Source organism: Impatiens glandulifera, chromosome 8 (assembly GCF_907164915.1).
Source record: "Impatiens glandulifera chromosome 8, dImpGla2.1, whole genome shotgun sequence".
Lineage (NCBI taxonomy): Eukaryota > Viridiplantae > Streptophyta > Magnoliopsida > Ericales > Balsaminaceae > Impatiens > Impatiens glandulifera.
In genome coordinates this window covers 42,796,622-42,868,710 of record NC_061869.1, presented here as the reverse complement: position 1 = coordinate 42,868,710, position 72,089 = coordinate 42,796,622, and the positions used below count along the sequence as shown (strand labels likewise).

The following is a 72,089-nucleotide window of genomic DNA, read 5'->3' as shown; positions in this document are numbered from 1 at the left end:
AATGTCGTTTTCTGACCTTTCAGGATTATTTGAAAATGGGTTTTGGGGTCCCAAAATTACGAAAATAACTTTGGTTTTGAAAAGTTAAAACAAACAGGCCTTAAGACCAGTGTCTTAGGGTCTAGGTTTATTTTGGCCAATGTAGGCTCGGTCGGGCTCTGTTAAGACCGGGGTGGTTCAATCCTAGGTTAGGGCTCTGTCTTGGTTTTGTCAATCCTAGGCTTAAGATGAGGCTAGGATTAATCGTCGGTCCTAGGCTTGTGCTAGGGTTTGATTTTTTCGGTCCTAGGTTAAGTGTCAAGTTTAGTTTTACTGGTCCTAAGTCAAGTGGCAAGGTTGGTCCTAGGTTAATTTGGTCTAATTTAATTTTAACGGTCCTAAGCCAATTCTACTGGTCCTAGTCTCACGGTCCTGGACAAATTACACTAGTCCAAGGAGAATTTTGTCGGTCCTAAGTGAATTATGTGGGTCCCGGTCCTAGGTAAATTTCCTCGGTCGGGCTCCATAGTCATGGGTAAATTTCATCAGTCGGGCTCCACGGTCCTAAGTCAATTTCTTCGGTCCTAAATGCAAAATCTTAGGAACCGAGTATTCTTATTTTGGTCTGAAACTTCAGAAGTCTATAAATTTTGATTGAAATTTCGAAATCACAATCCGTAATCTACAGTAGGTTAATTGATCATGAAGAACAAAAATCCTAACATAAATCACGATTTTGAAGATCTTAAAAGGATCAATTTCAAAACACCATTTTTATGTCAAATTTTGAGATCTTTTAAATTAGGCCATTTCAAGGTCTGATTTTTGTTTCATTAGTTTTGAAATTATTAATATAGTTGATCTAAATCAAAACAAGAACATTAAAACAGTTTTTGAAGATTAAATAAAAATCCAAATTTTTTAAAAACTCAATTTGATCAAAGGTGATCAAATTGATGAAACAGTCACTTGGGATTCATGCCTACATGTTAACAAACATATATTACATCTAATTGAATCAACAAATTCAGATTAGAAGCAAGAACACGAAATTTCAAAAATCCAGTTTTTTGAACTTTATTTTAAAATTTTCAGTTTGTTCAACCATGATCAAAACTTTATTACAGTTATTTCGAAATCATCCAAACATGTTTATAAACATGTATTACTACTAATTGAATCAACAAAATCAGATTAAAAGTAAGAACATATAATTTTAAAAAATCCAGATTTTCAAGTTTTTTCCTCAAATTTTAATTTGATCAAACATGATCAAAACTTAATTACAGTTATTTAGAAATCATTCAAACATGTATACAAACATGTATAGCAACTACTTGAACCAAAAAATCGAATTTAACCCAAGAACATAAGATTTCAAGAAATCCAGTTTTCAAGTTTGAATTTTTGAAATTTTTTATTCATATAGATTTCATCTAACTTCTTTCAATACAAATCATATATGTGATATATAAAACTATTCTCAATAAATCTTTCATAATCAACGTTACAAGATTAAACCAATTAAACAAGAAAATTTGAAGACATTCAAAATTTTCAATTACAAATCAAAATTCAAGGCTTTTAGAATCATACCAATAGCTGGAGAACACTCTTGAGAGGTTTTGGAAGTGATCCAGAAGCCTGGATCGAAGTTTGGCTCCCCGGAGAAAGTTTTGACAAAAACTATTCTTGGACGGAATTTGTAGGTCTTCGTTCGAGGTGAATTGTGGTGTAATTGATGGCTATTGTTTGATGATTTGGTAGTGGAAGGGTAGGGGGTATTTATAGTAGGGGAAGATCGACATAGGAGGGTTAATTGATGGCTATTTTTATTTCTCTTTAATTGTATTCTTTTAATTCTCTTCATATATTCATGTTCTTATTTGGTATAATTGTTAATTTAATTATGTATATGATATTTATAACTGATTTTATGTATGTTAGATTTTTGAAAATTTATCATGTTAGAATTACTTAATTTTTTCTTCCACTTTTCATATTGTACTCCAATTTTTCGATTAAATATTTACTGAGTTATTTATTTATGTTTTTTCAACCTTATATTCAATTATTCGATAAAATACTCAATTTTGAAAATTATGTATATAAAAAAAATAGAACATCAATATACTCTGCAAAGAAAAGAAAAACATTGATGTCTTCATTCTTTAAGATAATAGATCACCCAAACTAGTAAATGTTCTCCACCTACACCTAAGGTCTCTACAATCCAAAATTCATCTCTTAGTAAATCTTTAGATCGAAAAAAATCATCGAATCATTTAATAGTGATGATATTTGCAAGCTTGCAACGAAATTTTATCTTGAAAATTTTACAGATCAAAACATTATTAACTTTGAAATATGATTTGATACATTATAAACTTGATGTGATGCCAAATTTGAATGTTTTTACACTTATTGAGTTGTGTCAACAATTGATCGAACTGGCCGAGAGTGGGTAATCAAAAGTTTATGTTATGTTGATTAAATTGATTAATGTTCTTTTAATATTGCATATTTTTACCACTACTACTGAACGAATTTTAACTCACCCTAACTTTAAATATTGGGTCCATCTCTGGTTGTACTTAGAAATGATAGAAAAATAAGATTTTTGTTCCTGTCATTTCGTTCATTAAGATAATTTTGTTTGTTTTGAAAATTTATTACAATATTGATGTGAACTAAACTATTAATTTTTGGTTGAATTGCTTTTCTAGATTGTTTTAAGGGTTTAATTGCTTTGCTATGTTGTTTTTTATTGTATTTTATTCCCTTAATTAGTTTAAACAATTATGCACAAGCATAAAATAACATATCATTTCAAAAATAATAATTTGTAAGTAGTTGACAATAATTAATTAAAAAGTGAAAAAAACATCAATAAAAAAACCCTCAAAAGAGGCTCTCAAGAACGCAAGTCAAAGTTAAATGGATTAAGATGAAAATTTTGGAATTTATAGGGTCACTAGTATAATAAATAATTGTGCAAGTGTCATATTTAATATAAGCCAAAATAATATGATCTAATGTGAAATTAAGTTTATGACTTATGGGTATATTTGTCATGAATATAAAGTGAGGATACCTAAGTGACATTTCTAATTTTATGAAGAGCTAAATTAGAAATAACCTAACTATAATAACTAACTTAATGTTAGTTGTATGTAACGGTAATGGTTCCTATATAAAGTACGAATAATTTCTCATTTGCGTCCCCATCAACAGAGAGAGAAACTTATTGATGTACTCATCAAATGGAAAAATCATTCCATTTAAAGAAAGTCTGAAGCATAAGGAAAGAGGGGATTAAGATGAATTAAGTTACGCTTCATATTTTAATTTCTCGCACGTTAAATTAAGATCTATTTGAATAAATTCTAACAATTGGTATCAAATCATCCTAATTTATTGTTGTAAGATATATATATCATTGGCATAAGATATATTATGGATTTATGATATGTTAGGATCGGGGACGCCCTTGGAGGACCGGGGTGTTTTCCGGTTTCGGTAAGGGTGGCCGCTTACACAACACACAACTTGGTGATAGTCCGGTTAGAGACTAAAACCGTTCTCAGCACTGCACAACCTGTCACAGACTCTTGAACCGGGTTCAAGGGCGGAAATGTCTGTTTCAGGTTGAAGCAACGTTTGCGACTTTAGATGATGTTTAAGAAGGAGTCGGTTTAATGGAGGTGAGTGACCGGTTTTAGAAGAACGATTAGTTTGCGGTTTACGTTTAGAAGGAGCGGGGAATGAAAGCGGATGAAAGAACACGAGACAAGGAAATTTGTTTATGGATGTTCGGAGCAAACCCTCCTACGTCACCCCTTCTTCTCAGGTTATGAGAAGGATCTCCACTAACTCTTTAGAGTTACAATCACACTTCCGGTCGAGCCCAACTTCGCTACTCGCCGGTTACACCAAACTCACTCTTTGATGTAATACAACAACTCAACACAATCACACACAAAGAACTTCTGGTTTTAGGCACACCGGTTTTAGAATATAAAACTTTATCTCTCTAGAATTTAATGCTTTGATACTTTGTTTTCGTAATCCGTCACTTGCTTGTGTCAACTGCATTGAATGAAGACGTTTGATCTTCCTTTTATAGCTGAAAGTAGCTAACGGCTACTTTCTTCTCTCTCTTCTGGATTGGTTGATCGTCATCACGCCTGTTTGCAGAAAGGTTGCTTGCACGCTTCAACTTCCTCAACACCTGGCATTCATGCAGGTGACTCTGAACAGATGATGACATAGCCGGTTTTCAGATTGATACACGTGTTGAACATCCGCTTCCGGTCGTCAGCATCGGATCAACAAGGCATCATTGCTTTCCTCCCATGCTTCTGATCGGATCCGATCTTCTTTTATTCTTTCGAGACACGTTTCTTCCGTCATAGTACGTCACTCTTGAGATTTGAATCTTCTGACTTTTGATCTATACTTTCCGGTTTCTGTGTCTTGTGCATTATGATCCGGTTGGAGTGTAGTCTTTTGTTCTTCGTTAACCGGTTTCTTGATTGAGGTGAAGCCGGTTCCTGTGATCCTTTATCTTGATCACTTGAAGCCGGTTTCTTTGAAGTAGTAGCAACCGGTTATTGATGCAATATTTCCGGTTCCGGTTTGTTCAGTACCTGCACATGAATTTTAACTTCTGTTTAGTTTGTCTGGCCGGTTCCAAAATTAATCTACTTAATTTTTCTATCAATTTCTCCCTTTTTGATTATTTAGAATAAATATTCAAAAATTGTAATGTGTGGCCGGTTTTAAGAAAATTAACTTACTTAATTTTTCTATCAATACCGTACACTTGGAATTTTATCAAAATAAATTTTAAAAAGGAGTTTTCGAAAACCGTTTAGTCACTAGAGATCGATTTTGTGTATAGCAAGCGGTGTTGATAGCTTCAGCCCAAAATTTTTGAGCGATACCCGAATCGGCTATCATTGACCTTGCGGCTTCCTTGAGAGTTCGGTTTCTTCTCTCAGCCAGGCCATTTTGTTGAGGAGTTCTGGCACTAGACAACTCCCTTGGAGGACCGGGGTGTTTTCCGGTTTCGGTAAGGGTGGCCGCTTACACAACACACAACTTGGTGATAGTCCGGTTAGAGACTAAAACCGTTCTCAGCACTGCACAACCTGTCACAGACTCTTGAACCGGGTTCAAGGGCGGAAATGTCTGTTTCAGGTTGAAGCAACGTTTGCGACTTTAGATGATGTTTAAGAAGGAGTCGGTTTAATGGAGGTGAGTGACCGGTTTTAGAAGAACGATTAGTTTGCGGTTTACGTTTAGAAGGAGCGGGGAATGAAAGCGGATGAAAGAACACGAGACAAGGAAATTTGTTTATGGATGTTCGGAGCAAACCCTCCTACGTCACCCCTTCTTCTCAGGTTATGAGAAGGATCTCCACTAACTCTTTAGAGTTACAATCACACTTCCGGTCGAGCCCAACTTCGCTACTCGCCGGTTACACCAAACTCACTCTTTGATGTAATACAACAACTCAACACAATCACACACAAAGAACTTCCGGTTTTAGGCACACCGGTTTTAGAATATAAAACTTTATCTCTCTAGAATTTAATGCTTTGATACTTTGTTTTCGTAATCCGTCACTTGCTTGTGTCAACTACATTGAATGAAGACGTTTGATCTTCCTTTTATAGCTGAAAGTAGCTAACGGCTACTTTCTTCTCTCTCTTCTGGATTGGTTGATCGTCATCACGCCTGTTTGCAGAAAGGTTGCTTGCACGCTTCAACTTCCTCAACACCTGGCATTCATGCAGGTGACTCTGAACAGATGATGACATAGCCGGTTTTCAGATTGATACACGTGTTGAACATCCGCTTCCGGTCGTCAGCATCGGATCAACAAGGCATCATTGCTTTCCTCCCATGCTTCTGATCGGATCCGATCTTCTTTTATTCTTTCGAGACACGTTTCTTCCGTCATAGTACGTCACTCTTGAGATTTGAATCTTCTGACTTTTGATCTATACTTTCCGGTTTCTGTGTCTTGTGCATTATGATCCGGTTGGAGTGTAGTCTTTTGTTCTTCGTTAACCGGTTGCTTGAGAGAGGTGAAGCCGGTTCCTGTGATCCTTTATCTTGATCACTTGAAGCCGGTTTCTTTGAAGTAGTAGCAACCGGTTATTGATGCAATATTTCCGGTTCCGGTTTGTTCAGTACCTGCACATGAATTTTAACTTCTGTTTAGTTTGTCTGGCCGGTTCCAAAATTAATCTACTTAATTTTTCTATCAATTTCTCCCTTTTTGATTATTTAGAATAAATATTCAAAAATTGTAATGTGTGGCCGGTTTTAAGAAAATTAACTTACTTAATTTTTCTATCAATTTCTCCCTTTTTCATTATTTAGAATAAATATTCAAAACTTTGTAATGTGTGGCCGGTTAACAGTATGAGTTCAATTGCTAAATTTGAGAGAAACGTGTTTGAAAAATGTGAGTTTGATTTTTGATAAATGTATGTTTTAAAAGATTTTTAAGAAAACTATGTTTAAAAAGCATCAAAAATATGTTTGAAAAACATAAGAAATAGCAGAGTAACTGAGTTCTAAAACACAGTAAAACATAATTGTTCAAAAATAATTATGGAAATAGAGTTTAGGGCTTGGATGGTCCCCCCTTGTGTAGCTCTTTTTCCAGCTCTTTTTCCAACCGTCTTCTTTCTTCTTCTTGCCGTGCTCTGTGTTCTCTGGAGCGTCTGTCGGCATCGATCAGCACACCGGCCCACACACTTGAATGACCGGTGACCTTTTTCTTAAGGTTGAAGTTGGCGCAAATTGGTTTTGGCGGTTGAGGAGGTGGAACAGTCAGAGGTCTGAGGCTTGGAGTTGCTGCGGATTCTCCGGTTGTCCTTCTTTTCCGTCTGTTGAGTTCCTCCGGATCTTCTTCTTCTTCCTCATCAAGCGGTTCCGCATTTAACGCAACCGGTTCGGCTGTTTTCAGTTCTGCCCGCTTCATCACGTTTTTAATGGCACTTCGTTTCTTCTTGTTCTTGTTTCTTGTACTCATGGAGTGGGATGATTGACCCTGTACCGGTTCCTGAGCGTTAGCCTGCTCCTCTTCATTGCATTGTTGGGCAAGCTCATGGTCTTTATCTTCAAGTTCCTTCTGTAGCCGTTCTCTTTCAATCTCTTCTTCTTGTAATTTCCTTGCGGTTTCAGCATCCTTTTCGATTTGAGTTTGGGTTGATCCGACTTGAACCTTGGACATTTCTCCGATTTGAATTGCCATTGCTTGCAGCATGTCCAAAAGTGGAGCGGTTGCGGCTTTGACGGACTCGGCAATCATGGCTTTAACAGTTGTTTGCATTGTCGTATCCATCATGGTTTGTAGAGAGTTTACCATTTTATCTTCAGCCACTGAGATTCTTTCTTCGGTTACTGCTTTAAAGTTCCCAAGGCATGAGTCAGCTGTTTCCACCACTGCTTGCTTGATTTGATCGATGTCCAGAACTTTAGCCGGTTGAGGGGCTTCTTGTTCCAGGTTTTCAGAGGTGCCGGATGTTTCACCAGTTATAAAGAAAGGCTTACTCTGAAATAACTCAGGATTGTTGAATTGACGTTGGCAAGTATCCCACCATTTCTTGTCAAGACGATCGAAGTTACGCACAAGCTGTTCTCGTACCCCAATAAATCGTTCTGCCATCTTCATTTCAATCGGTTCTAGTGTTTTTCCTTGGATTTCTTGAAAGGCATTCTCAACTGCCTGTAACCGAACGTTTTCAAGGATTACCGGAGCTTTGGAAAACGTCGGTTGGATTAGATTGGTGTTGGCTAACTCGAGTGCCATCTCTTCTAGCTTGACAAGTGCGTCCCACTGCCTGTTTCCACTAAAACCTGGAAGCATGTCGGATAATTTGGTCTCGCATCGGAGCTTCACCCACCGGAGTATGGAGCTAGTGCGTCACTTGCACCCTTGTTCATGTCTTGAATAAATTCATCAAACAGCTCATTTTCTTGCTCTAAGGTGTATTGATATTCGTCTCCGGTTGTGGCTTCAGTTTGAGGGTCGATTTGCAACGTCCCCGTTCCGGTTTCCGTTGTTTCTTCAAGAAGAATCCCTTTTCCTTTGTCTACCTGAGAGGGGCCTTCTGGAGCTGTCTTGCCTCCTGCGGAACCGGAAGGTTCTGTTCTTCAATGTTTTCCTCCTGAGCCGGAGGTGCAGTTTTTGTTGATTTGGTCGTTTCATCGACCGGTTGAACTTCTGATTGATCAGGTATTTCATCCTGATTGCCTGGCTTCCGACGACTAGAGACGTCGTCCTCTTCGGTTTCTCTTGTGATCTCCTGGACCACATTCTGAATTGCCTCTAAGGTATTCAAGCCCACATCGGCTAATACCTCTTCGGCTTGCTTACTTGGAGACTTGGAGGTTGCAGAGTGAATATTTCCCTCTGCCTCCTCCTTTGAGCTTGACTTGTTCTCCTTGCTCCCCGAGGATTCGGTTTGCTTTAGAGAATCGGATGGTATAGGAGTTGGGACAACGGTGTTGATTGGGATGGGCTGAAACACATCTGCGGTTCTTTCTGGTGGATTGTCCGAGGAAAGCGTTTTCTCGGAGTCCGCCGGTTTCTTTGAGCTTTTCTTTGCTGATACCTTCTTCCTCCTCTTCGGTTCTGGTGGAGCTTCTGCCTCAACCGCTTTTCTTGACGGTTTCCTTTGTCTTGTTTCTTCTTCAACTGGAACCGATGAGCTAGCTCCCTTAGATGATTTTGTTTTTGAGGTTTTTGGCTTTATCGTCTTCTCCGGTTTTTCTGCCACTGACTCAGAGTCAAGAATGTTGGAGATCGGAAGCGGTATGCCTTCACCTAGTTCCACATTAAGGAACTCAAGAATCTTAACGATTTGCATGGCATAGGCCTGCACCCGGCCATCTTTCTTAATCACCATTTGACAGAACTCTTCGTATAAAACGTATCCCCAGTCCACCTTGTCGCTGCGAACAATGGCTAACAGCATTCTGAGCTTAAATTTTGTGAGGTTATCGAAATTACCTCCCTTTCCTTGGAGCGATTTGGCGATGACGGTCACTAACCATCTGTATTCCGGTTTTAGCTTGATTTTCCGGCTGCTGTGGATCACCAGATCCTGACCTGAGAAAGATACAACCAACCGGGCAGCATTTGATTCTGCTTCGGTTAGGTCGAACTTTAGGTCTGAACCTGTGTTGGGTAGACCAAGGGCTTCCGCAAATATTTCTTCAGTTATGAGGACGGCCTTCCCGTTGACAGTAGCCGAGATATTTCTCTTCAACAGTGTCGCCGTCGCTAAGAACTCCGTCACCGCCGCCGGATAGATGGTGAACGGACCAGAGAGGAACTTCTCCAACCCAGATTCTCGAAGAAGTTGAAGAACAGCCTTGTTCTTGTCGTCAGCGTGCTCGTCAATGTCTGCGAAATCTACCTGCAACATCCATTGAAATGGGGCTTTGCCTAGATCCATGATAGTTTTTGAGAGAAGAAGATGAAGATTGATGATGATCGAAGAGAGGAGATCTTTGAAGTTCTGGAAATTTTAGAGAGAGAAAGCACGTGTGTTGAATGGACTGATTTGAGTTTATATTGATGGCGGTTCCAGGCGGTTTTGAAGATGAACCGTCAATTTGATGTTTTGGCGCCAACTTTCCCTCCAAAAAGTTACTGCCGTAACTTTCGGCGGTAAAAGCGGGAATTCGATGGGCGGTAACTTTTGAGAGGTAAAACCATGGGCGGTTAAGATTTTTCAAATTTTCATTTTTGCTCGAAGTTCCGGTTTCTTCTTGAAGTTTTGTTAGCCGGAGATTGTTAGATTAACTTTTAAGTTTAGTTTGAAAACCGGAAAGGAATACGGTGAATGAGAGAACCGGAAACTCTTTAGGAATTGAAATATTTCATTAATAGAAGGAAATGATTAACATATGAGCGGTTCTGGTCGTACAACAAAATGACCAAGAACCGGAAAATGGAAGTAAAGAGAAAAATTTAATCTTCGGTGAACCATCCTCCTTCCAACCTTCTTCGATACCACTTGTCGATGGTGTTTTGAGGAGACCGTTCCTCAATCCTACACATACACTTATAGATCATGTCTATAGTGATGGTGTTGAAAGATCCAACCGGAACACCTTTTCCAAGGTTACGACGTTTGGACATGAGAAACCGGGTGATCTGAGGAGCGTAGCTGATCCTCCCTCTTTTTCCGGTCATAAGCAGCTTCAGCTTATTGAAAAGATAGGACGACCAGTTGATGTCGGTTTCGCGAATGATGGCTATCATGATATCGAATGCCTCCCGGCTGTAGTTCTGGTTAGGCATTCGGCCTATGATAGACCGTTGGACCAAGTCTTGAAAGACTTGGTAATGGGGAGCGAGGTCTTCTTTCTTCCCGAAATCCTTAACAGGAGCGTAGGAAGAGGAAAAGATCTTGAAAAATATTTCCTTAGCCGGTAGATGCGGTGTCGGAAAATCAGAGAAACCTTCCGTTGGAAGGTGAAAGAATGTGGCAAATTCCTCCTCAGAAAACTGGAGGAACTGACCGTCGATGATGGTGCGAATGCTGCCATCATCCAGAACGTGACCGTTGTTAAAGAATTCGCACACCTCCTCCACGAGGATGAGGTCCGAACCCTTGAGGAAGCCTTGCAGGCCGGAAGCTATGACATGTTGAAAGATGCAGTCATAGTAGGAACTGTGCTTGATGTCTTCAAAATCAATGATCAGGGTGTTTCTAATCTCAGCAGACATGATGATGAAGAGTGAATAAGGCTTAGGAGAGTTCTTGAGCTTTTGAATTTTTTAGAGAGAAGAATGCTTGAAGGCGTGATTTGAAAAGTGGAAGGTGAACCCCTTTTTATAGCCTGGAGTGAGTGAGAGCATTTAATGCAAGGATTTGAAAATCTAGCCGTTTATGCTTAGTCATTAATGATTTTGTGATTTTCCAAGAGAATAAAAGCAAGTCTTGTCAAATCAAGTCAGGCATGCTTTGAGATTTATATTTCCAAGAGTGAAGTGATTTATTTTTGATACGACGCATTGAATATTGTAGATTTTGACTTGAAAAGGAAAGAAATCTGTTTCATTGATTGAAGTACTAAAACCGGTATTACAGCAAAAGTACCGGTTTTGTAAAGAAAGGAAAAAGGTAAGAAAAGAAAGACAGGTTTAGACATTCGATGACTCGGCCGCTTGAGCATTTGAAGCCTCAGCCGCTTGAATTCTTCTGGCTTTAACCGCTTCCCACCGGTCGATCATCTCTTGTACTCGTTCTTTGGTGAGCACGTGCCTTGGGTGCAGAGTGACGAAGGCTCCGGCGTGAATCTCCAGACTTGCGCAGAAACCGCTCAGCTGAGGAGCGTAGCCGGTTTTGTTGGAGAGAATCATCTTCTTCAGGTTGCTGAAGATGATCCAGGACCAGTTAACCGGTGTCCCAACCGTTACGGCGATCATCATCTCGAAGACCCTTTGAGTGTAATAGTAACTTTTCTCTCTGCACAAGACAGATTTTCCCAGAATCTCGCAGAGAATCTGGTACTTGTGAGAAAGTTGACTCTTAGCACCCCAGGGTTTAACCGGGATGTCAGATCCAGAGAACCGGCGACACATTTCTTCCATTGTCACCGGAGAATAGGTTAGGTCGGTTACCCCTTCATTGGGTAAGCCGCAGTAGACAGCGAAATCCGTCTCGCTGAAAAGGAATTTTTGACCGTAAACCTGTGCAACGAGTATATCTCGATGCACCTCTTTCACGGTTTCGAACAGTTCTTCGACTACAAGGTAGTCGATGATGAACATGTTCTCAAGGAAGCTTCTTAGCCCACTCCTTTCAATGGCTAAGAACATTTCCTTGACTTCATAATCCTCATATTGGTAGATTGATTCGAAATCTGCCAATAGGATTTTCTTGGCTAGAGGGTTGGAGTTCATGTTTGTTTTTGAGAGAGAAAGATGATTTTATCTCAAGAGTTATGCTTGTGAATAGTGAGCTTGTGATGTTTTGACACGGATTAAGCATGGTTTATATAGCCCGGGGATTCGGCTTGTTCTTTAATGAAGTTAAGCATGCCTGATGATGTCATCAGCTATTAAATAGACTTAACTTGTTGAAGTAACTAATGGTTGTTTCCAAGGTAAATCTAATAATTACTAAGATAGCAATGATGAAAAATATCTATTGACAAGATGTAAGTCTCCCTCTCTTGATGATGGACACATGTCGTCATCTCGATTGTGGCAGACTTGTTTTAATTTATTACAGGCTTCATTTTTCAAAACATGCACGAAAACTCGGTCAGTCATTTCATGTTAACCGGAAAAGTTCATTTCATCAGATCAGAGTGCATATGTACTGAGCGGTTTTCCATGACCGGTTTTAGTAGGATATTTCCGTTTATGAAGAAAAGTTGATTGATATCAACAGTTGTTCAACTTTGGATTTGTTTTTATCCACTTTAACCTGGTTATTTCAACCGTATAGTAAACATACATTTGATTTGAAATAATGAGATAATCAGGCATAACTGGAGACTTCCTCCCGGTTAGCATATTTGATTTATTAATGGCCTATTTGAATATGATTCGAGGAGCTTTAGCTTCTCCCTGAACACATATCCCGGTTTTGTATATACATGCATGCATTTTGATTATATCAATTGATTTAGATTAGTAAGACCCAAGATATTTCGAAAATGTGAAAACTTAGCTTCCTGTAGCGGTTTCGTGAAGATATCCGCTACTTGTTGCTCGGTCGACACATATTCCAGCCGGATGTGTTTCTCCTGAACATGCTCCCGGATGAAATGATGTCGAATGTCGATATGCTTTGTCCTTGAGTGCAACACCGGATTATATGTGATTGCTATGGCGCTGGTGTTGTCACAGAAGATTGGAGACTCCTTTGCTTCTATTCCGAAGTCCCTGAGTTGCTGTTGAATCTAGAGGAGTTGTGCACAGCAGCTTCCAGCCGCTAAGTACTTCGCCTCTGCGGTTGACGTTGCAACGGACGTTTGTTTCTTGCTGCTCCAGGTAACTAACCGGTCACCCAGAAACTGACAGGTTCCACTTGTACTCTTTCTGTCGATTTTGCATCCTGCGTAATCGGCATCTGAGTAGCTTATTAGATTGAAGCTCGAGTCTTTTGGATACCAGAGTCCCACTTCTTGAGTTCCCTTCAGATATTTCAAGATTCTTTTAGCCGCTGTGTAATGAGATTGCTTTGGATTTGCTTGGAACCTTCTGCACACTCCAACCGCAAACAGAATATCAGGTCGGCTAGCTGTGAGATACAACAGCGATCCGATCATTCCTCGATATGCTGTGATGTCAACGACTTGACCATCATCATCTTTGTCCAGCTTCACGGAGGAACTCATTGGCGTAGCCGCTTCGGCACATGTATCCATCCCAAATCTCTTCAGCAGTTCGGCTGTATACTTCGGTTGGCTTATAAAGATTCCGGCTTCCATCTGCTTAACCTGAAGTCCTAGAAAGAAGCTCATTTCCCCCATCATACTCATTTGAAATCTATCAGTCATCATTTTCGAAAATTTGTCACATAACTTTGGATCGGTTGACCCGAATATGATATCATCAACATAAATTTGAACAAGTAAAATTTGCTCCTTTCTTTCAAATTTAAAGAGGGTTTTGTCTACTGAACCGATTGTAAATTTGTGATCAAATAGAAATTGAGTCAAAGTGTCATACCAAGCTCTTGGAGCTTGTTTCAAACCGTAAAGGGCTTTATTCAGCCGGTAAACGTGATTTTCATGTTCTGGATTTTTAAAACCTGGAGGTTGATTAACATACACCTCTTCATTTACTTTACCGTTTAGAAAAGCGCTTTTTACATCCATTTGATAAACTTTGAACTTTTTGAAAGCTGCATATGCTAAAAATATTCTGATGGCCTCAAGTCTAGCTACAGGGGCGAATGATTCTTCAAAATCAATGCCTTCTTCCTGCTTATAGCCTTGAGCCACTAACCGGGCATTGTTCCTCGTAACTAAACCGTCTTCATTGAGTTTATTTCTGAATACCCATCGTGTGCCTATAACCGGTTTGTTTTTCGGTCTAGGAACTAGGTACCAGACTTTATTTCTCTCAAACTCGTTTAATTCCTCTTGCATTGCCAAGATCCAATCTGGATCTGACAATGCTTCATCCACCTTTTTCGGCTCAATTTGTGATATGAAAGCAGAGTTTCCATAGTGATCCAAATTTTGTTGCCTAGTTCGGACGGGTGAGGATATGTTACCTATTACTAGTTCAAGAGGATGATTTTTGTTCCTTCTGAGGTTAATCCGAGACGTGTCTATCAAGCTTTCGGCTGGCTGATCAAGGTTAGACTGATCGGTAGGTTGAACAGAGTCAGACCGACCGATTTCTTCAGTAGAAACTGAAGCGTCAACTTTCTGCGGTAAAGCAGCTTGATCAGGTTGAATTTCAACATCAACCGCTTGGTCCTTGACAAAGCGTCTAAAAACCGGAACCTCGTCTTCATCATCAGAATAGATATTGAAATTTTCCATTCTGTTGTGAAGGTCGAAGGGTAATGCAGTGTTTCGCTCAACCGATTCATCGAAAACAACGTGTGCGGTTTCTTCAACTATTAAAGTCCTAGTATTGTATACTCTGTAGGCTTTACTCACAGCTGAATATCCCAACATTATTCCCTCATCGGATTTAGCATCAAAGGCGGTCAAGTACTTCTTGCCGTTATTGTGAACAAAGCATTTACTACCAAAAATTCGAAAATACCGTACACTTGGAATTTTATCAAAATAAATTTCAAAAGGAGTTTTCGAAAACCGATTAGTCACTAGAGATCGATTTTGTGTATAGCAAGCGGTGTTGATAGCTTCAGCCCAAAATTTTTGAGCGATACCCGAATCGGCTATCATTGACCTTGCGGCTTCCTTGAGAGTTCGGTTTCTTCTCTCAGCAAGGCCATTTTGTTGAGGAGTTCTGGCACTAGACAACTCGTGCCTAATACCGGAATCATCAAGAAAAGTAGTTAAATTACTGTTAATAAACTCAGTTCCTCTATCACTTCTAATTTTGTTTACTCGAATAGATTTTTCATTTTGTATCCTCAAAATCAGTTTAATCAAGTTTGAAGTTGCTTGATTCTTAGAAGCTAGGAAAGTAACCCAAGTAAATTTGGAGTAATCGTCAATAACTACCATAGTGTAATGCATGCCTCCTAAACTCGTTACTTTAACCGGACCGAACAAGTCCATATGCAATAGTTCTAAACATCTTTCAGATTGATAATTTCCTTTACTTTTAAAAGATGATTTCACTTGTTTTCCCATTTGACATGCAGCACATACTTTATCTTTTGAAAATTTAACATTTGGAAAACCGTGAACCAGTTCCTTGGAGCAGATAAAGTTAATCGTTTTGAAATTCAAGTGATTTAACCGTTTATGCCAAAGCCAATTTGGATCATTTCCGGCTATCATACACACAGGTTTTTCGAAATCAGTTTTCCAGTTCACTTTGTAAATATTTCCTATCCGGTTACCGGTTAACAAAGTTTCATCATTTTGATTTTTGACTAAACATGAGTTTTTATGAAATTCAACTTTGTAGCCCACATCACACATTTGGCTTATACTTAGTAAATTAAAGCTTAGTTTTTCTACTAGTAGCAATTTATCTATGGATAATTCACCATGGACAATCTTACCCTTGCCCACGGTTTTACCTTTTGAGTTATCCCCGAATGTGATGAATGCTCCAGTTTTGTACTTGATGTCGGTCAGTAGCTCCTTGTTTCCGGTCATGTGCCTTGAGCATCCGCTGTCCAAGTACCATTCAGAATTCTTCAACCGATTGCTCCTCCTAACCTGCAACAAACAATTATTTACACCTTTTTGGTACCCACATTTAGTTGGGTCCATGGTTGATTAGTCCCTTTGGGATCCAGACTTGAATTAGTCGGATCACTTTCCCGGTTATTGTTTTGATGATATTTGGTTTAACTTCTTGACCGTTGCTCAAGAATGCCTTATGTGGTGATGGACTTCTTCGATGTCGGTTTTTATTATTTTTATTCGGTTTCCGGTTGGCTTTCCTTCTCTCAGGATGAAGCCATTTTTCAGATTCGTTGGGACCTACATACTTAAGCGTTTCTTCCGGTTTTAGGTCATTTTCGGTTTGTGAGCTTTTGACAAATTTTATAAATGGAAGATTGTTTTTCGTTAGTTTCATCCCGTTAGATTGTTTTGTTTCATTTTGTTTACTTGGATCATAGCCGATACCATATCTACACTTCGGATGTCGTTTATAATTACACATTTGTTTCACTGCTTGACGTGATCTCTCCCACGCAGCCGTGACGTACATTGCTCGTTCATCGGTTTCCATTTCCGGTTGAACTGTCTCCTCATCATCCGAGAATAGTTCATCCGGTTCATGTGTTTTGATCTCATATGTTTTATCGTTTTCATCATTTATTTGTTCGTTTTTAGATTCTACAGGTGTTGGCATATACGCAGATATATTTCTGAACTCAGCAACCATTTGGTTGAGTGCAGAAACTAGATCTTCTTTAGTAAACTCATCAGAAGAGAAATCAAATACCTCTTCGTCGTTTGCCATGAAGCATGTTACTTTCTCTTCACCATCTTCATTGTCTGAATATGCCCATTCGCTTCCACCGTCGGATGCAATGAGAGCTTTTTGGATCTCCTTTCCTTCATCAGCATGTTGATCATCATTTCTTCGATAGTCGTTTCGTTGGTTATTATTGTTTCCCCGATAATTGTTTCCTTGATAATTGTTTCCCTGATACCGGTTGCCTTGATAATTATTCCCTTGATAATTATTTCTTTGATAGTTTCCTTCCGGTTTTCTATCGTCTCTTCTTGGTTTTCTACACTCTGACCTGAAATGTCCAAAACCATCACAGTTATAGCATCTTTTGTTTGATTTATCTACATAGTTATAATTAAAGTCATTATTAGATGGTGGTTGGCTTTTCTTCATGAATTTCCCGAATTTCTGGGCTAGCATCGCCATCACATCGTCGGTTATTTGATCAGTGTTTTTGACTGGAGCCGGTGCGGTTGATACTAGACCCGCCGGTTCCACCGATGTGACTAAAGCTCTTGTTGCGGTTGATGTAGATGTTTCATCTTCGATCCGAGAATTGATCTCGAATTCGTAGGCTTTCAAGTCCTCAAACACATCATGCAACTTCATCTGCCCAAGGGTGCTGGACTCCCTCATCACCATGGTCTTGATATCCCACGTGCTTGGCAGTGATCTTAGAGCTTTGATGATCACTTCTCGGTTTTCATACTTCTTTCCGAGTGTCTGAAGCTCGCTTACTACGCTGGTGAACCGGTTGCTAAATTCTTTCATATTTTCTCCCGGTTTCATCCTTATGTTTTCATACTTCTACGTAGCCACCAAGATTTTATTCTCCTTGGTTCTTTCGTTTCCCTCGTGGATCTGGATGATCGTTTCCCATGCTTCCTTTGCATTTTCGCACTCTAATATTTTGTTCAAAGTGTTGTTATCTATAGCTTTATAGATGTGCCTCATGCAATGGTTGTCCAGGTTACTTCTTCTCCGATCTTCACTCGTCCACTGGCTTTCCTCCTTGTTGATCTTGATCGGTCCTTCTTTCAGGACTCGGCTCATCTCATCATCTAATGTTATCAGATGTAGATACATCTGTTTCTTCCAACTGCTAAATGCTTCGCTGTTTAGCATTGGCGGCTTGTCGCTGTGGGTCATGCTTCCCACCATCTTTGGTTGCTTGAGTGCTAAGAACCTCGCTCTGATACCACTTGTTAGGATCGGGGACGCCCTTGGAGGACCGGGGTGTTTTCCAGTTTCGGTAAGGGTGGCCGCTTACACAACACACAACTTGGTGATAGTCCGGTTAGAGACTAAAACCGTTCTCAGCACTGCACAACCTGTCACAGACTCTTGAACCGGGTTCAAGGGCGGAAATGTCTGTTTCAGGTTGAAGCAACGTTTGCGACTTTAGATGATGTTTAAGAAGGAGTCGGTTTAATGGAGGTGAGTGACCGGTTTTAGAAGAACGATTAGTTTGCGGTTTACGTTTAGAAGGAGCGGGGAATGAAAGCGGATGAAAGAACACGAGACAAGGAAATTTGTTTATGGATGTTCGGAGCAAACCCTCCTACGTCACCCCTTCTTCTCAGGTTATGAGAAGGATCTCCACTAACTCTTTAGAGTTAGAATCACACTTCCGGTCGAGCCCAACTTCGCTACTCGCCGGTTACACCAAACTCACTCTTTGATGTAATACAATAACTCAACACAATCACACACAAAGAACTTCCGGTTTTAGGCACACCGGTTTTAGAATATAAAACTTTATCTCTCTAGAATTTAATGCTTTGATACTTTGTTTTCGTAATCCGTCACTTGCTTGTGTCAACTGCATTGAATGAAGACGTTTGATCTTCCTTTTATAGCTGAAAGTAGCTAACGGCTACTTTCTTCTCTCTCTTCTGGATTGGTTGATCGTCATCACGCCTGTTTGCAGAAAGGTTGCTTGCACGCTTCAACTTCCTCAACACCTGGCATTCATGCAGGTGACTCTGAACAGATGATGACATAGCCGGTTTTCAGATTGATACACGTGTTGAACATCCGCTTTCGGTCGTCAGCATCGGATCAACAAGGCATCATTGCTTTCCTCCCATGCTTCTGATCGGATCCGATCTTCTTTTATTCTTTCGAGACACGTTTCTTCCGTCATAGTACGTCACTCTTGAGATTTGAATCTTCTGACTTTTGATCTATACTTTCCGGTTTCTGTGTCTTGTGCATTATGATCCGGTTGGAGTGTAGTCTTTTGTTCTTCGTTAACCGGTTGCTTGAGAGAGGTGAAGCCGGTTCATGTGATCCTTTATCTTGATCACTTGAAGCCGGTTTCTTTGAAGTAGTAGCAACCGGTTATTGATGCAATATTTCCGGTTCCGGTTTGTTCAGTACCTGCACATGAATTTTAACTTCTGTTTAGTTTGTCTGGCCGGTTCCAAAATTAATCTACTTAATTTTTCTATCAATTTCTCCCTTTTTGATTATTTAGAATAAATATTCAAAAATTGTAATGTGTGGCCGGTTTTAAGAAAATTAACTTACTTAATTTTTCTATCATGATAATTTCAAATAATATATATTATTGACAATTTCAAATCATATCAATATTATTAGGAATATATATATTGATTTTAAAAATATTATTAAGAATATATATTTTAGATTTGAAATTTTAAATCCGGAAGATATATATATTTATCTTTCAAGATTTATATATACATTTTAAATTAATATTAACTTCTATGATGTTATCATGATTGACGATAGATTAAGATATATTTGAATTATAAATTTTTTGACTAGTTAATCAATTCTAAAATATAAGAATTCTAGATTTATGTATATTTTAGGTCTTTCAAGATTTATATATACATTTTAAATTAATATTAACTTCTATGATGTTATCATGATTGATGATAGATTAAGATATATTTGAATTATAAATTTTTTGACTAGTTAATCAATTCTAAAATATAAGAATTCTAGATTTATGTATATTTTAGGAATATATATATGAATTTATTTATAGATTATTTAAAATCATGTTTTTCGATTATATATATATATATATATATATATATATATATATATATATATAATATAAGCAAATGTCATATTTAATATAAGTCAAAATAATTGTACAAATGTCATGTTTAATATAAGCCAAAATAATGTGATCTAATGTGAAATTAAGTTTATGGTTTATGGGTATATTTGTCATGAATATAAAGTGAAGATACATAAATGACATTTCTAATTTTATGAAGGGCTGAATTAGAAAGAACCTAACTATAATAACTAACTTAATGTTGGTTATATGTAGCGGTTATGGTTCTCATTTGAAGTACGGACAATTTCTCTTTTGCGTCTCCATTAACATAGAGAAACTTATTGACGTACTCATCAAATGGAAGAACTATTCCATTTAAAGAAAGTCTAAAGTCTAAGGAAAAAGAAGATTAAGGCCTTGTTCGGTTGGGGTTATTTAAATAACTCAACCCACTCAAACATCTTTTCACTTCCCCTCTCATCAATCACATCACTCAATTCATTACCCAAAATACTAAAATACTCTTTATTTTAAATTACTATTTATTATTTTATTATTATATATCAATACCCTTTAAGTAATTATACCAAAAATATTCTCATCTCCTCAAAATTATCACCAATCATTACTCATTTTGCCCCTCTAGGTTATTACAATAACCCCAATCCGAACCAGGCATAAGATGAATTAAGGTACACTTCCGTTGTATTTAAATTTATTTTCTCACAATTTAAATTAGGATCTCTAATCGAAAGTTGTATTCCCTTCCCTTATGTGACACTTTCATGGCCTCATTTTTAATCTCATATTTTGTTTCGTTGGCACTTTTTTCATTATTTGACGTAAAGAGCTCACTTTGATATTGGTTATTTCAGGGATAAAACATGGTTTTTTTAAGAAAAATATTGTTTCCTATAAAAATTAAAAATTAGTTTCTATAAGGGTTAATTACTTAATTATTTTTAAATAATAGTACAATAAAATTATTATATATAGAAATTTTAGGTATTTTAATATATTTATATTTAAAATGATAATTTGATTGATAAAAATAAGGTAAATGTGATATTTGAGTTTTTTTTGTTAAAATTTCTAAAAACCCAATATAGAACCAGCTTAAATAGAATCGATTGAAACATCTTATATTGAATCAATCGAATGAGTTTAAACATAGGCCTTGTTCGGATTGGGGTTTTGAAAAAATCTAGATAGTGAAAAAAGTAATGATTAGTGATGATTTTGAGGAGATAATGATTATTTTGGTAAAAAGACTTAAAGGTATTAATATATATAAATAAAATAAAAAATAATAATTTAAAATAAAAGGTATTTTAGTATTTTGATTAATTAAATGAGTGATATGATTGTTGAGAAATGATTGATTGAAAAATTGATTTTGAATGAATTTTTTAAAAAATCCAAAGAAAAAAAGGTCATATAAAAAATAGAAAAGAAAAAAAAAGAAAAGAAGGCAATACATTTGACTACGGGCAAATTATTTGAGAGTATATAGCTAGCATGGGGGCAGGCACGCATGTGCAATTTCTAGGCCGGTTTTACCGGAAAACTGATGAAAGCCATATTTCTCTTTGACCTTCTGTCAATTTCAGTACTAATAAAAAAAAGCCTTTCATTTCATTAAACTATTCAAAGAAATTCATCTGGTAAAGAACTCTCCATAGAGCCCCTAAAAACCTTATTCAGAAGATGTTGCTCTTGCTTAAGCCAGACCCCCTATACTATACTGATCCTAAACTTGTACCATCACTTTCCATTTATGCATGCCGTCTATCTCTCTCTTTCAACAACTAAAATATGTTATTAAGTTATTTATTTACAAGTGCATTCGGAAACTAAAAGTTCAAATGACAAAAAAATACATTGGTAAATTTTATTCTTGAATAACTTTTAACAAAATTTTGATCAACTAGGTGTTTTTTGAAAAAAAAAAAAAGGTTATTGATAAAGAGTGTTCTTAATAAAACAAAAAAAATGTTTGGGAGTTAATTTACCATTTTGAATGCCGGTTTCTACCAAGTATCTTGAGATGGGTATGGGTTTAATCCTTTACTTTATGAAAGCTTAACGTAATCATTTATGCCGGTTTCATTAGGAAACATTTTCTAATCAGGTCTCAATTGGATAGGATCTACATAAGAAACTATCACTTTTTTAAATATGTATCTAATTAAGTTTTCTTGCTAATCATTACTTCATTTGAATGGACAAGCCCTCGCTGGAACTCGGGTACAAAAATTCGCGTCCAAATAAAAGGGTTAGTTCGATGCTACCCATACAAGTAATGCGTGAATCCAATTATTAATTGACACATATCACTCTTTAAATTCATTTCTCTCATACTTAACTCATAAACTTAACTATGTTATAAAATTTTAAAAAAAAATAATATAATAAATTATTATATATTTTATTTTTACTAAAAATAACATAATCATAACTTATTATTAATTAAATATATATTAAATTATTATTTATATACTTTTATGAGAAATAACACAATAATTTTAAAAAATTATTAGGTGATCAATAATATTTAATGACATGCCAAGAATATATATATATATGAATACTATTATTGTGGTATATATATTTAATTAGTAATAATTTAAAATAATTATGTTATTCCTTTAAATAATTTAATATATAATTTCTTTCTTTATAATATTAATATAATATTAACATATTTTTAAATTATTATGTTATTCCTAAATATATATATATATATATATATAACAATTTCATCTTTTAAATTCTCAACAACATGTCGATAATATTGATATAATATATAATTTAAAAAATTTATGTTATAATTTTAATGTCATTTTATTAATGTGATATATATTGATTTAATAATATATTTTTAAAATTATTATGTTATTGTTTATAAAAATAATTTAATATATTAATTTTCTCTTTTAAATAACCATAATTAAGTTTATGAATTAGTGACGAGATAAAGAAATATAAAGATTAACTTGTGTCAATTATTAATTGAATTCAGATACTTATTTGTTGTATAGGTAGTACAAACAAATCAAATAGAAGTGAGATATTCTATACACAAAATAGAGGTGTTAATAAAAATTAATGATAATTTCTTATTTGGATCTAGGGACTTGTTTGAAGAATGAGTTATTGAGATAAAACTTAGTTTTTATCTCAAAATTTAACCATCACATAATTAATTTAATTAATTTATTTATCTCTTAAAATATCAAAATTATCCCTTATTTTTTTTTTATATAAATTAATTATTAAACAAAAATTTAGAAAGATAAAAGATATTTTTGTCAAAAATAAATAAAAACCAGTTTTTTCATAAGCTTTCGGTTTAAATTTTTTTTTAAATCTAAACAAAATTAATTTTCTAATCAATCACTTCTCAACAATCATATCACTCATTTCATTAACTAAAATACTAAAATACTCTTTATTTTAAATTATTGTTTTTTATTTAATTTATATATATCAAATATTAATTTATTTTAAGTCTTTTTATCAAAAATAATCATTACTTCCTTAAAATCATCAAATATAATTATTTTTTTTGCTTCTTAATTTTTTAAAAAGACCTCAATCCGAATAAAACAATTAATTTTAATCAAACAATTTTTTTAAAAAAAAACTCAAACTCCACTTCTTCGAATATGATCCAGGTCTAACAAAACGTCTTTTCATACCTATATGGTAATAATATATAAAATTTGATTAAATTAAATTTGAATTTAGACCAAAACAAAAACATCCATCAAATTTATTAATATATATTTAATTAAATTAGGTTTAGAATATTATATTATCCGACAAAAATGAGTATTCTTAAAAAGATTACAATTATTTTATTATTATTATTATATTTTCTTTTTGCATTTTCTCCTTAAACTCAAAGCCAGATGGAAAAATATTTTCCTATCCTAGTCCACTTTGATTTATTATTTTGTCTGTTAAATTAATTATATATGTAAGCCCAAGTACACATTAACTTTTAAATAGATAAAAATGCATACACATATTGGCGTTGCACACAAAGACTATAAATTCTTAAAAATATTATATTATTTTTCTCTTTTTATTATATTATTCAATTAATTAATTAAATATTCAAATATTTGATATTTTAAAAAATAAAATATTTTATTATTATATATTAATATTTTTAAAATTATTTTATTAGAAAAATTTACACTGACTTTAAATCTCCACCAATAATTAATTTTTAAATAATTAAAATTATTTAAATAATTTGTATGGAATCAGACTTAAATGTTAATTGGTGAGATATTGGGCCAATAATACAAATAGTTGTACATTTTTTAAAATCGTCTATACTCTCAACTTTTTATTAAAATATGTATATTATGCATTTGATAAATTTATTAATAAATAATTTTTTATTTTATTTTATTTTAATAATAATATAATATTTTGTGTCAAAAATATACCGTTATAAAATTATTCTAAATTAAATAATAACTATTTATCAATTAATTAAAATATATTATTAAATAGATTAATTATTTTTATTTTAATGTTTGAAAATATATATGTATATTAATTTGTATATATTATATTTTATGAGTTTATTTTATAAACATTGTTACGAGCAATTAATATTTTTAAAATATTAACTAAAAAAACAAAACAAATGATATTTAATATATGGATCTTTTATTTTAATGTTTTTAATATTTATTAAATTATTAGTTTAAATATCATTTGTACATACTTTATATTTATTATAAAATTATCATGTTAAAAATAATAATAATGAGTAATAGTTAAATAAACGAATTAGTTAAATTATTGTTTTAGTATAATTAAATTTACCAACTAATTAATATATTTAGTATATATTGTAATTTGATATTTTTTAAATAGTTATAAATATTTATTATTTTAATTATTAATATTATTATTTAAAATTAATTATATTAGTTAAAAATAAATATTGAATTTAATATTGAATAAAAATAAATTTAAAAGCTAAAAACCAAAAACCAAAATAATAATAAAAAATATTTAAGTTTCAATGTATCAAAAAATTGTTTAAATACCTGCATTAATTTATTAAAATTAATAAAAAAAATTACATTTCTTATTTATTTGTTAGTATATAAATAAAATTAAATACAATGTCAATTAAAGATTAATATGATAATCTATATATATAATGATGCTTAATTTTTAAAGTGTCCGAATTGCCGGGTCGAGAGCTGTGGTTAATTTGGATACTTGGGTCGGATTATGGGTTGACCCGTTTTTAAATTTAAAACGGTTAAAAATAAAATTAAAAATGCTAGAGGTATGTTTCGAACTTGCAACCTAACAAAATAAGTACAACTCTTTAACCAACTAGGCTACAAAGACTTTATATTTTAAATTCAACACCAAATTTGATAAACGCGAGACGTTTTATTATTAATATAAGTTCAACTTTTTAACTAACTAATCTATATATATATATATATAATGATGCTTAATTTTTAAAGTGTCCGGATTGCCGGGTCGAGAGCTGTGGTTAATTTGGATACTTGGATCGGATTGTGGGTTGACCCGTTTTTAAATTTAAAACGGTTAAAAATAAAATTAAAAATGTTAGAGGTATGTTTCAAACTTGCAACCTAACAAAAATAAGTCTCTTTAACCAACTAGGCTACAAAGACTTTATATTTTAAATTCAACACCAAATTTGATAAACGCGGGACGTTTTAATATTAATATAAGATCAACTTTTTAACTAACTAATCTATATAGGTGTTGAGTAATTGGATACTTGGGTCGGATTGTGGGTTGACCCACCCATAAACTTAAAACGGTTAAAAATAAAATAAAAAATGTTGTCCGTAATTTTTTTCACGGTTTTTATATTAATACTCATGCAAATGCACGGGCTAAATGCTAGTTGAAATAATATTAAATAAAACAAATTCATTTATCCTCTCTAAAATTTTATACTTCATGCATTTAAGTATGATTTTACAGGTTTCAAACATTATGAATTGAGAAGTTGTCTTAATAATGTATTACATTTATTTTTTCTTGATTAGGGTTTTACAATGGAATTATCACATTCACATAGTTTATTTTGTGTGTTAAAAATATTAGTTAATAAATTATGTGCCAATAATTTATTGAGCTATTCTTTTTACTATTAGAACCCACAATTATTTTGTGTACAAACTTAAGTTTTATATTTCTCTTTTAAATTTAAATATGTATGGAAATGAAAAAAAGTCAAAGTAAAACATATAATTTTATATGACTAAAAGTTTAAGCACACAAAATATTGTATTTCAAATTGGTCCATGATATTTCCCCAATTTATAATTTTCAATTAATCTCACAACAACAAATTTACTTTTTTTCAAAACATAATATTATAAGGGCACATCTCAGTAGACTTATAATAATTAATTTTGGATTCATGTGGTATAAAATACAATTTTTTTTAATTAATTATTAAAAACAGAATATTGAGTTCCGCAACTAATCCCTGCTTACACTTTTGAATAAACCCAAATTGAGTTATTATATAAATAAATAAATAAAGCATATAATAAACAAAATACCAGTATAACTTTTTGTTATAATTTTGCAAATTTAAAATCATGTAACGTAAGTATGGTAAAATAAATGTGTTAATTAACTTTGAAAAATAATTACTCTTAGTTAAAAAATATTGAAACAAATAAAGATGCAAGCAATGACAACCGTTGGATCAATTGATGATTTAATTAACAATTTATTATTTTAACAATATAAATATGTATTATATCTCACACCATCTTATGTACAATATCATATCATCTATCACTCACTCTAGAATTCTAAAAGTTTTTTATTCTAGAATTTCAAAAGCCCTCTTCTTATTTTATGAGTGTTATTCGAGTTCTTGCTCGTCGTATTTTGTTGAACTCGATGATTGATTTAGGTACTTTATTAAGTTTACTACTATAACTCCTGGAAAAACCTCTTGCGTCGATTTCCGTGAAAAGCTCGGTTTGCGTGTCAGGATTTTCTTTTAAAAAAATATTGTTTTTAAAAATTCTATTAATTCCTGATAACTTTTTGAAATTAATTAAAAATAATTAATTTTAGGGTTCAATTTTAAATAATCTCACACTTTAATTTTTTAAAAATACTTTAGTTTAAATTAATTAGACATAATTAATTTTAAAGGATTATTTATTTTGAAATAGAGTTACCAATTGATTTTTGAAAATCAATAAAAATTGGCATACGTATACAAACGTATTGACTAGAGTTTTCTTTTACTTCGTAGTTTGGTGATAATCGGGAAATGACTTTTGCGCTTCACACTCCGTACTCGTTTTAAAAATGGTTTGTACTTATAAAGTTAGCTTTTAAAAATCGGTTGTATAACGTTTGAGTTTTAACCAATTATTCTTACGATCTCAAACATGCGTAAGGTTTGTGCGTTATTAAAAATATTGAAACAACAATATTTAAATGCTGGTACATGTTGTTGATAATCATTTAGAGAGGAAATACCTAGAGAATATCAGTCATTTATAAATGCATTAAGGTTTAGAAATAAACATCAAACGAGCCTTTGTCAAAATATTTTGTGAAAATATCCCAAATATATTTTAAAAGCATTTTCTAATTTTCAGTATTTTTAGAAAATTATTTATAGACCCAAAATTACAAAAATAATTTTGGATTTTGAAAAGTGGAACCAAACAGGCCAAGGACCAGAGTCCTAAACCTGGGGTTCGTTTTAATCGGTCAAGGTCAATAGACCCTCGATCTAGACCGAGGACCCTCTCGGTCAAGGCTCAAGATCTTCGGTTTAAGTGTCGAAGTCCCTTGGTCTAGGGGCTAAGGACTCCCGATCCTTGGCTAATCTTACTGATTTAGGTGTACAAAAATATCGGTCATGGGCTAGCTTTAGGCTAAATCCCTCGGTCGAGATGTATAAATCTCTTAGTCTTGGGCTAGCTCTAGGCTAAGTCCCTTGGTCATGGGTTAAGGAGCTCTTGGACCCAAGCTTGGGATTCTCGGTCCCATGGTCAAACCTCTCAGTCCTAGGTGAAAATTCTTGGTCGGATTTCTCGGTCCTAGCTCAAGAACATCGGTCGGACCTCTTAGTTCTAGCTTAAGAACATCGGTCTTAAGTCTCAGTCCTATGTTCAAATTTCTCGGTCCTATGTTTTGGTCCGGACCGAGGATCCTCGATCGGACCTCCCGGTCCAAGGCTAACAAGCCTCGGTCCTCAAGAACACCAAAGTGTAGACTTTTAAATTTATTTTTTAGCTCTAATTTTTTGATCTAAGAGCTTGGGTAGCTTCACAAAGCTCCTAGGAACATGTTGATCATCATCTTAAAATATCAATAGATCTGGATGATGATCAATTTGTTTAAAACAGTTTGTGATCAAATATTGGGTTTTTGATTTTAAAGTTGTTTTAAAGTTTAAGAAGCAATCCAATAGTTGTTTTGACCAAATCATGAACTCAAAAATTTCATTTATTTTGAAAATTTTTGATTTTGATTAAAATGATTGGGATGGATCAAACATGATCCAAATAGATTCCCAACATGATTACAATCATGTGGGGATGCTTTCTATGCTGTGATTCAATAGAATTAACCCAAGAACAACAAACCATTTTTTTTTTGAAAATTTAAATTTGGGTTTTTGTTATTTAAATCGATTAATCGGTTCCAACTTATCTAGATAGTTTTTATATGATCATAGGATAGATTTTCATCCATAAAACTCCATAAATAGCAAGCATACAAGGTTATGTAATTTGAAATATAAAAATTTCAAATTTAAACTACAAATATGAATTAGAGGGTGAATGGAACTTTACCAAGGATTGAAGAAAACTCTTTGATCCTTAAATAAACTTTTGGGATGCACAAATCCAAGCTTTAAGGCCTCAAACGAATTTTTGAAAAATCCAGAAGTTTTGAACTTCCATGGAAGATATTTTGTAAATCGTGATTTGAGAGTGGATATCGGACTCTCTTCTTTGGGAATGACTCGGGGGTCTATTTATAGCTTCCATGAGTCGGTGGAGGCTTCTAGTGGTCTAAATTAGCCAAAATCCATTAATGGCTTTTGGCTGTTCTTGGATTAAGTCTCCAGAATAGGGATGAATCATCCCTATTTTGATAAATAGAAATGATTAACATCGTAGTGTGATCATTTCAGGTTTTAAATGAGCCGAAATGTTTGACTAACGAGGGAGTTCCAAGTTGGAGAAATCAACCACGGATCTTCAAGCTTATCTAGATGGCGTCGAGATGAGGAAAACGATTAGAGGCCAAAACAACATTGTTTCGTGCGCATTTGTCATCCCGTCAGTGTCTAGGCGTTCCTTTATCGTACTAGCTAACGGGTCTAACGTCTAGTTAGTTTTTCCGTTGTGATCCGGGCGCGCGCTCCTTCGGTTACAACTGGCTACACGGAGCGCTCTGGTATGTTGGATGCATTTCTATCGTCCATCCAATGGACGTGGTTCCTACTGTAGCCAATTCTCCCATTTTTTGCCACACTGGATTACTGATTTATTTATATTTTAAAATCTTAAGGGTTTGTTTAAAATTTATTTTTCTTTCACTATTTTGACTTTAATTTTGATCCTTTTAAATAAAAAATTTTTTAAAATGAATATGACAAATATTTTACCATTTTTTAGGGTTAAATAAATTATTGTTTTAGATGAAATGGATACAACAATTTATTCTAAATTATTAATTTTTGTCCATTACTTTTTCCTAAAATTATTTTTAGATAAATGAATACAATATTTATTCAAAAAAATTATTTTATTATTTTGACAATTTTCTTTAATTAATTACTTTAATTATTACAATAATTAGACTAATTAATTGTTTTAATTGGTTTTTGGCCATGGAGTTGATTATTTTGATTTCATTTATTCAAAAATAAACTAAAATAATTATTTTAAAATTATAAATTGAAATGTAGATTTTAGTGCTTATAGTTGCGTAGTGATTTTAGTACTGAATCACTACTAGATTCGTTCTACCTATGAAGACAACCATCTGCGATAAGCTCCAGCACAATGAGAGACAGTGAAACTATTTTAAGGAAAATGTGTTCAGCACAATCCTCGAATCAACTTCTCAAATTGGTGATTTTGTTCTTTGTATATTCTAATTTATTTAATTATTTGTAACATCATATATATATATATATATATAATTATAAATTTACAGACAATAATACAAACAATTTTAAAACAGTTTCATGTGTGCTAAGCTATAAAGTAGCTTACACCATCGAAAATCTTTGTCATTGATGTTTCAGAAATACAAGCTGTTATGTTACAAAAGAGATGAAAATGATTCATCTTAAGGAATAGAAAAATTAACCAATAATGATAAGTCTTTATTGTGTATAGATATATATTCTCAAGAAAAATGGTGTATATTTATTATAAGAACTTTATCTAAAAAATAAATTAGAAAATAATAATTTGTTTTCTTTTTTAAGGGTTTCTCCTTCTTCTGTTTTTAGAAGGATTCCACTAGAAGGCTTTGATTTGTATAGTGTCTACACAAACCCACTCAGAACACAGTACTTAACAACTGCCTATTATGAACATCTAGCTATCACACTCTGTTGAACAGACAACGTTCTGTTCAACTTAAAATACTGAAAATGCATTCATGTAGTACATTAAAATATCGCTCAGCTTAACTTAGTGATTTGTAGAATCAACAAGAGAAAGAGTAATCATAGAGCTTAAGTAATTCAAAAATCGTGCGATCAATGAGCGTCGAAGAGAGAGGTCGTTGTTGTACTCTAATCACTTTTTATATTGAAGTGTAGTAACACTCAAATCTGTTTCTTGGATATGTGTCAGCTTTTCAATGTTTGTAAGCTAGGAGTACGGGATTGTACGCAAGAATAATATTCGTTTAGAACATGGTGTACTAGATAGTACTGCACGGGCTAGTGGAAAAGTCGAGTACGTGGTAGTTGTACATTTTGGTGTATTAAGTTGACTTGGCAGACTGCTGATAGCGAACACAGCTATTGGCGCAACTCTGTTTACATGGCTATGCTGACGGAGTAAGGCTTCTGTTCGCTACTCGATTCATAGCGCAACACAATTGTACTGAAGGAGCAAGGTTGCTCTCAGTGCTTATTCAGACTACTGCTGCCAACGCTTCTTCAGATTGTTGCGGAAACAAGGTTGCTCCTTGCGCTTCTTCAGAATGCTGTTGAAGCAAGCCTACTGTCAGCGCTTCTTTGGACTGTTATTGAAGCAAGACTGCTGTCAGCGCTTCTTCAGACTGCTACTGAAGCAAGGCTCCTGCCAGCGCTTCTTCAGACTGCTCCTAATTGGTAACCCTGCTCCAACGCTTGTTCAGCTTTGCTGACGCTAGCTCTTCTGCTCGCGCCTCCTTAGCTTTACCTGCGCATTAAACATTTGCATAACTTAATTTTATTCAATCATTAACGCATCATCCAAACTACGTCCTAATGATTTTTTTTTATCCTAAGTTCATTAATAAATTAAAGTGTTTTTCTTAATTCAACTTAATTAAGGATTTCTTCTTTAATCTTAATTTTATTAATTTCCCTTTTTTCTTTTTTTAACTTAATCTAACAGTTTCTCTAGGTGAGATCTAGAACGTCTCTAGGTCTTGATGAAGGTTTATTTAAAGCTCTCTAATGCAAGGAAGACAGTGTCAAAATCTAAAAGAAGACGCCTTGACGAAGAGGATAATTGTAGATGGAAACTATCAATTAGATTCCTGATCTTTATGGGACTTTTTCTTTTGATTTCCTTTCTTTTCTCTTACTCTGAACTACGCCTTCAAATGATGATTCTCATTGTATTAGCGAGTCCCAAAAATGACGAACTTCATAGCTAGAGGCAATGGAGAGGTGAGGCGGAGTATGCTTCGGGAAATCAGATTTCGGTCTAGAATTTGAGCTCTTCTATGTTATTCTCTAAAGATTATGTCCACAATCCTCCAGGAGCTTAACGAAACGATGACGAATTCCCGAGGTGACTTCCGAGTCGGTGAAGCCATGCAAATCTCTCTATAGCAAACAACATTGAAACTAGGCGAGACAGAAGAATACATGAAGACGACAAACGTCCGTCAGACCTATATCCTAGATTTAAGTCTTTCTGAAATCCTAAACTTCTAAGGCAGTTCACTTTGGCCCAGGGTTTCAAATGTTTAAATTAAGTCTAGAATATAATTGCTGAAATAATTTAATTAATTTAGAATTAACTCAGCTCCTAAACTTTTTGCTTATGTACGATTTAACCACTAGAAAATTTCAATGTCCAATTTTGACTCCAAATTTCCAATTTCGAATTATTTTTAATAATTCCAAAATATTTCAATACTTGGACTATTTGTTCACATCCAATTCAATTCTTTGACTTTATATATGTCCAATTTTAGCTATAAAGTTCTAATTTCAACCTTTTGAAAATTCTTTAGGGCTTGTTTGGTTCCTTACATGCAAAACAAACTTGATTCATCAATTAAGGATCATAAATATTTTAAGAATAATTCTAAAAACTCAAAGATGGTCAAAAATATTATTTTCTAAAAGAATGATATTTTCCCAAATTTTTATTGCCCGTTTAGAAAATGGACCAATTGAAAATGATCATATCTTGTGTTCTACAACATAGAAATCTACAAATTTTCTACCATGGATCCACAAAATTATTTTTGACCTCCACAAAATTTGTCATAATTTTCGGGGAACATTAGGAAAAACACTCATTTTGGTATTATCATATCTAGAGTTCTATAGCTCCAAAATTTTCACACTCTAGTGCAATGTGCTTCCAAAAATATGTTTGACATGCCCATGAACTTTTAAAAACAATTCAAACGTCTTTAGAAAAATTCTCAATTTTGGTTGTTTCATAAATGGGACTTTAATTCCCTCAAATTCTCAATCCACATCTTTCTGCACTCGTGAATTCCTTTCCTATAAGGATTCACAGTTTAAACCCATCAAGAAAAAATTCAAGCAGCATGCAAAGCAGCGAATTCACATTGTTTCTCACGTGTGCTCAAGGTGCATTCAAGATATCATCATATTTTTTTTGTCTAAGAAAATCTAACGAGAGTTTAGGCTGAACTAAGAATAAGGTTTTCTTTCTAACAGACTTAAGGCTTGATAATGACAATCAAGAGAATTTTAATGACTTAACATCTACCTTTGTATAAATCTAACTAAAGCTTAGAGTCATCTTTGAGAAAATAATAGGGACAATCCCTTGTATTAAACATAAGTTTAGGATATTCACAAGAAAAATAATTGTGAACTCGTAATGCATGTGTAACGAACCTTCACAAACACAATGACCAACTACATTCGAGTGGAAATTGTTCTTTGGACAGGCACATAGGACATAACGCTACAACCCTTTCTTAATGCGTAACTAAGTACCGGACCTTTAATCTATGAATGCTATAATATTTTTTCTTTAGTTTTTTTATGAATTAAACTAATGTGGAGACTATTAATATCAATTTTATTACTGTGTTTCAACACATACTAATCTAAAACCCGTATAGGTCAACTAAAAAGTTTATATCATAGAACTCCATTTTGGTTCTCATCTCTAAGATAAGACAAAATCCTACATGAATAGTCTTACTATCTACCTTTTGTGAGATTCGAGAGAGTGTAAACCAATGGGTTCTATAACATAACTCTAGTAGAAAAAACTTTTTTAAAAATAAGTGCACAGGTTCTGTCTTTCATTCAAATCATTTCTTGAATCCCCCATAAGTTGAGCACTCGAACAGATAGATAAGGCACGAGACCAACCGACTTTGGATCGCACAAATCACCTTTAAAGACGTGGAATTCATATAAGTTAAGAAAACCTAAACCAATTAGGAACATAACCTTTTTCTTACCGTGCCCTTTATAGCAAAGAGATCCATTAGAAACAAAATGAAACGAGAGAGGTATCGATGAAAAAAATAGCATGCAAAAATTAGGTGACTATGTTGAGGACTAACTAAATTCTTAGCTCAAAACATATAGTTGGGAATACTACCATAATAATGAAGGATTTTACACTTCTCATTTCACAAGAATCTTCTTGAGGGCACAAAACATGTGAACACAATGTGAACGTCACATTTGCATTTTCTTGTTTTTCTATTTGTATGATGATTTAACCTGACAAAGCTCAAGTCCTCTTAATCAATGAGGTGTGTAAATAGAAGTGTTTAAAAAATTATGTTTGCACATGTATGAGCTCAAATTTCTTTCTTATGTCGAAGTTGTGTAATCAAAAATATGTTAAGGATGCTAACAACACCAGCAGGCCATTGCACCCATGATATATCTTTAAAACACCAAGATATATACATCTCAATCATCTCATTTCTTCTTGATTACTACAAAAACTTATCGTAAGTCAATCTACATGTTATCTTGTTATGAGTTTGCATGCTACAAGAAATAAATACTTATATGATTAAAAATCGAGATTATTTTCCAAAAAAATATGAATTATAACATTTGTTTTTCTTGTAAATATCTCAATTACCACAACGTGACGTCGATCGATATGTCCATCACTTCATCAGTAATAAAGATTTGTATGCATGTTTTATCTCAAACGATATCCTCTCATTGATTCGTGCACCAATGAACATTGGTTTAGTGATGTACATTCACAACTGTTAGAATCCGGACACTAGGGCATTCGTCATTGGTGGGAGACATATATGCCCTACTATCAAAGATTTTTAATCCATTATGATGTCCTCTAGCGACACCCTACCGTGTCTTTCAACTACACGAGCATGAGTTCCTCGTAACCTCTTGCATATATGTTTCAACTTTGATAGTTCAATTGCTCAACATATAATGGTGAATTGAACCATTGACTTGACAATTTGGACTAAGTTGATCATACATTCTGGAGTTGTAGAACGAGCAGATGTATGCTACAAAAGAACGTTGGTGATTCTTCTTACTCATTTCCTATTGCGTCCATTAGTGACCAAGAGGCCTTCCACGACTCATTGAGGTCGTCGTCCACATGGAAAGCAACTTGTGTTGGTGCTTACATAAAAATCTCATGGATTTATTGACACTCCTCGTTTTTCTTTCACTTCCCTTAAAGAGGATCTCCTTCAGGATTAGTGCTTATAGAAAACTCTCATGGGTTTATAGAAACGATGTCTAAGATGACTTCATTGATGATTGAAATCTAGTCTGCTCAAATAGATAAAATAAAAATTGAGCCTAGTCTCAATATTGTTTTCATCTCCAACTCTCCTCATAAACCCAAAATGGATCAACCCTCTTCCTGTAGAGATTATCCACATTGTACGTTGAACCTCGAAGTCTCATCGGGTGAAGAACAATCCTTGTCGAGGGTGCTGATGACAAAGAAGTTGACAATATTACCATGCAACTTCCTCCAACAAACTTAGAAGACACTAATATCTTCAACCTTACCACTTCCTTGTATTCATTGACACTCGCTCAAGTCGAAAAATACACGTTAACTGCTAAAATGAAGACAAATACAAGCTTCGATGATGAAGAGAAATAAGATGAAGACAACTATAAGGACAAGACATCATTCTATCGAATTATTCGTAGAGACTTGTTTCCTCTTCATAAGTCAAGTTCCTCTTGTTGAAAACTATCTCTCCCCTTGCTAAATTCATGCAACTCAAACTAGGACATTGTCACTCAAATCTAATGCAATATTAAGCTTTGCTTTTACCACATGAGTTTACCATCTTGGCTATCGATGTACGCCTCAAGGTTAAAATCAAACAAATTAAAATTGAACATGTTTTCAAATCTCCTAGTCTAAACTAGGGGATTTTTATAAAAGGTGTGTGCAACAGTTCATTTATATCTTTCTCACCTCATAGCTAGGCTCGAGAGTGTTACTTTTATACACACTTTGAGAGCCAAAATAAATTTGTAGATACTCTAGCCACGCTCGCAGCCATATCGCAAATACGTGAAGGCGTGAAAATGAAATCACTCAAGATTTAGTAGAGGCACAAACAAATCTATGAAAAACAAACCATCGCCAATATTGATGTCACTACTAAACCTCGGTATGAGTCAATCCATGTCTTCATAGAAAATGAAGAATATTCTCCACACTTTCAGAAGAAAGAAGCCAATTCGCCAACAACTACGTAGTTGTAGTAGACATTTTTTTATCACAGGTCATTAGATGAACAAAACATGCTATGTGTATATCTATAAGAGTATACAAAAATCATAGAAGAAGTACATGCTAGAAATTGTAGTCCCCACATGAACTACATGACACTCTCAAAGAAGATTCTATGTTTCGAATACTACTAGAAAAATCTGGAACAAGACTGTATTTCTTAAGTCAAAAATTGTAATCAATGTTAGATTTATGATTAATTGAAGCATACTCCTACTTCCATCCTCTATAATATTATTTTTCAAGGCCTTTTCCCCCATGGGGGATCGACATCATCGAAAAGATTCTCCCCTACACTTCTAATAGTCATGAGTTCACTTTAGTTGCCATTGACTATTTTACCAAATTGGTTGATGCATCATCTTTCAAGATTCTCAAATCCTGCCATTTGGTAAAGTTCTTCTAGGGCAATATCATCATTTGATATGGGGTTCCCTATATTATGGTATCAGATAATGACCGACATTTTTTATAAGGCAAGATACTCAATCTCTTAAAAGAATTCAAAATTAAGGATCACAAATCATCGCCGTACAGACATCAGACTAATGGATAAGTCAAAGTTGTGAAAAATAACATGATCTCTATCTTAAAGAAAATCACACAAACATACAGGGAATTACATGAAAAACTTTCTTATGTTTTGTGAGGTTATCGAACGACCATTCAGACGTCTACATGAAAAACTTTGTATTCGCTAGTTTATGACATGGGGTTTTTCATCTCATTGAGCTCGAGATATTTACTCTAGATACAATCAACTCTCTTTTATAGAGGATAAAAGGCTTGATGCCTTGCGTAAGACACAAGCATATCAACAACGCATGTTGAAAGTTTTCAATAAAAAGTCAAACCTTGACATTTGGTATCCGGAGACTTAGTCCTTTCCAAAACTTGAGATCTTCAGGATCAAAGAGGGAAGTTCCAACCACAATGGGAAAGACCCTACATCATCAAGCATGTTTTCTCCGGGTAGTTGTACGTCTAGCCTCTATGGACGGTGATAAGTTCTCTACCCCATATAATCTTGATATGCCCAAAAAATATTATGTCTGAAAGAAGAAAACTAAAATTAGAGAAGTCAGACATTCTCTTCATGCCATTGTCTCATCTTATTCTTAGACACAACTATCCAGGAAACTGTCCCCAGCGGATTGTAGTATATAACCATAAAGACCTCATTCTACATTAAGGGAATGTTTTTTATGATACATAGGTTGCGTCCTTTGATTTAGTCACTAAAAGATATTTTTCTCCAGCAAGGTGTAATTTGATGTAAAATTCCTAACCATACTAGAAATATTCCTAAATAGAAGGCACAAGCCTCTTGAATTCGTTTATCAAGAACTTTTCTCCAGCGAGTTGCATTCTGATGCAAAATTCCTAATCATACTAGGAATATCCTGTAGTAGAAGGCATGATGGATATTGAATCCGACTGTCAAGAACCTCTCCCCAATAAGTTGATTTCGATGCAAAATCCCCGATCATACTAGGAATATCCCAAAGAGGAAGGCATGAAGGCTCTTGAATACGATTATCAAGAACCTCTCCATAGCAAGTTTCATTCCGATATAATGTTCTTGAACTTAATAGGAATATCCTGAAGTAGAATTTATAATGGCTCTTGAATCCGATTTTCAGGAACCTCTCCCTAGCGAGTTGCATTATGATGCAAAAATTCTTGATCATACTAGAATATCTCGAAGCGTAAGGAATGAAGACTTTTGAATTCGATTGTCAAGAACATCTCTCCAATATATTATATTCCGGTAAAAAATTCCTAATCAGACTAGAAATATCTCGAATTGAAAGGCATAAAGACTTTTGAATTCGATTATCAGGAACCTCTTCCCGCGTGCACCTCAGACCAAACAAGGAAACTAACTGTACAAACCGGCTATACCACAAACGCTCTGATGGAACATAGGATGCCTTGACAAAATGCCTGAAATAAGAATATACTATTAGCTGAATGAGAATCATTTTTCTTAACAAGCTCACAAAGAACAATAGTGAAGGAAAAAACTGTTGTAATGTCGAGATCTCTATGGGCCACTATTTTGTGAAAGAAAGATCTTGTGCTGACTGCAATAACATGAAGACCTCAATTGTGCTTCCTTATTTGTACATTGGTGGCCAAGCCTCTCCAATTTAAAATAGAAAGTTTCAAAGGATGAATTTTTTTGTACCTTGATGTGCCCTTATATTCAAGCATCTGAGTTCATAACTACCTTGTTTCTTCATTATTATACTCTTTAATTATTCGAGCATCATTCTATGATTGATTAAAATCTTTATATTAAATTAGAATCACATCAATCATCCTAATTATGATTCGCCTAAATTTGAATTTTCTCAAGAAATATTAGATCAATTTAGATATGATTCATGAAAGAAAATCACAACTGTGTTCAATGTTTAGCTAATTCATAGAAAATTGAAAAAATACGTTTAAAAAATCCTTATGTGTTGGTTAGGGCTATGTGTTTTCTCTCGTTTAGATCTGAGTCCATAAATAAATTCATATAATGATTTTATGACAATTAGAACTAGTTTTGGTCTTCTATAAACATGTTTACGAAATAGAATAATGTCTAGTCGTATTCTTTAATGCTCTAGTGACAATCTAGTTGACTCTCGACTTAAATTAGGCTAGGCATATTCTAAATTCAATGTTGAGTACATTCATAACTATATGTATATAATCTAAATGTAAAATGAGTTTTGGCATAATATTTGGTTGAAATTTTATAATTCTATTTTGATTGTTGTTTGTTGTTTGTTGTTTGATGCTTGTGTAGTGTGTTCTTGTTTTGGTTGGATTCGAGTAACAGAGTATTAATGTTGAATTTAAATGGATCTAGGATGATTTGCCTAAGAAAATATAATAAATTGTGTAATTTCTACAAATGAATAACAACATAGGCTGCATGTGAGGACATTGGAGATGGTGGGACCCACACTACATCTTCCAAGACATTGGGACATGTATCTTTCAAGATCTCCAAGGTGGGTTGGGTAAGTGGTCCATAATCATTGACTAAGGCTTGGAGACCTTTACTCCTATGTTGCATTGACTAAAGGTCCTAGCACATTTTACTTCTAGCGTGGCCTCCTTGCTTCATCTATTGACTTCATTTTTTTGTATTGAGCTACAAAACTGAGAACATTTATTTTCATAAAAGAAATAGAGTGACTAGGAGCGACTCCCCATGAGGTTGTCAGCGTGGAAAAAATTCCAAAAATTGAAGCGCACCATTAAGCCTCTTTGTATTCCTATAACCCACAAAACCAATAGAACCCATAAATCCATAGAACTCACAAAAAGTTCACGCGCCTATCGTCCGGAGATCCAAACCATAGTCATCGCACGCCTAGCGTCTATAGATACAAACCCTAGAACTCTTCCCGTCGCCTACGATTTCCATTTTCAATCTATGTTCTATATATCGTTCTATAACAAGTTTTGTTCTTCAATCACGAAATGGTAAGAAATGTCCATTCTTCGAAACTACTTGAGTATAGTTGTGTGTTTAACTTGTGACCTTCTGTGATGTTTAGGATTCAGATAAACAAATGGTGATCTTTGATGTATCGAATAATAATGAAGAGAAGAAGAGTAAGAACGAAGCAAGGAAGAGTAATAATGAAGCAAGGAATAGTCATAACGAAGTAAGAAAGAGTCATAATAAAGAAAGGAAGAGTCAGAACAAAGTGAACGAATTTAAGAATAAGAAGTTCTCCAACAACGGTTAAAGATAACAATTGATTAAAATGTTTTAGATAGTGAAATGAAATGTTAGAAATGTTAGATAGTGGCCGTTAGAAATGTTAGACTGCAAAAGTTAGAACACATTATAGTTTAGGTTAAATAACATTATATTTTAGGTTAAATGACATTACAATTTAGGTTAAATGATATTATAGTTCTAATTATAAGACATTACATTTTAGTTTATAAGACATTACAGTTCAGGTTTAGGTTAAATGACATTATAGTTCAGATAATAAAACATTACATTTTAGTTTATAAGACATTACATTTTAGTTTATAAGACATTACAGTTTAGATTAAATGTCATTACAATTCAGGTTATAAGACATTACATTTTAGTTTATATGACATTACATTTTAATTTATAAGACATGACATTTTAGTTTAAATAACATTACAGTTATGCTTTAAAAATATTACAATTCAGTTTAAATAACATTATAATTCAGGTTAAATGATATTACAATTTAGGTTATAAGACATTATATGTTAGTTTATAATACATTACATTTTGGTTTAAATAACATTACAGTTCGGTTTTAAAAATATTATAATTCAGTTTAAATAACATTACAAGTCAGTTTAAATGATATTAAAGTTCAATTTATATAATATTATAGTTCAATATATAAAACATTACAGTTCAGTTTAAAACACATTACAGTTTAGTTTTAAAAATTTTATAGTTCAATTTAAAACACATTGCAGTTCAGTTTTAATAATTGTTATAGTTCATTTTTAAAAATATTATAGTCTAGTTTAAAATATATTACAGTTCAGTTTTAAAATACATTATAATTCAGCTTAAAACACATTATATTTTAGTTTTAAACACATTACAGTTCAGTTTAAAATACATTACATTACAGTTTATTAAATCTCTTTTATTTTTACAGTTTGAATGTATATAAGAGGAAGAAAGTGAAGGTATCTAACGGAAAGTATTATTCATCCCACGTTTCTTCCATTCTCGCTTCTTCCATTCGTGAAGATGTCAGCCACTTCAAGTTGTTGCTTGTCATATGTTATGTCCGAGCAGTCAGTTGTCCAGATGCCATTTCAATCTTCCAGGCTATTGTCTTGAGTTACTTGCACCTATAAATATTGACATATTTGGTACCTAATTTTCTTTGGGTTCATGATGGATTAGTTCCTTGTGATCCATACTCGACTTATTCTTACGTATCTCCCAATCTGTGTGTGTTAGACTTGAAATAGTTTATTCTAGCATGTCTGTGCTGACCAGACGAATTGGCTGTCATATTTCTATGTTTCAGCCAACTTTATGTCTGACCAGTAGGCTGAACATATCTCATTTCCTTTTTAATTCCAAAAACCTCATAGTTTTGATCAATTGTACTACATTTAAGTTACCATTGATGAAATTTATAGATTGAAGTTTGACTTTTGCTGGGTTTACCTGTTTGCATGGGTTGGTTGGATTGCCTTCGACAAATCCTAAACTGAATTTGCATCCGGTTGGACGTTGTTGCTTATGTATTTTCTTGAGGGCACTTTCGGACCTCGTCCATGAGCTGATCACATAACTTAATCTCTGATTATCAAGAGATAAACTATGAACTGTTCCCTTGAGCTTATCATTCTCGGATGAGAGCTCAGCTATTTTGTTTTCAAAATCTTTTGGTTTAGATACTTGAGATGAAGGGGTGTTATCAATTTTATTTTTCAAACTCATCTCATTGAAAGAGTCTGATAACTTCTTGTAATCAATGACCATGTTATTGAGTGTAGTAGTTAATTCATCTCTTGAGAATTTTTCAGATGATAAGTCAAATACCTCAGATTGGTCATCTTCCATGAAGCATGTGACGACTTCATCATCACTGTCGTTGGATGATGAGTTGTCTAAATCGTTGTTGGCCCACTTGGATTTTCTTTTAGAAGCCATGAGAGCCTTATGCTCCTTGTTCTTCTTCATGAATTTGCCGAATTTCTTCACAAAAAGAATCATGGCATCACGGCTAATCTACTCGACATACTTAACAACATTGGCGGTAGGTGGCTCTTAAGCAATCACCATCGCCTTGGTAGAGATGGAAGATGTAGAAGGCTCCTCTTCGTTCCTAGAGTTTATCTCAAACTCGTAGGCCATCAGATCGGCTAGCAAATCATAGAGCTCTATCTTGTTGAGGTCTTTAGACTCCCTCATCACCATCGTTTTAATATCCACTCTCAGGGAAGAGCACGCATGACTTTGATCGCAACCTCTGTGTTGTTGTAAGTCTTGCCCAAAGTGGAGAGAGTAGTTATAATTTTACTAAATCTCTCATCGAACTCATTCATTGTCTCTCCAGCACGCATCTTGAAGTTATCGAACTGCTGTGTGGAAACCATGAGTTTGTTTTCTTTGGTTTTCTCATTACCTTCACAAAATTGAGTCAGCTTCTCCCAAATTTCTTTAGAAGTGGGGCATGTGATGATCTTGTTAAACATGTTATCATCCATTGTCTTGTAGACGATATCTTTTTCCATATTTTTGAGGTTATTCTTCCTCTTATCTTCACTAGTCCATTCACATCTTGATTTCTCAATATTTATCGGACCATCGGTGATGACAAACCACATGTCATCATCTATCGAAGATAAATGAGTTTGCATTCTCACTTTCCATCCGTTGTAGTTTTCCTTACAGAATATAGGAACCTTGTTGATGACAGCCATAAACATGATTTCAGATCTGATTTTGCTTGAGAATAGAAAACAGGGCTCTGATACCACTTGTTAGGATCAGTGTTGACAATAAATACGGGAGTCTGACTATTGTAAACAACTTACAAACTTCAATTCGGTTTTAACTCTGTTAGAAGTTAAAACATGTTTCTATTCTTCGCAAATCTTTACAAACTCTTGAACAAGTTCAAGTGCGGAATCGTTTGTTGGATTTGAAGCTTTAGATGAATGAATGTAAATGACAGAAAGTAAATAACACAATGAGTTTTATGGATGTTCGGAAATAAAACTCCTATGTCACCCTTCTTCCTTAACATGAATGATATTCACTAGAAGGCTTTGATTTGTATATAACACACTACACAAATCTAGCTAGAAACTCATGACTTAATTGACTGCATATTCTGAACTCCTAGCACACACTATTGAACATAACACCTTCTATTCAACTTACAACACACTGTTATTATCTCTTAGCTTCACTTAGTGAATTACAGAATACACTTGAGAATAAAATAGCTAGAGAGTAAGTTGATTCAAGAAATCAAGTTTGTAGAAATCTAGTGATTTCAAAAGAGAAAGAGCTTCAGCTTCTGTATTTTGTCATTGTACTATAATTGCTTCTTATACTGAATTGTAGCAATGGTCAAATCTTCTTTATGGACATGTGTCCTCTTTCCGTTGGATGTACATGATGTACTAGGTAGTACATCACAGAAAATTTGAATAACAGCGTATGTGGCGTCTAGACGTCTGCTACTTCAGACTCATCTTAGACGTCCATCTGCTCATCTTAGACGCCTACCTCTACCTGGAATAATAAAACTCTAATTATTAATTTGCACCTAATGAGATTCGAACTCAGGTCACCGGCATGATAGGCGAGCATACTTACAACTATACTACTTAAGATGTTGATATCTAAATATATATTTTTATAATTGATATGACTAACAATAATTGAACTTAGTTTTATCCATTTATTATAAAAACCATTTAATCAATTATCGAAGTCAAGTATGATAAATAATCCTAAATCAATTAAAACATTAATCTAACAATTTCTCCTTTTTTTGATTTTTTAAACTAAATTATCAAAATAGGTGAGTTCATCATTTAATCATAGTTCAATAGAGCATAACACAAAGGATGTTGTAGGCAATGCAACAAGACAAGTGGCTAGACAAAAATATATTTAATATAGGGGAAATGGAATTGCACAAGAATGCACACAATCCCTCTTCCAACATACGCTGGATCTTCTTCTCAAACTTGCACAATGTAAATTATACTCCCTCTTGCAACATAATCATATATTTGTTGTACCTATGGTTTCTAACACATTCTTCAAGATCCACAGCCTGTCTTTTAATGTGAAGACGTTGTATATAATGATGCACTAACCAATAAAGTGAAGGCATTTGACATTACGTTTTAACATCTTTATCAAGCAGACCCTGTAGGTGTTCTTATAAATATTGCATTTAATGAGCTTAAACTAAATTGTCATTTATTTTTGTGCATATTTTTTCCTCTATATGTAAGTAATCATTTTTAATTATTCGTTTATAATTAAAACAAACACGAAATCGAAATCATTGACAATAGGAAAATATCGGAGGGTATTACGTCTGATGACAAATATGATCAGGTTTAGTGATCCTAAAGAAGTTTATTGATTTTTTTACTTCATGGAGTCTCACATAGTTGATTTTCTCTCCACCTACAAACTTAAGGTGATGTCGATGCCATGGAAAGATCATACAAACTACAACAATTGTGGAGTTTATCTAATGTGGTATATGGAGACCTATATGGGCAAAGAAAATAATTGGGAGTGTGGCATTACTTTAAAAAATTGAAAAAACTTAATTGGTTGACGAAGCATTACATTTCTCGCCTAATTCACTCAATAACAAAAAATCTCAAAAGTCATATTGTTTAGTGTAACTCTTTGTTGAATCGTGTGTTACTTAAAATTGAATACCATCACATTGTATACACATATGTAATGTGAAGTTTATGAACCTGAAATATTATGTTTATTAACCTGAAATGTTATGTTTATTAACTAGAAATGTTATGTCTATTAACCTGAAATGTGATGTCATATAAACTTCATTGTAATATATGATAAACTAAATTATAATATCATTTAACTGAACTAAAATGTTTTATTAACTAAAGTGTAATGTTTTATAAACTGAATTGTAATGTCTTATAAACTGAAATATAATTTTTTTATAAACTGAACTGTAATGTCATTTAAACTGAATTGTAATGTTATATAAACTGAACTATTATTGAAATTTAATTTTTATAAATTGAACTATAATTTCATTTAAACTGAACTATAATGTCATTCAAACTAAACTTTAATGTAAATTAAACTAACCTGTAATGTCATTTTAACTGAATTGTAATAATGTCATTTAAACTGAACTGTAATTTTATATAAACTAAATTGTAGTGTCCGATAAACTGAACTATAATGTTATATAAATTGAACATTAATGTTATATAAACTGAACTGTAATGTCTTATAAACTGAAATGTAATTTCTTATCAACTAAATTGTAATGTCATTTAAACTGAATTGTAATGTCATTTAAATTAAACTGTCTTATTAACTAAACTGTAATGTTATTTATAAACTAATGTAATGTTATATAAATTGAACTGTAATGTTATATACACTGAATTTTAATGTCTTATAAACTAAAATGTAATTTCTTATAAACTGAACGGTAATGTCATCTAAACTGAACTGTAATATCATTTAAAATGAGTTGTAATGTCTTAAATTCAAGGGCTAGAGAAGATTTCAACAAATGTCCATGATTTATATTTCTTTAAATTCAAAAGGGATCTAATATGGAGGAATTATAAAAAATGGGAATACATATATAGGATCCAACTATATGAAATTGGAAAAGTGGTCTGAAGACTTGAATCTATTGCGTAAACCAAAGGAAACGGTACATGTATGGTTCAAGCTCTGGATTATACATGCACATATGTACAATTTTAAAGCTCTTAGTATTTTGCATGTCTATGGGTATACCATTATATATGGACCCAGTTACTGTAGGAGGAGAGCACCTATCATTTGCTAGAATTATTATTGAGGTGCATCCTAGAAGCACACTACCGAAAAGTATGACAGTAGTAGACAAAAAAATAAACCCACTGTCATGGAAATCAATTATAAGTGGAGTCTATATATATGCTCTTTCTACAATGTCTTCTAACATGCAAGCCCCAAATGTGATTTGACTAAGGAAGAAGATTAAGAAATTCATAAAGGCAATAAAGTAAAGATGTATGAAAATGAGACAGATGTGTCTATAACGAAAGAGCAAAATGTGGTTAGAAAACAAGAAACAAAAATAAAGAAAATTCTATACAAGAAGAAAACTGTACGAAAAGGAAAATGAGGAACCTCAACCTAATCATGTTGAAGAGATGGTTGAGGAATCGAAATTAAATCAAGTTGAAGTGACTGCTGATAAAAACAAAGAGGAAGATACCTAGACTAATCATGAGGAAGAAGAGAATTCCAAAGTTGATAAAGAGGAATTCAAAGTTACTGAGTATTCCAAAGCTGAAGCTGAAGGAAATTAAGACAATAATCTAGAAATTCAAGTTGAGAACAAAAGAGTGAAGAGCCCGTAAATCCTAAAGAATACTTATTTCTATAAAATTAGAACGAGTGTATATAAAGAATAAATTAAAATGAGAATATGCAGTATTCATCAACCTCTTCAATTCATCCTCTTTTTTCATTTCAAGAGGAAGAGGAAGGGGAAGAGGAATGACAAGGGGAAGAGGAAGACAATCTGTTGGTTGAAAATTAAAATCATGATTGGGATAGTTAGGATTTGATATAGTTTGTAATATTTATTTGTAATCTATGTTTCTTGTATGTTTGATTGCTACTAATCAAGTTCTTTAAAGTTGTTTGATTGTCATTCTTTAATCATAACTAGGGTTTGGCTAGATTTGATTCTTGAGCCTCTCACTTTTGGGATTTTAATGAAATTGTTTTAACCATTTTCTAAAAAAACACATTACAATTCAATTTACACGACATTATATTTTACTTTAAATAACATTAAAGTTCAGTTTATAAGACATTACAGTTTTAAAAATATTATATTTAAGTTTCCAACATACCTGTTAACATATTCAGTATTTTGAGATATTATATTACATGTTTGATGACGTGTCCTTATAAAATTGTTCAAGAATAGATGTCTGAGGAATAGTAGTCTTTTTTGCAGTAGTTGCCTTCTTCGCGGTCGTCTTCTTCTTTTCTTCGCGGTTGTCTTCTTCTTCGATTTGAGTTTTTCATAGAGTGGTAAATTTAGAACTCGATGATGTGAGATGTTTTCAATAGAATAATGGTATGATTTATCATAGCCAATGCTAACTTTTTGAAATAATTAATTTTTCCACATTGTTAGCCACGTGGGGAGTCGCTAGGGGAATCACTTGGCCATCGCTCCTATATCATTATATTATGATCCACGAATAAGAAACTGCACCCTCCACGGTCCTATGAAACACTTGGGCTAGAGACTCGGTCGGGAACTCTGTTTTCATAGCATAACAATATTTTAATTATGTTTTTCTATTCCCACAAAACTAATTGTTGACTAAGTCCTTAAAAGTTGTTGTAACAAAATTATAACCGACTATTATTGGGTAATTCAGCCGCTATAAATGTTGACGCCCACCCCACTTTTTGGGCATGAATGAAAGCTTGTGAAAGTTGTTACTCTAAATTATTCTCTCGGTCTTGGACCTCTATCTTGGACTACTAGGTGTATTCTAGTAGTATTCTCTTCTCATCTTTGGTTCTTCTCTCCTTAACCTCGAATTCTCTTCTCACATTATATCCGATGCGCTTGATTAAAGAATTCCACACTCGGTCCCAACAATCAAGAACCCATTTCTTAAATTAAAGAACTCGGAAATCTAAGTTATAGTTTCGAGCTTAACATATTGGTATCAGAGCTGGTTGATTCTCTGAATGGTAGAAACTCGCTAGCAATCGGAAATGGATGCGCTTAAGGCCCTTATTGAAAGTCTGTCCCAACAAACAGCTGCGATGCAAGCTGCTATAGACCGAAGATTGGATGCGGCTGAAGAACGAATGGTAGCCTTTGAGAGCGGGGCATCTGGACATGTGCAAGAACCCCGCCACAGACCCTAGGATGATAATTCTTGCCACGGTCCTTCCCCGTTTAGGCCCCAACACCCTGGCCAGAATCGTGACACACACTATGTTTCTCCAACTCGGCTAACCAAGGTCATTTCCCTGGTTAGATGGGTCGGATGTGGAGGGCTGGCTAATATCCGCCGAGCAATTCTTCAGGGTGGACAAAACTAGGGATGCCACGAAACTAAAAATTGCACCCATTCACTTTTCTGGCGAAGCAAGAATGTGTTATGGATCTTATCTCCAGAACCGCAACCATATAGAAGCCTTGTCTTGGGACGTGTTCAAGAGAGACCTTATGACGCAATTTGGGCCCTCTATACATGATACTCCAATGAGGCAATTAATGAATCTGAAACAAGTTGGTTCTGTTCACGAATACAATTTACAATATATGTCGATCTCTCAAAAACTCTACAGCATGCCAAGGGAATAAGTCATAGATTGCTACTTGTCCGGTCTAAGGGAGGAGATTACAAACTGTATCAGGTTGCGATTTCCCGACTCTCTAAACGAAGCCATGGCCATGGCTAAGGTCCAAGAAGCAACGTACCAGTCCTTAATGAGTAATGGGAACTTGTATAGCGCTGAACCACCACTACTACCCAATCCGAGCAATGTCAAACCGAGTTGGCAAAGCACGAACAGAACACCATACATCAAGCCGAGATCATCATATGGGTCCTCTTCGAGTGCAAACCAGGGCCATATTAAGCAATTAGACCCGGTCTCAATGGATGAAAAGAGAAAGAAGGGCCTATGCTACACTTGCGATGAAAAATGGAAACCAAACCACAAATGTAAATCAAAGTTATTCATGGTCTCAACCAATGATCAAGAAGGCGTCCCAAGTCTCCAAGAACATGCTCTAGAGGTAAACCTTGATGATTCTCCTTTGTAGCTTGACGCAGCAGAAGAACTAGCCATATCCTTACATGCATTGACGGGTTCTAAAACCTTTCAAACGCTCCAGATTCTTGGTAAAGTTGGGAACCAACCGGTTGTGATCCTAATTGATATAGGCAGCACTCATAACTTCATTAATAGTAGGATAATTAAGAACATTAGCCATGACATACTTCTCACCAAAGTGTTATCGGTCTGAGTGGTAGACGATTCTAACATTCTATGCTCTAGCTTTTGCCAAGATCTGAAATGGTCTATGGAAGGTAAATTTTATCAAACAAACATGAAGGTATTGATAATGACAGGGTACGATATTGTGCTGGGAATCGAATGGCTTATTACTCTAGGCCCTTCAAAATGGGACTTCGAAAAATTAACCATCTCTTTTGAAAAAGAAGGGATAACCACGGTCTTGCAAGGCATACCCCATACACAAATCAACTTAATGAAGGGTGATCACTTAAAGAAGTTATTAAAGAAAGGCAATGTCACTACCATTATCCAAATAAGAAGTGAAAACAAAGCACAATTTTTCTCACTCTCTACAAGGGCGCCAAATGATATTCCTGAAGACCTTCAACAAATGCTAGATGACTTCAACCCAATATTCCAGTAACCTGAGGACTTACCACCCGCCAGAGAACATGATCACCGCATCCCACTAAAGGAAGTCACGAAAGCTGTATGCCTGCGTCCTTACCGATATTCTGCCCTGCAGAAGACAGAAATTGAACATTTGGTCAACGATATGCTGAACAGGGGAGTCATAAGGAGAAACCACAACTCTTTTGTCGCCCTTGTGGTATTGGTCCGAAAGAAAGACTTATCCTAGAGAATGTGTATTGATTATAGGTGGCTAAACTCAGCAACCATCAAGGATAAATTTCCTATCCCGGTCATTGAAGAATTAATGGAAGAATTGTATAGGTCCAGGTTCTTTTCCAAGCTCGATTTGCGCTCAGGGTTCCACCAGATAAGGATGCACCCAGGTGACTACCACAAAACAACATTCCGAACTCACGAAAGCATGTATGAGTTTTTGGTGATGCCTTTGGCCTAACCAATGCACCATCCTCCTTCCAAAGCCTAATGAATGCGACCCTGAAACCATTCCTAAGGAAGTTCGTGCTGGTATTTTTTGATGACATCCTAGTATACAGCCCGAGCTGGAAGAAACATATCCAACACTTACATAAGGTACTTTCAATATTGCAACATAACAAGTTATTCCTTAAAAAAGGGAAATGTAATTTTGGGTGCAAGCAAATTTCCTATATTGGCCATATCCTTTACGAGAATGGTGTAGCCACAAATCCAGCGAAGTTAAAAGCAATGAGCACATGGCCAGTTCCAGAATCTCCTAAGCAATTGAAAGGATTCCTTGGTCTGGCCGGATACTATAGAAGATTTATAAAAGGCTACGGCTCCATAGTAGGACCCATCACTGCCCTGTTGAAAAAATGTCAGTTTGAATGGAATAAAGAAGCTAAAGATGCATTTCTATTGTTGAAACAACGCATGCTTTCTCCTCCGGTCCTAGCGCTTCCAAACTTCAATATTCCCTTTGTAGTAGATACCGATGCAAGTGGAATTGGTATAGGGGCAGTATTAATGCAAGAAGGACGACTCATTTCATCATAAGCAAGGCGATTGAACTAGAGAAGTTACCATCATCCACATATGAAAAAGAGCTGATGGCCTTGACCTTTGCGGTGGAGAAGTGAAGATCTTACCTTAGGTACAAGCAATTCATTGTGAAGACCGATCATGAAGCTCTTAAATACTTGCTGGAACAAAGAGTTCAAACCCCGGCACAAGAAAAATGGCTCTACAAATTGGTGGGATACAATTTTGTTGTTCAATATAAAAGGGGAAAAAAAACTTGGTGGCAGATGTTTTGTCTAGGCGGGTAGCAGGTGTCCAATGTGCAGGAATTTCGGTCTATCACACTGTTGTCCAAAAACAAATTCAGGAAAGCTATGAAGAAGATCCCAACTTAGCCAAAGTCATTCGTGAAATTCTTGCTAATGCTGATTCTCACCCTGAATGCTCATATGACCAAGGGATGTTAAGAAAAAGGGACCGGCTGGTGGTGGGAAAGAATAACGATCTTAGAAATACCTTAATTGCAGCCATGCATTTGAGAGTAGAAGGGGGACATTCGGGGACTCTGGTCACCCAAAAGAAAATGCAGCTTGTTTACTCCTGGCCAGAGATGCTTACAGATATTAGAGAATTTGTCCGAACCTGTGAAGTTTGCCAAAAAAATAAACCTGATAACTCAGCATATAGGGGTCTGCTTCAGCCCTTAGCAATTTCCAATCGATTCTGGGAATCGGTCTCCATGGATTTCATTGAAAGCTTGCCTAAGTCAAAAGGTAAAAATGTTATATTTGTGGTAGTTGACAGACTATAAAAAATGGCCCACTTTATGAGTCTGCAACACCCCTTTTCTGCCCGGACAGTAGTTGAATTATTTGTGGACAACATTTCCAAGCTCCACGGAATGCCAACAACCATCATCAGTAATCGGGGCAAAGTGTTCTTAAGTACCTTCTAGCGGAAATTCTTAAGTATACAAGGAGTAAAGCAAGCCTTATCCTCAGCCTATCACCCAGACGGATGGCTAGACCGAGATTGTCAACAAATGCTTGGTCACTTATCTACACTGCATGGCTGGCCAAACTCCGAAAGATTGGGTACACTGGTTACCCTTGGCTGAATGGTAGTATCATACTAATTTCCATACAGTAATACAAACAACACCTTTCGAAGCAATATATGGATACCCCCTTCGGTCCACACACCATATGTAATAGGAGACTCGAGAGTGGAAGAAGTGGATGTATCACTAACAGCCAGGGAAGCCTCACTCCAACTCATAAAATTTCATTTGAAAAGAGCCCAGAATCGTATGAAGCAGCAACAGGACAAAAAGAGAAAAGATGTCACATTGCAAGTGGGTAGCTGGGCATTAGTGAAGTTACAGCCATATAGACAACGCTCCATCCAGAAGCTATTCCACAAGCTCTCACCAAAGTATTTTGGGTCATTTGAAGTGTTGGAAAGGATTGGGGAAGTTGCTTACAAGCTGGAACTCGGGACCGACACCAAGATACACAATGTCTTCCATGTCTCGCAATTAAAATCATTCCAAGGAACCCCTGCTACTATTGAAAATATTCCCCAACTTAGCACACAACCAAACATGAACGACAAAATTGTGGGTGAACAAGACATAATGGTGCATGGGAAAATGAAAAAACAGCTGCTAATCAATTGGGATGGAGCCCAAACAGAAGACCAAACTTGGGAAGATGCAGAAGTGATAAGCATTCAATGCCCGGAGATGCTAGCAGCAAGGAGGCAAACAAGACAACATTCTCTTCGTCGGGGTTGACGAACTTCTGATGGGGGAGATGATGTTACGATCCACGAATAAGAAACTACACCCTCCACGGTTCTATGGAACACTTGGGCTAGAGACTCGATCGGAAACTCTGTTTTCATAGCATAACAATATTTTAATTTTGTTTTTCTATTCCCACAAAACTGATTGTTGACTAAGTCGCTAAAAGTTGTTGTAATAGAATTGTAACCGACTACTATTGGGTAATTCAGCCGCTATAAATGCTGATGCACACCCTACTTTTTGGGCATGAATGAAAGCTTGTGAAAGTTGTTACTCTAAATTATTCTCTCGGTTTTGGACCTCTATCTTGGACTACTATGTGTATTCTAGTAGTATTCTCTTCTCACCTTTGGTTCCTCTCTTCTTAACCTCGAATTTTCTTCTCACATTATATCCGCTGCGCTTGATTAAAAAATTCACACTCGGTCCCAACAATCAAGAACCCGTTTCTTGAATTAAAGAACTCGAAAAGCTAAGTTATAATTTCAAATTTAACACATTACTCAAATAAATATTAGTTCTCCTATATCATTACTCAAATCTTAAATGACATGCTTTTCTTTGCAATTGTACCATATTTGGAATGTTCACCATGACTTTGACCTGTAAAGAAATGAGATGTCATTCGATGGCAATGGTAGTGGTAAAATTTTCTAGCACGAAAATATGCATGAGAAAACTTATTTAAAATATATTTATACAATAAAACCAATCTAGAATAAATATAATTTATATATTTATATAATAAATATGAAAGGGATAACTTATATAGTGTTAAAAGCTACAAACTTCAGATAATCAGTGTAATCGCCTTTTGCAGGTTGAAACCCTACATCATTTTTCATCTGAAATTGGAATAGCAGACGCAAGATTTTCATTCTCGTTCTCGCCTATACTTCCATTTTTCTTTGTTGCTGCAGATATGGCGGCGGAGATGTCTAGATCTAGTTCATCTGCCGATACGTACATCGGCAGTTTGATTAGCTTAACGTCGAAGAGTGAAATGAGATACGAGGGCGTCTTGTACAATATCAACACTGACGAATCAAGTATAGGGCTTAGAAACGGTAACGTCTATGATTGTTACCTTCACTTTTATACCCTGGCTTGTGTAAACGCTTATTTCTTGGTGTTCTTTGATATGTTTTGTGAATGATTTTTCTAGTTTCCTTAACTCTATCAGTATTTGCAACACATGAAAGAAGAATTAAAATGGGGGCAGTAGATTGGTTTTTAGTTCGATATGATTATATCTAATGCACATGTCTGCATCTGATGGATTTGAGTTTTATCTGCAAGAACTTAAGTAGTTGGATTTTTCGGTTCTTTGACAAGCCTATTCTGATGTTTATGGCACTAACTTTGAAGAATTGCATAAATGTCCAAGGTGATTGGTCTGACATTATTTTTGTTCACCTTCTAAAACCTGTATTTTGCTTTGTGTACAAAACTGATGGGTTCTTAAATCATCATATTATGAAAATTGTGGTAATTGGAACATTAAACTTGTTATGCAAGATTGGACAAGGCAGGACATAGGTTGTAGTATTTTTTAACATTTGGTTGCTTTTAAATCATATGCTTGGTTTGTACAGCAACTAACCTTTATATGACGATTCCTATAACTGTGATGTCTACTTAAATTTTGGCAGTCAGATCATTTGGGACTGAAGGCCGGAAGAAAGATGGTCCTCAAGTTCCTCCTATTGACAAAGTATATGATTACATACTGTTCAGAGGAAGTGATATAAAGGTGTGGTTACTGGATATCTATCTTGACTTGAATTTAATTGTTCCATTTTTTTTTCTGCATTTCCTTTATGAAATGTTATGTATTTCTGGAAGTTGTGTCAAAAGATAAAAATTATTCATATCCCTCATTGCTAGTTGGAGTAGCGAGCCATCTTTGTGTGGAGTGTTGTGACACGTTGCCATGCTGATTTAATTTCATTCATTAAGTGTTTGCTTCGATTCTTTGTTCTTTTCCTCAACTTTCTTACAGGTTACAATAATCACTAGATATATGTTAGCTTAAGCATTCTGAGTTTGTCAACACTCTTCTTGTATGCTAATGAGAATGTTATATAAATTTTATCCAGTTTTTGTTTGTTTGTTGTGAAACCGGAATGGTTGGTAACAGCAAGATAGAGAGAAACCTAATAAACATAATGGTGGAAAGAGTGAGGGAGGTAGAGGGAAAACCTAAGAAATACACTAGTGTCATATGACCATAAGTTTTCTTTTCATTGTGTAATGCTTTAATCTGAATCTCATGGAAACTTGGGATGGACAACTATAAATGATTTAGCCGGAATTACATTGAAAAATAGAATATACCGATTGGGAAGATTTGGAAACACTTTCTGGACACTAATTTGGATCCAAATGAGAAACCACCAATAAATTTATGAATTTGTTTATTCCTCAATTTTGTTTCCAAATGTGATCTCATAAGAATACCACATCGAGAGGAGATGTCTACAAAAAAAGTGTTCTTCCCCAATGTGTTCTCCTTTGAATCCACATTAGATGAGCTATGGCCTATGTGATAAACGTTTTTCCAATGGGGATTTTCATGTCTATATCCTTCTTAGACATCTTTATTCATAGTGCTAAAGTAATCTTCTTCATTATATTTTGATAATTGATTATTTTTTTATTAAATATCTAGTACTTACATTCCTTTTTTTGCATTCTAGATGTTATTAAAGACAATGGTACTTAGTTTTTTTAAATACTTTTTGGTTTCAACCCTTTATGTTATTTTGTTACTTATAATTCTCAACCTTGTTATATATTCTAAAGATGGTCTCATGTAGTGCTTTGTATGTTTACTTCTTCTTCTATGGTTCTACTTTTTATTTTAAAAAAGAATAATATCTTCGGCTTCCTTTTAAAGAACCCTTTTTGTTACGTTTAATTCTCAACCTTGTTAGCAATTATAGTGAGTTATGTTTCAAAATTCTTTAAATACAAGGGGGATGTTGTTTAACTAATTATTGGTTGAAGCCTTCCTTATATAGTTGCATTCTTTTATGGCTTGTCTTACCCATTCCATTATTTTTAAGATGTCTTGTGGGCCTATTTGGAAACTGTTTGAATCATGAATTAATGATCCAAAAACGTTTCTAGAAGTGATTCTGTTTGGTACAGCGTAGTTGTTTTTGCTAGTGCAGATCCAAAAATGGGTTTCGACTATAAATAAAGGCATGCGGCTAGGGCTCCACTCTGCATCCTAGAGAGAATATATATAACAACTAAGGACATATATAAGTATTAGATGTGATGAATAGTAAAAATTGATTTATTTTTTCTTCAACGTTTGTATCACACCCAGCCATACTTTTCGTACTAAATGTAACCGATGCACATTCAAAAATTATATATAGGTTTCTCGATCCAGATCTATCTAAACAAGTGCTTTTGTTATATGTTTACTTCTTTATTGTTCTTAACATCTTTGTCTTCATTTTACAGGACTTACAAGTTAAAGCCTCCCCCACAGTGCAGCCTGCATCTCCACCCTTAAACAATGATCCGGCTATTATTCAGGTAAATTCATGGAACATTTCAAGTATTCCTTTTCCTTGAAATTAAAAAGGAAACGAAATGAATATAAGTCCCAAATTTCTTGTTTTTTTTTTTCTTGCAGTCACATTATTCTCGTCCTGAATCCACAACTCCAAACTTGCCATCCACCATCATTCCATCTTTGACAGATCTTAATTCTCATACTTCCCAAGGGTCAAGTTTTCAGAGTGGCTTGCCCTTGTACCAACCTGGGGGAAACCTTGGACAATGGGGACCTCACCCCCCTCCTCCAAGTACGAGTGGTAATGGATTAGCTATGCCAATGTATTGGCAAGGGTATTATGGTCCTTCCCCCAATGGGCTACCAAATTTGCAACAACAACCTTTGCTTCGTCCAGGCTTATCGATGCCTCCTTTGATGCAGCAGCCATTGCAGTATCCTGCTGGAACATCAAATCTAGCTGTTCCAAACTCACAAGAATATACTCATCCTCCTTCCCTTGTGCCTCCCATAATTGGTTCCCTTAATTTAACTTCATCTTTTCCATCGACTTTGCCTCCATTTCCCTCACTTACTTTATCTCCAGAAACGTTACCCAGTACTATACCTAATAAAACTGTTAGTTCTCTGCCACCAGTAACCCTAAATGCAAACCTGCTAGTTGTTCCTCCTTCGAGTGAGGAAGCAAATGCTGTTTTACCGCCAATTTCTAGTAATAGGTCCATAGCAACTTCTAGTTCAGATTTTCCTTATCATAGTGTTTCTCAATCTACAACATCTATTGGATCTGCTAGCACAAGTCAGGTAGAAACGCAAGCTCCAGCTCCAATACCGTCTCTTATAACACCTGGTCAGTTTCTACAGTCTGAGCCTATTGCAGTTTCTTCAGCTAAGTCTTTACAAGCAGCTCATAAGGATATGGAGGCAGTTCTAGTTTCTTCACCATCATCATCACATGTACAGCCTGGTCCGGCTTCAACAGAATCTCAACCACCAATACTTCCATTACCTGAACAACCTTCACGTGCATTCCAAAAGGTATGTTCTCTTGCGGTAAAATATAATCCTTCAATAGGATGATTTATTTACACTACAGAACAAAGCATATAAATGTTTTTAATTTATAATTATATATTGTTTGATTTGTGGTTATTTGTCGAGACTATTTGTTGCTGATAAAGATACCTTTGTCTCCTTTAGTTCAATGGGGCTCCTCACCATAACAACCGCAGTAATTACAGAGGCCGTGAAAGAGGAAGAGGACCAGGGGTAATTCAAACATGCCAATATAAATTATATGTTATTCTCTTTCATTTCTCAACTGTCTGAGTTATGCCAGATTCTTGGTTTGCAGAGTTCACGCCCGATAACAAAATTTACAGAGGATTTTGATTTTATGGCAATGAACGAGAAGTTCAACAAAGACGAAGTGTGGGGTCATCTTGGGAAGCACAATAATAAATCTCATCACAATGAAGGGGATGAAAATGGAAGTGATGAGGATGACTATGAAGATGTTGAACATGATTCTGAACTCAAAAAATTTGAAAACAATGTATGAAGTTTCTAATGAATTTAGGCTTTATTTGATCTAGGGTTATTTGAATAACAAAGTAGATATTTATAAATAACCTTGTTCCATGTAGGTTATTGAAAATTGGGTTATTTGGGTAAAAAGAATTTAGGGGTATAAATATATATTTATTTCAAAAAAGATAAATAAAAGGTATTTTGATAGAGATTGTATATAGGATAGTGGGTTATTTATAATTAATATGTAAATAACCCACATCAAACAATGCCTACATGAATTATGTCAAGATACTGCTAACTTTGCTACACTAATCATGCCTATTCTTTATCTTTTTAAGGCTGTCTACAACAAGGATGACTTCTTTGATTCCCTTTCTAGCAATGCACTTGATCGTGAATCAAATAATGGAAGGTCGAGATTCACTGAGCAAATGAAGCTCGACACTGAGGTATGATAATACTCTGGCCCCATTTAGAAACAATTTTTATTTCAAATATAGAAATGTTTGGAAATTAAACCTAGTGATAGTTCATAAATTGTTTTTGTTTTAAAAAATTACACATGTTTGAAAACTCTAAATTTAGGGCTTGTTCTGCAGAGGTATTTTACCTAGTGGTGATTTTGAGAAAATAGAGATTTTTTGGTGAAAAGACTTGAAAGTTATTAATATATAATGATAAAATATATATTTTTTAAAACAATTAGAAGAGAGTATTTTAGTTGTTTGGTTAATATATTGAGTGATATAAATGATGTGAGAGGGATTGAAATAATGCATGATTAGGTTGAGATTATGTAAAAAATTCCATCTGAACAAGGCCTTAGAGATAGTTCATAAATTATTTTTGTTTTAAAAAAAAATAACATAAATTATTTTTGTTCTTAAAAAAATACACAGGTTAAAAAACTAAACATAGAAATAGTTTTAGAAATTCGTTTTGTTATTTGTTTCTCGAATAATAATATATAGTTAATTAATTTCTATGTATATATCTTATTATTTAGACTTTTGGGGAGTTCCCCCGATATCATCGGGGTGGGCGTGGATATGGACGTGGTGGTGGTGGGAGATCTCGAGGAGGTGGTTATTACGGAAGGGGAGGTTATGGATACAATGGAAGAGGAGGGCGCGGTCGAGGCATTCATAACCCGAACCCTAATCCTAACCGAGGTTAATGTTTTTGTTTTGTCTATTTTGGTTTATAAGTTTGATCAGTCAAAGGACACTGTCTATAATGGTTGTGCTGAAAATACACCTTTTAAAATGATCTAGAAATAAAAAGACTTAGGATTTGTAATGCTCTTTTGAGAGGTGATTTTTGTATTTTGGATATATCCCTTTATATTGATAAACTGATTTCAACTTTAAATACGAAGAAAAGGTGTAACAATTGATTGTGTTTTGCGATACAATATTGTCCTAGTTTAAGGGGATATTTGGTTTGAAGAGAAGTCTTTTAGTTGTTAATTCTGTTTGAGAGTTTATTATTTAATTTGAAAGTTTAGTTTGTTTATATAGAATCAGTGTTGTTCCAAGCAAAACCTTCAAATAGTTTTGTTTTTCTATAGATTGTTTATTGTAAGTGGTTCAAATTATTGTTTAGATATTGATTCATATGATTGATTTTGATTTTTAGCATAGCTTGGTAATTATTAGGCATGGCAATAAGGGTCGACGGTTCAAACAAATTAAGGCAATTATTTTGTAGTTCGATTCCGGGTTATTTCGGGTCGGAACCGATTGGTTGTGGGTACCCGATCAAAGAACCGAGTCCCGAACCAAAACCCGATCTGAGAGGTTCTTACAAATCAAAGATTAGAGAGGAGAGAGGCAAGCCGTTGGATCTTTTTCCAATGGTGGATGACCTTGAAGAGAGAAAATTAAACCATAGATTATATTTTCTTGACATTAATTTAATAGGTGATTTTTTTTTCTCATTAACATAAACATGTAAAAAAATGTTTCATAATTCAACAATTATATATATATATATATATATATATATATATATATATATATATATATATATATATATATATATATATATATATATATATATATATATATATATATATATATATATATATATATATATATATATATAAAAGCATGCTACTTAAATTATTTTTTTTCCAGATTTGAATTTTATTGTGTTTATTTATTTTTCAACTATGCTAACCAGTTGTACCTATTTATTTGGACAATGTAAACAAATTTGGTTTAGAAATACTTGTTATGGTGGATTTACTTCGATGTTTCTTTTACAATATTTTAAATTGACCATTTACAAGATGTTAGGTAAGAAATGCTACTGTGAATGAGATGTTAAATTTAAGGGTGAGGTTTTGTGTTAATATCAATTAAATTCAAAGTTAACGAATTTGAAGATTATTGGTAATCATCCTTGTTTTCACCCCGCTATTTAGTAGTTAAGGATATGATTGTACTAACATGTGAAGTAATATCCTATTGTTAATAGTTAGTATCTATCACATATGGAGTTCAAAATTGATTCTCAACACACGTTCATTGTCGTTGCTTTCACCACGCTATTTAGTCGTTAGGAACATACTATTCGGTCGTTAGGGACATGATTGTACGGTCAATGTCAAGTATCTTTCGCATATGAGGTTCAAAATTGAATCTCAACACACATTCAGTTTAATCTATAGAATTTTCGTGATAATATCAATTAAATTCAAAGTTAACAAATTTGAAGATTATTAGTAATCGTCCTTGCTTTCATCGCACTATTTAGCCGTTAAAGGACATGCTATTCAGTCGTTAAGGACATGATTGTACTGTCAATGTCGATAATGTTACTAGTTAGTATCCTTCGTGTTGTGAAAACTATCACCCGAAGAATGAAAAGCGGAAATATAGTAATCGTAATGCATGTAAAATAATAACGTAAAAACAAAGAATAAACAGAATAACGACAAAAGAGTTTTACCCAGGTTCAGATCAATAATGTCATACGTCATACTTTCAGAGAATTGATTCAATAGAGTTATAATTACCAATTCTAACTCTCTGTATGTTCTAAGTTTTAGTCTCACCACCACGCTACAACTCGTTTACAATATAAATATATATAGACTTTTAGAATTCATAATTATGAAAGAATCATTTTATATCTCTCTATATATTCTTTCCCTTTTAGAATATATCATTTTCTCTCCATATAATATAATATATATATATATATATATAAATATATATATTTTCTTTCTTTTGTACCTAACATTGATGCTCACTAAATTGAGCCTCAAAACTCTATGCCCAATTCCACGAATCTCCACCTTGCCTCTATGTCCAGGGTTGGCCCTAGGGTAAGCCCGACAAGCCCTCGGGCTAGGGAAGCCCACTCTCTAGGGCAGCCCATTTGTTAAAAATATTAAAATATTTAGTTATATTTATTGTAATTTTAAACATAAATAATTGCAGCTTAGTGGTTCAAGATATGCATTTAAAGTTTCAATGTTGTTATGGTTTCAAATCGTACCAAAAATGATTTTTTTTATCAATTTTTAAAACTAGATTTAGGGCAACAAAAAGTATATCAAACTTTTTCTACTGGGGCTAGGGCAGCCCAAACCTCGGGGCTGGCAATGTCTATGTCCATTGTCAAACGAATGAGCCTCATCACTAAGAACATCTTAGAATTGATCCTCCCACTTCTCCGATTATGTTCCAAACTTTGTGACGTGAATCAAGTCGTAACATTTTCGAAATTTTATTCTCGTCACCACCTTCGTGACCATATCTGCGAGATTTTCATCCGTGTGAATCTTCTCCACAACTACCGCTTCACTCGCTATGTCATCTTAATTGTAGTGAAATCGAATGTCGACGTGTTTTGTGCGTTCGTGAAACATCGAGTTTTTGGACAAGTGGAGTAGGTAATATTATAATACACTTGAGTTTCTAACACACACTTTGAGAGCTGATAAGTTTCGAAAGCTTGAGCGATTTGATAGCAAAGATTTAAGATGTCAGAAAGAGCTTCTTGAGAAGGTTCGGTCAAAAAAAGGTGATGTGCTTAGATGACTTATGTCTTCTTAAGTAGGTAAATATATCAACGGATATATTTGACTTCAACGACTACTGCTTCAAGAAACAATTGTTCTTCTCTTTGATTGGTTGAAGTTCAGAATAATACAACAGATGAGATAGCCTTTGATTTTGTCTGTACTTTGATAATAATAAGCCAATAAATCATTAATTGGTTTAATGATTTCCGAGGAGCAATCAACATACATTTTTGTCTTCAAATAATCTGACAGTCTAAATTAGGCTGGCAGACATCTGCTCTAAGAAGTCTTCATCACACTTTCACTAAAATGGCAACAAGACAGTCTGGAGATATAAAAACTACTTTACGCAATTGTCGGATATGCTTATTATAATGCTGTGGGATACATACTACCGGCTACGCTTCATTAGAAAACCGATTAGGATACTACCGATTGCGCTTAGGATAAAACCGAAGTAGAGATATGACCGACTACGCATGAGATAAGACCGATCTTAAGATACTACCGGTTATGCATGAGATACTACTGACTTTGAGATATCACCGATTCTGAGATACTACCGGTTACGTATTGAGATACTACCGACTTCGAGATATTACCGGTTTTGAGATACTACCGGTAACGTCTTTAGATAAAACTGACTTCGAGATATTACCGATTCTAAGATACTACCGGTTACGTCTTTAGATAAAACTGACTTCGATATATTACCGATTTTGAGATACTATCGGTTACGTCTTGAGATAAAACTGACTTCAAGATATTACCGATTCTGAGATACTACCGGTTACGTCTTGAGATAAAACCGACTTTGAGATATTACCGGTTCTGAGATACTACCGGTTACGTCTTTGATATAAAACCGATTTTGTAGCCGACTTGAGATAAACCGATCAACTTTATTTCTGGTTTTCTTTAACCTGTATGATATTTAAACTTAGTTAAGTTTTTTATTAATAGTTAATTACCTATTTCTCTAACATACTATGTTAGGATCGACTACAACAATAAAAGGGGGTTGAATATTGTTGTACAAAACTTGACTTTCACTTCAATTTTAATCCTGTTAGAGATTAAAATCTGTTTCTATTTTTCACAAATTGTCATAAACTCTTGAACGGTTTCAAGTGAGGAAGTTCTTGCTAGATTTGAAGTTACAGATGCAATACGTTAAGATGCGAAAAGTAAACAATACGAGAGTTTTATGGATGTTTAGAGATAAAACTCTTACGTCACCTCTTCTTCTGTTTCCAAAAGAATTTCATTAGAAGACTTTGGTTTATATAGCGCCTATACAAACCCAATCAGAACTAAGGACTTAACAACTGCCTATTCTGAATTCCCAGCACTCACTCTGTTGAACAAACAACTTTCTGTTCAACTTACAATACAGAAAATACTCTCAGCTTATACAATGTATGCTTTTTACAGTTAGAGAGAGTAAAAATTTAGAATTCATTGACTATATAACTGTAATATTCAGAACTAGAACTGAGAACCGAGAGAGAACACTGTTGTAATCTAAAGCTCTTTTATAGTGTGAAGTGTAGCAACGGTCGACTTTGATTCTTGGATCGTGAAATGACTATGAAAAATTTTCCGTACCTCAAATCCAGATATTCGGGAATTCACTGTACTGGAGCTACAGTCAGGGGCGGAGCTAGTAACAACTACAACCGGGATACAACTCGGAGGGACTTGGGTCTATCGTACTATAATATTATATAATATAATAATTATCTAACTATTTAATTAATAATTTCTACCTAATAGCCCGGAGGCCCGCATTGAGGCCCACATGCTAATTAATATAATATATATTCTTTTTAAACATTTAATCCATCTAACTAATATATTCTATAATATATTTATTATATCTAGCAATCTAAATCTATTTATTAAGTCTTAAATAAATAAATAAAAATTCAACTAATCAATACTAATATATTATATATTATATTTATTCATAATTAAAGAAAATTTTAATTTATTAATTCTTAAATAAATAACCCACTAAATAATATATAATCAATCACTTTCTAATCAATTAAATAAAAACATCCAACTTATTCATTTCTGATTAAAACTAGTTACCTACCATTACACTATATATAATTTATTCAGCTTAACTAAAAAATATATTCCTAACTATAATAGTTACTTTGAAAATTTAAATTTTTTCTCACTAGTGATTATGTCTCTATAATTTGTAAAGCTAAAATGGAAAACCACATTCTGTCGGCTTAAATTGAAATTTATTCTCTTACCGAGTTTATATAATTTCAATTCTGTAAGTGTGTGATACAACAACTATAACACTCAATAAAGAAATATATAATGTCTTCACTAAATATAATCTAGAAACTAATAATATGTGAGGTCAGAGATATAATGGTGCTAGCAATATGAGTGGTACTTTTAATGGTTTGCAATCTTTATTTCTTAAAGATTGTCCTTATGCGTATGATGTGCATTGCTTTGCTCATCGACGATCACAGCTGATAGGAGATCTTTATATATCTTTTCTTTTCGAATCGAACGACTATTATCAATATTATTACATCTTCTTCAAAACGCAATATCGAGTTACAATCAGCTCAAGTAAATGAAATTGATCGTTCTATTGTTGATGATGAACGTGATATTTAACGATGAGCTAATTTCATACTTTGTTTCGTTGTGCTTAAACAATTAATACTTTTAATATATAATGGACTATTTAAAAAGCATTGTGTTATATATATTAGTTTTTGTGAAAATATTTTTAGCCCGGGTAGACTTGAAATCCTGGCTCCACCCCTGGCTACAGTGATCCGCCATTCATAAGTTCAAGTATTCGACGTTGTACTTTAATGTCCTTGAGATGTAGGCAACGGTCGAATTTGATACGTAGATACATGTCGACTTTCTAATAGTTGAACACTTGGTGATAGTTGTAATAAGTTGACTAGGAAGTCTGCTTATAATGACCACTTTTGTTCGCTAGCTGATGAGCTATGCAGATAAGTAGAGCTCTTCTTCAGACGACTACTGAAGCAAGATTGCTGCTAGTGCTTCTTCAGTCTGTTGCTGAAACAAGACGTCTACTTGCGCTTCTTCAGACGACTGCTGAAGCAAGGCGTCTTCTCGCGCTTCTTCAGACTACTGCTGAAGCAAGGCGTCTGCTCGCATTTTTAAGATTGTTGCTGAAGCAAGGTGTCTGCTCGTGCTTCTTCTGACAACTGTTGAAGCAAGGAGTCTACTCGCGCTTCTTCAAACTGCTGCTGAAGCAAGGTTTCTGCTCGTGCTTCTTCAGACTGCTACTGAAACAAGGCGTCTGCTCGCGTTTTTTGAGCTGTACATGCATATAGACCACAACTTAGTTTTATTCACTTATTCATCATCAAAACTATGATATATTTGATTTACATTAGTTTTATTCGCCTAAGTTCATTTTAATTAATTATTTCTCTAATAATTAGTTCTTCCTTTTTCTTCATTTAACTTATTCTAACATACTGCATTGACCTTTTAATTTATGTATGCGGTAAATATTGTATTTCGGCGCTCATTCCAATTTAATGCATAAGTTGTTGTTATGTAAATATATAAATTTCTACCCGATAGTTGAAAAATAATTACGCAAAATGTCATTGAATCTGTAATATATATTGTATTGGCATTTTTAATTAGTTATTGCGGTAAATATTGTATTTCACCGTTTCACCGCTCAAGTAATATTAGTTCTTATATATAGTTGTAGAATCATTTAGTCCAAATTTATTTCCTGATAAGTTTTGTGTAATGCAATGTAGTTACAGTTCTTTTCAATCTAAAATTTTTATTATGCCACATAAACACTTTTTTGCAACAAAATACTCTACCCAAACTTTAGTGAATTAGAAAAAAAAGCATTTTACCTCATTTTCTTCTCTCTCCCTGACTCAAACCCTACCCCCGAATCACGGCCTCCCTCAACAATATCTCACAGAAATCGTCTTCCCTCATGCTCACTGACATCAACTTCGTTGATTCCTAGTTGCAACCTAGCCGATGCCAAAGCCGCAACATTGTCAAAAGCCTCTTTCAATCTTCAACATCTTCAGAATCTTTCTTCCTTAGCATTAATCATCGAAAATCGATTCTTCTTCAAAGATGTACATGTATTAGGGTAGATTATTCATTAGTGTTCGTTTTAGAGTTTATAAATGATGTTTTTCCTTAGAATTTTCAGACTCGTTCTTCCTCAACTGTTGTGTGTGTATTATTTAAACATATTCCTTTATGCTATTAACTAATTGATATTGTAATGTGTTGAGATAATCCTAGATTCTTCAAATGATACTATAATGCTTTTCATGGATTCTTCAAATGATATTGTAATGATATTCCTAGATTCATCCAATGATAATGTGATATTTTTCGTGGAATCTTCAAATGATACTGGCTCTGTTCTCATTTTTAAAATAAAAAATATACATCATAAATGTATTGGTGATAACATTTGATCAGGAATGATTAATCTTTATTTATAACTAATATAAGCTTTCTTAAATCCATATATATTAACTAATAACTAAAGGAATGATTACCATTTTGGAACATTTAGAAAAACAAACTTTCTTAACATATATATGCTTTCTTAAACTCTGTATATGATCTAAATTGAGTTATTTTTATATAGTTGTTAATATAGAGTGTAATATGATTAGGGAAAACGATTAAAACTATTTCATTAAAATCTCAAAAGTGGGAGGGTCAGAAATCAAAGCTAGACAAACATATCTATGATTAAGGATGACAATCAAAAGACCCTAAACAAACTAATTAGTAGCATTCATACATTCTAAAAAGCAGATATTACAAACAGAAACGACTACATTCAAACATAATCATCCCAACATGGAATTTTCGCATGCTATCTATTTTCATTTAGAGATCTTCTTCCTCTTGCTCTAACGTTAAAAGGAGATTATATTGAAGAGGATGATGAATATTGTTGTTTCTCATTTTTAATTCTCTCTTTGTACGAGCTCGATTTAATTTGATAGAAAGAATTGTTTATGAGAATTTCAGGGGGACTTTTACCTTTATTATCTTCAACTTGAATTTCTGTATTTTTGTCTTCCCTATCTTCAGCTTCAGACTCCACATCGGTTTTGGAATCTTCTTTATCGGCTTTATAATTCTCTGTTTGACTTTGAGATTCTAGGTGTTTTCCTCTTGAGTTTCCTCAAAAACAATTTGAGGTTCATCTCCCATTTTCACCTTAATCCTTTGCATTACAGAAAATATTTTTTTCCTCTTCACCTTGATTCCCTTTACTTTCTTTCTTTTGTTGTTTTACTTTTTCTCAGAATACTTCTTGCTTTTTTCTACAAATGTTTGATCTTTGAGTTTAACCTCTTCTGTTTCCTTCTTTTCTTTTCTTCTTCCTAGATTTTCTACTCTTATTCTTTAGCTTTATCATATTTATTATGAAGAAAAGTGTTACAGAAAGCACACCTTTTTGGTTTCCATTCATAGGATATTTGCATGACATTGTTTTCTTTTTCTGTTAACAACTTTCATTTTCAATGGTATGACACTCCTATGATGCAATTCAATGCTAATTCTAGCAAAAGACAAGTGCTCTCCTCCTTCAGTTATTAGGTCCATATATAATAGTTTCTCAATTGTACCTGCAAAGTGATTAATTGCTTCAACATTGTACATATAATTATATATGATTACTTTTATATGATGTATATTGAGTATATAATTTACTTTCAAATGAGAATGTTTATGAATGCAATTATAATGTAGCTATATATAATTTCAATTTCAAATTAGAATGTTTACAATAAGTTTGTACTGTAGTTTGAAATAAAAAAGTTTTTGAATATTTTTGTTTGAAATTAATATATATATATATATATATATATATATATATATATTGGCTGTAGTTGATAATTGTTTTATCAATATGATATTTTTATAGTTCTAATTGGTTTTGTATTTGATATTGGTTGAACGGACTATCAAACAATATGAGTAGACGATCTCAAAGAAAAAGAGATTTAAGTGAATTTGAAAATACAGAATTAGACAAGGTATAATTTTGTTGATAGAGTTATAATTTGGTTAATAGAGTTATTTATGTCTTCACAAAGTTTATTATTGGTTTTAGGATGTGGGTATGTATGAAATTAGCGATAAACGAACAAAAAAATCTGAAGTGGTTCCAATGAAGAAAGCCTTCTAAATGTCCCAAAATGGTAATATCCTCCAAAAACAATGGTCTTCTAAACAACCAACAACAAAACAACCACCCTCAAAAGCTTCAAGAAAACAGTCTCCTATTAAAAAAAAGTACCCCCACACAACCAATACAAATTACTTCCTCTCCTAAACACAAACCAAAATTAGAAGCCTAGTCCATCCAAATAAAGTTCAACAAATTTCCAACTTATCTCTTTTGAAGGTTATGATACTCAACCTAACACAACATAAATGGTCAACAATTGTGCTCTTATCCTTGACAATACATACTCAACTCAGCCACCCTCAAATATTAAAAGGGAAGATGACGATGAAGAAGATTCGATGGAGGATGTAGACTTAGACAAGTTAATAAATCGAAAAAGATCCACATAGAAATAGTTGGAGATTCGAAAAAGGGATGTTCCCCTTTATACCGACTCCACTTTTACTGACACTAATTTATGTGCCAGTAAAGACTTTTACCGACTCCACTTTTTCTAACACTAATTTATGTGCTATTAAAAGTTTGGGTAACGTTAAAAGTCATTTTTGGTGTAGTGAAAGATAATCTCCAAAGGTGGCATTGTCCACGGAGAAACCATCCCGGCTTTGCTTCTTTTGGACCATTTTCCCGGTGATTCACCGAAGCGGTGAGACCTTGAAAGCATATTTTTTAAGTGTCAGTAGAGGGACGTTCTATCAATAGGGGAAGGTTCTTGAGCTCGACCTTCGTGTTCAGATCTCCAAGATGCTTGACCATTAGTAGTGTTTATCCCGACCCCCTTCCACTTCCAACGATGATCTCTTGTGGAGTCCTCCGACCAAGCAACCAAGTTGGGGACCTAGCCAATGCGTCTGCATGCATGTTGGTCTGCGGAGTCTAAAGCCCTTACATCCATTATCTCAGTCCCATGTTATAGTAAAATCTCAAAGCCTAACAAAATATGATAAGTGATGGAAAAATAATCAACTAGAATGATACTGTAACATCAACCTATTATGAATATGATAAGTGGGATGCATCCTCAAAATTGTTTTTCCTCTCTTTCATTCACTCAATTCCTTGAATGATACTGTAACATCAACCTATTATACAGGTCCATTTATTTATCTTAATAAAATCCTTCCATTAATTATTTTAAGATTATTCAAAATGTATTTTACACTATTAAAACTCAACTTTTTTATTTATCATAATAATGAAACAAGTTAAAGAGGAGTTGTTCATATTCGTGAGGATTTTAAAGTTCTAGGACCAAATAGAAACTAATGAGAAATAACATTCTTACAAGAAAATTGAAATAAAGTAACCGATATCTATAATTTAGTTTCACAACTAAACAAGTAATTTGTTAACTGCCTTCCTATTTAAATTATATTAAATTGAAATGGATGTCATAACTCTATAAAAAAAAATGTTAAAACAAAACTAACATATATTTAACTTATCCCAAAAATAATGGAGGATTTTTGTGCTATTAGTAGTATTGAATATAAATTAATATTTAAATTGATAAAAAAATAGACATGGAATAAATAGAGTACAAGTTAAAATCAAGGTTTTAAAATACGCGGTCCAATCGGCGGTTCGACTGGTCCGACCGCGAAACGGTTGGATGGACGGTCCGGATTTTGAGTTCTTTCCGGTTACCTTTCGAACCGGCTAAAATCCGGTCCGACCGGACGGTTTGACCGAAATCTGAACCGGAAATTTCCGGTTGGAAAGGTTTTCTTAACAAAGACTGGATCTGTTCTATCATCTGTGTGTTAGCTTCGTCTCCTTCCCCTTTGCCTGTTTCCGGCGACGCCGTTCTCTTTCTCTCTCTTTCTGTGGAACCAAATCATTGCTTGAAGCAAGGTAAAGTTATAGTTCCGGCGACTCCGTTCTCTTTCTCTCTCTTTCCGTCGGAGTCAAATCAATAGCATGAAGCAAGGTAAAACTATAGTGTGCTAATTTGATCTGAATATTCAGAATTTTATCGTATTTTGATCGATTGCGAGATAGATCTAAGAAACCTCTAATTCTTTATCCTGATTTATTAAGCTTCTTAGTTGGGATATGTTACCAAATTTACTTACAGTTATCAGCTCTTCTGCTATATATAATTTAATTGTTGTTAATAATACAAAGATTGATGATCCTTAGATGAATTAGTCGTGAGGGTTTGCTTTGGTTTTACTACTTACAGTAACAGTAAGCAAGTTCACTTATGTGTTTTCGGTCACAAGTTTCATATTGAATTAGTATACAGCATATAGTCAGCTGCAATAGGTTGAACCAAATGACTGAATGCAGAAGAATGAATCAAACTCTAACTGTAATTTTATCCAATTATTTTGTTTGGATGCTACTTTTTCTTTTGTATTAGATTAGGTATGTTTTGTGTATATTGCCTAAAGAAGCAGGTGTTTTTTATAGTGAACTTCAAATTTTGAGAATGAATAAAGAAAATTATAAATTATATGGAATCACAATGAAATATAGATGTTAATAGACTACAAGATGCTTCAAGCCTACTTATATTTTTGTATACCATTAACATCACTCATTCTTTGTTTATGTTCAAAAAAAATATTTGTCTTATATTTTGTTTATGTTCAAATGCTTCCGCACATTATAATAGATTATTCAGAATCTAAGAGTAGAAAATCGAGTTGTCATTAGGTTAGTTTTCTTCTAAAACAGATGACTATGCCTTTTAAAAAATGTGTAGTATTTGAGTGTTGATCATTTTTTCACTTGAAATAAATAAGGCTTTGATTGACAATTTCAATTTCAATTGAATGTATAGAAAATTAACAATTAAAATATTCCTCCATTTATTAGGGATAATTTCTCAAATGGTAATTGTTAGGATCTAGGTCGCGGCTGGAGGACCGGGGTCTGGGCCGGTTAGCGCGTTTCACTCAAAGGGTGGTGATTAATCCTGTTAGAGATTAACACCGGGGTTTCAATACTACACAAACTGTCACAAACCCTTGAACCAGGTTCAAGCGCGGAAGAGGTTTGTTTCAGATTGAAGCAGCACACTTACAGGATAGGCTGAACCGGTTTTGAATAAGACAGGTTTGGAAATTGATGAGTCGGTTTTTGTAACTTGGTGATTTGGTTTGGATAGTGTAGAGTCGGTCAAGATAGTGTAGGTCGGTTAGTACAGCTCGGTTATACAGTAAATCAGGCGGAAAGTAAATAACAAGACAAGTTTTTATGGATGTTCGGAGATAAAACTCCTACGTCACCCCTTCCTCTCGAAACCGCGAGAAGGATATTCACTAAGGAATACAAATACAATCCGATCGAGACTTATTTCCTGCTCGATAACACCCGTACAATTTACACCGAAATTGTAAATACACACTTCAACTTTAGCACTTAGGCTTTTTCTAGAGAAAGAACACAATCTTATCACTTGTAACTTAATTGTCCACTGTGTCCCGCATTTACTCCTCTTCAGCTGCTCCTTTTATAGGTGAAATATGCCAACGGTCATATTTCACTTCCTTGAATTTGATTGGCTGAGCAGAGGTTCAGTGTTTCAGACCTGGCGGTCAACTGTTCAGACCTGGCGGTCAACCTTTCAGACTTGACAGTCTGTTCTTCCAGTGTGTAGGACAAACCGGCTAGGTTTGTCTTTTACTCAATGTGGTAACTGTCGGTTGGACAGTTGTCTGTACTTGGAAGATTGCCTCTGATTTATCCTAAAGTAGAAAGATCCTGTAGGACGGTTTTCTGCAGCCTGCAGACTGTCCTCAAACTTGTATGAATGTGGAAATGTTCAGTCTGTTCCTTTGGTATCATTCTCAACAGGTACCCGAAGTATCTTCTTATGCTGGTCGGTTATTTATCTTTTCACCGGATCGCTTCCGGTGTGATCGGTTTAACCGGACGGCTTCCGTTTATTCCTTTGCCATCTAACTGAACGGCTGTCTGGTGTTTTCGGCCTTCTTTGAGCGGTCATGTTTCTGGTCGGTTTGATAGTTTGACCGGTTGAGCTTCTTAACCGGTTCATTTATCTGATCGGTTGGTTTTCTCAAACCGGTTGGTTACTTTGACTGGTCCGGTTCTTTGTTCCTGTATGGAAGGTTTATTTGTGTTAAGTTCTATTAACCGGTCTAATTTTATCTAACAATTTCTCCCTTTTTGATTATTTTATTTAAAATTATCAAAATCATATAAGATTGCAAACGTAGGCCGGTTCTTTATTTGACCGGATTTTTGAAACTGACTTGGGAGAGTTTTTCGAAAAATTTGGGAAAAATTTTGAGAAAAATTTTGGAAAATTCTAATCTTTTATCTTATCAATTTCTCCCTTTTCGTGTTGCCGGAACCGAAGAGGAAGAAGCCGCCTTGGTCTTCTTGTGAGCCTTCGTTTTTTAGTATTTAACCGTTCTGCATCCTCGGCCGCTTGAGCTGCTATGCTCTTTGCAAGTGCTAGATCTCTGGCCATTGATATCCGTAATCGTTCGTTGAAGTTCGCATCAGATGACCGCGGTGCTTCCTTCTCTGTCCGGTTCTGGTCATCCAAGGCATCCTGAAGTTCTTTAACCGCTTGAGCATTTGCCTCTTCAACCGCTTTATCAACATTAATCTTGGCATTTATCAACTCAGTCACCTGTTCGGTGACCGCCTTAAGGTCGGCTTCAAGCATGTCGTTGCGCTCTTCAAGACTTGCATTCTTCTTTTCAAGATCTATGACCCTGTCAAGTGTTGAACCGACTTCGGTGCTTGACCGCCCTAGGTCCTCATCTACCTTTGTGAACTGTTGATCGATTTTCTCTTGAAACCGTTCCAAGTCATCCACCATCTTGGAGGTCTTATCTTCCAAGTCTTCGGTTCGCTTAAGATGTTCGTTGTGCAGAGTAGTATCGTCCTGGTAGTCGGCT

At 34.3% G+C, this 72,089-nt stretch overlaps 3 protein-coding genes across 3 annotated transcripts in view; 2 read left to right on the top strand and 1 right to left on the bottom strand.

Annotated features, from left to right (window-relative positions):
• The first annotated feature begins 48,765 nt into the window (after positions 1 to 48,765).
• Positions 48,766 to 51,867, top strand: LOC124913355. Its single transcript, XM_047453945.1, has 5 exons — positions 48,766 to 49,079; positions 49,320 to 49,456; positions 49,708 to 50,072; positions 50,338 to 50,845; positions 51,287 to 51,867. The coding sequence occupies exons 1-5, from the start codon at positions 48,766 to 48,768 to the stop codon at positions 51,865 to 51,867; spliced, it is 1,905 nt and encodes a 634-aa protein (XP_047309901.1).
• A 799-nt stretch (positions 51,868 to 52,666) lies between these two features.
• On the top strand, positions 52,667 to 58,415 carry LOC124911962 (protein decapping 5-like). Its single transcript, XM_047452505.1, has 8 exons — positions 52,667 to 52,946; positions 53,532 to 53,632; positions 55,357 to 55,431; positions 55,532 to 56,449; positions 56,612 to 56,680; positions 56,766 to 56,966; positions 57,283 to 57,393; positions 57,951 to 58,415. Exons 1-8 carry the CDS (start codon positions 52,802 to 52,804, stop codon positions 58,119 to 58,121), a joined length of 1,791 nt encoding a protein of 596 aa, XP_047308461.1. The 5' UTR covers positions 52,667 to 52,801; the 3' UTR covers positions 58,122 to 58,415.
• A 10,557-nt stretch (positions 58,416 to 68,972) lies between these two features.
• The window catches only part of LOC124913354, a 3,632-nt gene continuing 515 nt past the window's right edge, over positions 68,973 to 72,089 (bottom strand). Inside the window, exons 1-2 of the mRNA XM_047453944.1 lie at positions 71,592 to 72,089; positions 68,973 to 69,033 (exon numbers count right to left, since the gene is read on the bottom strand). The exon at positions 71,592 to 72,089 is cut by the window's right edge and continues 515 nt beyond it. Of these exons, the coding sequence (XP_047309900.1) occupies positions 68,973 to 69,033; positions 71,592 to 72,089 (559 nt within the window). The remainder of the gene's footprint in view (positions 69,034 to 71,591) is intronic.

What these genes read in the sequence shown, in the direction of transcription:
- LOC124913355 (XM_047453945.1), top strand. Translation starts at nt 48,766, where the DNA reads ATGACAGGGTACGATATTGTGCTGGGAATCGAATGGCTTATTACTCTA. An exon ending in CCAGATAAGGATGCACCCAG is followed by an intron (nt 49,457 to 49,707) that starts GTGACTACCACA and finishes TCCTTAAAAAAG; the next exon opens with GGAAATGTAATTTTGGGTGC. An exon ending in GTGGAATTGGTATAGGGGCA is followed by an intron (nt 50,073 to 50,337) that starts GTATTAATGCAA and finishes TCAATATAAAAG; the next exon opens with GGGAAAAAAAACTTGGTGGC.
- LOC124911962 (XM_047452505.1), top strand. Translation starts at nt 52,802, where the DNA reads ATGGCGGCGGAGATGTCTAGATCTAGTTCATCTGCCGATACGTACATC. An exon ending in TCAGAGGAAGTGATATAAAG is followed by an intron (nt 53,633 to 55,356) that starts GTGTGGTTACTG and finishes TTCATTTTACAG; the next exon opens with GACTTACAAGTTAAAGCCTC. An exon ending in ATGATCCGGCTATTATTCAG is followed by an intron (nt 55,432 to 55,531) that starts GTAAATTCATGG and finishes TTTTTCTTGCAG; the next exon opens with TCACATTATTCTCGTCCTGA.